The 70,414-nt window shown below is 47.7% G+C and overlaps 4 protein-coding genes and 2 pseudogenes across 4 annotated transcripts in view; 4 read left to right on the forward strand and 2 right to left on the reverse strand.

Annotated features, from left to right (window-relative positions):
- Positions 1-7,116: 7,116 nt before the first annotated feature.
- DUSP3 (dual specificity phosphatase 3) lies at positions 7,117-24,726 on the reverse strand. The gene is made up of 3 exons (XM_066628110.1): positions 24,556-24,726; positions 12,879-13,105; positions 7,117-8,375 (listed from the first exon to the last, which is right to left on the reverse strand). The coding sequence occupies exons 1-3, from the start codon at positions 24,675-24,677 to the stop codon at positions 8,167-8,169; spliced, it is 558 nt and encodes a 185-aa protein (XP_066484207.1). The 5' UTR covers positions 24,678-24,726; the 3' UTR covers positions 7,117-8,166.
- Positions 24,727-26,178: 1,452 nt separating this feature from the next.
- On the forward strand, positions 26,179-41,740 carry LOC136652336 (ras-related protein Rab-18-B-like). The gene is made up of 8 exons (XM_066629271.1): positions 26,179-26,231; positions 28,880-29,038; positions 29,159-29,214; positions 33,822-33,883; positions 36,520-36,592; positions 38,917-39,032; positions 40,855-40,921; positions 41,571-41,740. The coding sequence occupies exons 1-8, from the start codon at positions 26,179-26,181 to the stop codon at positions 41,738-41,740; spliced, it is 756 nt and encodes a 251-aa protein (XP_066485368.1).
- On the forward strand, positions 38,530-38,649 carry LOC136655160 (5S ribosomal RNA; annotated as a pseudogene).
- A 4,964-nt stretch (positions 41,741-46,704) lies between the features above and the next one.
- Positions 46,705-55,218, forward strand: CFAP97D1 (CFAP97 domain containing 1). Its single transcript, XM_066629273.1, has 5 exons — positions 46,705-46,822; positions 50,575-50,670; positions 51,029-51,060; positions 53,819-53,937; positions 55,053-55,218. Exons 1-5 carry the CDS (start codon positions 46,705-46,707, stop codon positions 55,216-55,218), a joined length of 531 nt encoding a protein of 176 aa, XP_066485370.1.
- LOC136654694 (5S ribosomal RNA) lies at positions 50,105-50,226 on the forward strand (annotated as a pseudogene).
- A 12,628-nt stretch (positions 55,219-67,846) lies between the features above and the next one.
- MPP3 (MAGUK p55 scaffold protein 3) overlaps positions 67,847-70,414 on the reverse strand; it is a 55,418-nt gene continuing 52,850 nt past the window's right edge. Inside the window, exon 18 of the mRNA XM_066627578.1 lies at positions 67,847-68,026. Coding sequence (XP_066483675.1) covers positions 67,847-68,026 — 180 coding nt within the window. The remainder of the gene's footprint in view (positions 68,027-70,414) is intronic.

Raw genomic sequence — 70,414 nt, forward strand, 5'->3', positions numbered from 1 at the left:
TTCCTGTGGTGGGAAGGCAGTCACAGAGGCCTCCTCAAGGTATGGGAACATTTGTTCCTTTACCTCGGGGCTGCATTTGCAACTGCACTGGTACTGGAAAGTTGGCTAGGATTGGGCCCTAAGGCTACAAACTTATTCATAAGTCCCATTGAATTCAGTGGGGCTTACTTTTGAGTAGACATGCATAGGATTGACCTTCAGGTGCAGATAGACCCACCAGGTGCCCTAAGATCAGGTTTTCCAGTCCAAGCCAAGAAGACAGCAAAACCAGTAAGTTTATGAGGCCCTGCTGGCCATAAATAGGGGCTGGTGAACAGATGTGTGATGAGGAAGCTGCCAGGTCAGGCACAGGCCTGAGAGCTCATGCCACTAAGACAGCTGTCCAGTCAACCAGTACTTCAGAGAAGTATCTCTGCTGCTGTTGCAACTACCCTCCGCCACCCAGTAAGCCTCCTCACCCTACTGGGAAAGGGCAGGGCCCCATTAGGAGACCCAACATAAGAATTTTTTCAGTCTCCTACTAGGGTTCTCAGCCCTTCAAGATTGGCTAGGAGTCTCCAGGAATAAGCATCCTTCTCAAGGTGAGTCTTGAAAACAAGCCTAGAGATTGTAACAGGGCCTACAGGAATTTCCAACATCACATCACGTTGGGGGGGGGGGGATCTCCAGAAATAACTACAGTTAGAGTTGGCAACTTAACCGTCACCCCTGGCTTTGACTTTATTCACTTTTGCTTGGTGGTTTAAGCCTGCTACATAACTGACCTAAGTGACAACATCAAAAGATAATTGCTGCAAATATTTCATTTCCAAATGAGAAGCCATAGGCAAAATAAAACACCTGTTTTGTTTTCATCGCTTGGCACACCACAGAAATAGCAGCCCAATCCTATGCTTTTCGGCACCTGCTGGAGTAGCAGCGCCAAAGTGGCTACTGCTGTATCCACTGGGCAGGGCCTGGGGGGTGGTGGTAAAGGGCGTAATTTGTACCCAGGCCCATGGTCAAAAAAGGGGCAGAGGAGCCAAAGGAGGGGGCCCAGGAATTTCTTGGGATCTTACATTTTCCTATCTACTCAGACTTGTGGTGGTGACTGGCCTGGACGCCTTTAAAAGGAGATTGGACAAGTTTCTGGAGGAAAAATCCATTATGGGTTACAAGCCATGATGTGTATGTACAACCTCCTGATTTTAGAAATGGGCTATGTCAGAAGGCCAGATGCAAGGGAGGGCACCAGGATGAGGTCTCTTGTTATCTGGTGTGCTCCTTGGGGCATTTGGTGGGCCGCTGTGAGAAACAGGAAGCTGGACTAGATGGGCCTATGGCCTGATCCAGTGGGGCTGTTCTTATGTTCTTATGTTGTCCACATGGAATGCTGGGGATAGTACCACAAGCTTGGGACTGCAGCTACTGGCAAGCCATATATACAGGGCCGAGGAATGCATACAAGGTGCTCCTTAACACAGTATCCAATCTGGGAGGAAACCGGCCTGCTACGGTAGCTCTTTGGCATGTGGATCTGCTTACCATGGAAGAGTGTGTGGGAGCTGAGGAACACAGCTCCAAGACTACAGCTGCTGGAGGAGCAAATTTTGGTATGCACAGGACACTTTCCATTCCGGTGTGAGCCTAAATATGATGATGGTTTTCTGCATTTTCTATATTTAAAAGATTTTAGAGACTTAGGAGTGTGTTTGGTTTTCTGTATTACTGTATCTAGCTGTGGATGCCACATGGGTGGGTAGACCTGGGCTCCAAAGACATTTCCAGCTGTCTCCACCATTTTGCCCCTCCCTGCCCCCATTCTGCTTGCCTGTGACCACCCTCCCCATTTGCAAAGGGGCCCAAAAGAAACTTCATACCCCTGATAAAATTCCTCTCAGAGGCCTTGCCAGTGGGTGCCAGGAAGCTGCCAGAAGACTTCTTGGGAGGAAAAAGACTTTAATCCCCTTCCCCCAAGGAAAGCCCCAGCCAAGGGTCTGCTCACATCTCTGCCAGCTATTTTGCCAGCACACATGCAAGAGCCTCTGTGTTGGGAATTCCAGCCTGACCTGTAGTTCAGTATCTGGCAGAACAGGGCTCCGCCGGTCCCACCCCAGTTCCACTCCCATCCCACCCTCATTTGGCCTTCTCCCTGCACTCCCCCCATTCATCAAAGGTCGCACCACTGTCCAGCGGTCTCACTTACCCCTGACAGCGGCATGTCCTCCTTCTGTTGGCACTGGGCCTGGCACCTGACTGGTGCGGGCCCAGTGTCAACACACCCTACTCTCCTAGTGCCATAAATGTGCTTTACGGCACATTTACGGCACCCAGTGCCAGCACTAGGGCTCAGCCCGGGCGCTGGGAGACTACAGGATTGGGCCCTTAATCACCAACCAGGGTGGATGTGAGATTTCTCATGCTACAAGTTTTGAGGCACATGGGCTCTCTTACAGAGTTCAATGTGGTATGTGAAACCTCTCATTAGAGCTGTGATAAGGAGCGGGTGGGGGGCAGATTCCCAGACAAATGGTCATAACTCAGAGTTGCTTGTGAAAATTCAGATGTACATTATCCAACTTTTATCACTGTAGCCAAAAAGGCAGATTGGCAGATTTCTGAAGATTAGAAGAAAAGCAAACAGGAAAACTGTATGTTTGGTTAACTTGGCATCCAGTACAAATTTGGCATCCTTATAAATCTTTCAGAGGACTTTTTTTGAATGCAGTGGTGTTTGTTTTTAAGTATTGCTCACATTTCAACACCAAAATGTGACCATTTTCAGAAGTGCTGAAATCCTGAACTGCTGAATTTCTGCAAAATTGCAGCTCTTCCCTTGGGATGGCATAATATGGAAGCAGGCTGTGAACCAGGAAAAAAAATATGATGCATTTCTGTTTCAAGGCCACACTGAAAGCACTTTGAATCATGGCGTGTGAGACAGTTCACTCCACTGTTCGTTAAGGTTACCTGCTTATTCAACCCTGGCTACACTGGCAGGTTTGTGCAAGCCACCTGCTTTTGCTCATAGCCCGCATACTTTCTCTGCGAAAAGTGGGACAAAGTGTTCTAAGTAATTGTCACAGGGAATGTCCGGTCAGTGCGTCTGGCATGTGTTCCAATGTGCTGTAGATCCCTGTACAGTTGAGAAATTCTGCCACCTAGTGGACAGTTGAGACTAGCCTCCAGCATCAGCAACTGAGAGCAAATACCTTTCTTTGGAACAGGTACTGTTACCCTGCACATGACCAATCTCGTCTGATCTTGGAAGCCAAGCAGGGTCAGGCCTGGTTAGTACTTGGATGGGAGACCGCCTGGGAATACCAGGTGCTGTAGGCTTATACCATAGTCTTTCGAGACTGAAGGTTGCCAACCAACCAACAGGTAGAAAGAAACAGTTTGAGATTCATGCTGTTGAGTGACAGCAGCTCCATGAGCTTCCCCTCCATTTAATCGTGGTCTCCAGCAGAATGGGATGCTCCAAAATGCACTCAGGCTACAGGGCTGGCCCAAGACCTCCCAGGGCCTGAGGCAGTGCACCAAATGATGCCCATTATCCACCCACGCACCAACCACCTCTGCCACCACCATCACTTCTCTCTCCTTGGCCTGCTCCCTGGCTGTGAAAAGGAAAAATGGAACTGAGCAGGAGAGAAAGTGTGAAGAGCAGATGACTGGGGGGAGGGGGGGCTAAAGTGTCTTACTCTACTTTCCTCCACACTTCCTTTTCCAGGGAGAAAAAGCTTCTGCCAGGAAGCGAAGGGACGCACAGGCCACTCTGCGGCCTGAGGCAATCACCTCAGTCGGCCTCATAGACAGACCTGTCAAATCGCCTCCAGAGGCAGAAAAGGAAATCCCGCAGCTCCATGTCAGTTTTAGCTGGGTGGCCTCAGCTGATCAAATGCATCAGTGTGATGAGACACAGGGCAGTCTTTTGGGAGTGTACCCCACTCCCAACCCAAGTTACAAGCACTGAGTGGAATGCAAGTTCCTAGTAAGGTTGCTTCGGGGTATAAGGCATGCAAGGCCCTTAGGGATTTCTTGGCCCGAACCCCAGCATGGCTGGACTTGTGCCAGGGAGACAATCAAGAGCCAGTGAAGACAGGCAGTGGAACATCTGTGTAATCATGCATTCCAACATCCCACATCCTCTGCCCAGGGAAGGAGGCTGTTGTGTTCTGGCTCGGCTGAAGTGCCCAGATGCTCAAGAGGAGTAGCCCCACATAAAAGTACGTCACCCAGTGCCTGCTGTGAGTTCTCCCAGGGATACAAAAGAACATGAGAAGGGCCCTGCTGGATCAGGCCAAAGGCCCATCTAGTTCAGCTTCCTGTATCTCATAGCGGCCCACCAGATGCCTCAGGGAGCACGAAAGACAGCAAGAGTCCTGTGCCCTGTTGCCAGTCCCTAGCATCTGGCATCTTGAAGTAGCCCATTTCTAAAACCAGGAGGCTGCACACAGCCGTCACGGCTTCTAACCTGCGATGGGCTTTTCTTCTAGAAATCTGCCCAATACAATCGTCCCTCCGCCCAAACTCCAAAAAAAAAAGGTTCCTCCCAAAAGTCCACAAAGAGGATGCATCACAGGCCAGGCAACACGCCACACAAAGAGAGACTTTATGGAACAGTCCGTGGGCCATCCTTGCCTCCCCCCCAAATGACAGGCACCAACTCAAACTTAAAAGAGAATTAAACTAAGCTCATTCTGGTTGGTTGCTGGGCTTTTTGCTTTCATGGTTAAACATGGGTAGTGTCCCTTGGCCTTTAACCTGCAAGTTACACATCTCTCAAGCGCAGCACCTCTAGACTGAAGTGTGCATTTATTTACCCATTTAAGTATAGGCAATGATCTCCATTATCCAACAAGACCCATCGTACAGACATTTGGGGCTCCAAGGCAAGCAAAGAGCATACAACCAGTGGTAATGGCTGTTGCCAGAATCTCACGCACAGCACTCTCGAACTTGGCTTAGAAGTGCATGTTGACTTTCCAGGCAAACCCTGGCAATTTCAGTGGAACTTACTTGTGCATGTACATGGATTGCAACCGCGCAGCCTGATCCTATGCAGGTTTACGCAGAAAAAAAGTCACACTCTGGTCAGCGGGGCTTCCTCCTAGGTAAATGTATACAGGAGTGTAATCTTTGTTTCTCAACTGAAAAAGGTTTACCGGCAGGTTTTACAACTTATGAATACACAAAGTTGCCTGGCACAGAGCTGAATTGCTGGTTCATCAAGCCCAACCTCATCGACAGAAGCTTTTCTGTATTCTCGGGTAAACAAGATCCTGTTTAACTGGAGGTGCCAAGATTTGAACCCAAGACCTTCTGCAGGAAAGGCATGTGCTCTACTAAGAAGTTAAGGCTTAGTCCCTTGAGTGGGAAGGGGCAGCCTTGACCCTTCAGGGGGGGAAAAGGTGGCAAGAAAGAAGGCAGTGAAAGGAGGGAAGTGGTTGGCAGTGCTTAAGTTCGAAAAAGAGGGTGTTTCAGGCCTTGAGGATACCTGGAAGCTGTGCTCTCGGACTATATTATCCACAGAGGCCACAGAAGGTGTGAAAAGGGAAATGTACTCTGTCTGAACTCAGAGGGACTACCCACTTAAAGCTCCACTTAAATCAGATCGATCAGATGAAATATAAATTTAGTTACTGTCAGCTTCCTATTTGTGTAACATTTTTTCTTCTAGATTGTGGTTAAATTGTGTTTGTAGAATAAATCAGATCAATTTACCAGATCTGTATCTTTGAGCTGATTTTGCCGAATTTGTTTTCATTCAGGGCTTTTTTTTTAAAAAAAAAAAAAAAAAGAGGGGGGGGGGGAGAAGAGAGATTGGCAGAGTCTGGGGAAAGGGAAGTAAATGGTTCATTCCCTTTACCAGGTCTCCACCATAAGCGAAAAGCTGTTATCCCGAGTACAGCTAAGCACCATTGACAATTATACCAAACCATGTGTGGCCAGATCCAACATCCTGGGGCCCATTTATCCCATGGTCTCCAAGACAGCAGCAGCCACACGTGCGCAATGCACCTGACAATACCTGCAATGATTATGGCCAGAGGATGTCAGACCTCAGCGTACTGGTTGAAAATTAACCATTTTTAAAAAACGCACACACACACACACACATGTACTTCTGACACGAAAAACATGAGCACAGCTATATAAACAGTGTATACAAAAGGTTCCTTGCATTAAGAGCATATTCTCCCATGGCTTCTTCATTGCTTGTGTACATATATATATATATATACTATATATTTTTTAAGTGTACCATATACTCTCTATCCACAGATTCATATGAAACATGGGAGCTATACAAAAAGATTACATGGTTACAAGTTAGAGTGCTTCTGTGTATTTACAGAATATAAGTTTCCATTGTGTGATATTTCCAGGCACCAGATTTCAAGCATGTGTATGAGAAGGATATATTTTTAAGAATGCATGTGGGGAGGGCCTAGCATTGCCCACACTGTAGCCCTCCACCCCACTCTCCCAGTCTCATAGCCCTGTTCGTCCCACACCAGCCACCTTGCTACTTATGACATACTCTCCTGTGGCAGCCTTATTTCCTTGAGCGAAAGAGACAGCCATAGAAACAGTGTCACCAGAATGAATGTGCATGACACACACTAAGCAGCTGAGAGCCAAGGGCAGGGATGTGGTTAGTGTGTTAGACTAAGGCCAGAATAAATGGTTGGCAACCTTCAGTCTCGAAAGACTATGGTATAAGCCTACAGCACCCGGTATTCCCAGGCGGTCTCCCATCCAAGTACTAACCAGGCCTGACCCTGCTTAGCTTCCAAGATCAGACAAGATCAAGCCAGGTCCAAACTCCCCAGGCAGCCCTGCAATTCTCACTGTCATCTTGAACCAATCACACTCTCTCAGCCTAGTCTACCTCACAGGGTTGCTGGGACATGAAGTGGGTGGGGGGCAACTTTGTAGGCTGTCCTAGTCTTCTTGGAGGAATAGCTAGATAGAAAGTTAATGAACGACAATGACGGAGAGGGAATGGACGGAGAAGGAGTGTGCCAGACAGGCCAAACCAGGGATGTCAAACATAAGACTTGCAGGCTAGATCTGGCTCTTTATTCAACCCCCATGATAATTAGACTGTTTTAGCACCACCATCAGCTCCTCCCAGCTCCTGAGTTATGAAGTGATGCATCGCTGAAGTTGTGCTGCTGAAAGGGCAGCCCGCATTGGACCATATCCTGAAAATATGATCAAGACTTGCATATTTTCTCTTCCGTCATTTGCGGATAATGAGTTCCTAAGTTTGAACAAAGTGCTTATTTCTGGTCATCAACTGCGTGATGACATCACTTCCTGCTTAATGATATCACTTCTGGCCCTCAGCAGGTGACATTAATGCTATTCAGCCCCCTACTTGACACCCCTGGGCCAAATTCAGCAGGGTAGGACTACCTACTCAGAAAACGTCCCAGAGCCAGGCAACTGGAAGTCAAATCCACACCTGATCTGCCATGGAGGAGGAGCCAGAAACCAACAGCCAATCAGCTGCATGTCTGGAGGTCTGCAACCCCGGTGTGTTTTCACCAGCACCTCTAGCAACGACAAAGAGCCCAGTTAAGAGCCCAAGCAGATGATGTGCACGGATCAGACAGACTAGAACATGACTCTCTCAAGCTACAACTGTTAGCACATACAGGTAGCCAGACAGGAGAGCCCTCAGCTCTTAACATGTAAACTATAAAGCCTCTGGTTCAACCACAGAGGAAGAAAAACGGCTGGTGCACAGGGCAACCCAGGGTATGGCAAATGAGAAGGGGAGAGGGCTGATTGACTATGCTGGCAGGGATCTGGCAATGTGAAATGCAAAGAGGTGTCACAGCTGGTGCAAAAGTGCACAAAGTGCCTCCAAACTAAACACACACACACACACACACACACACACACACACACTATATTGGGCAGGCTCCAAAAAAGGCAACACAGGAGACAAGCTGAAGCCTGAATGGAGAGGGCTGCAGTTCTCCACTGAGGGCATGTCAATATTGCAATGACTTTCCTGTGCCTACTTTTCTTTTGTTGTATGAATGGCCCACCCGCAGGGTGGTGGAAACAAGAAAGGAGCTCCTGCCTCTCTTATATGACTTGGCAGTTGGCAACCGAAAGCAAACGACGGTGTTCCAGTGGGCCACGCTGAGAGACCGGATGAGGCCGCTATGGTTTCTTCAGCTTGCCTTCCTTGACCAATCTCTCGTTGAGCTGGCACAACTGCCTCAGGAAGCCATCGTTCGGGCCAATCTCCCGCTTCTGCCGGACAGCGCTCACTGCGGTCTTGACATCCATGTTCTGCCGGAGCATGAGGTAAGCGATGACCAGGGTCGGCGATCGGCTGTAGCCTTCGCGGCAGTGGACAAACACCCGGCCTGATTGGACAAAAACAGAACAGGTGGCTAAGGGGCTTTGCATCTGCACAACGGCACCAGGTAACTTCTGAGTAGCACATTTGCTGTTTAACTATGTGTGCGCGTGTCCCAGTGTCAGTGCACTTTTAGGAAACAAAAGCAATTTGGGGAAGGAAAGGGATTTTGAGCAGAGAAGCAGCAAAAGAGAATGAGCAAATAACTTCCCCTGCCCACTGTTTCTCCTCTCCAAACTGACCTGCACAAGGCTTTTCAAAAACTCATAGGGAAAATACCACACAGTTACATGGCAAAACAATGTCTAGCCTAGCTCCAACTCTAACCAATTACTGTGTCATATGGTTCCATGCAATGCGCTCTACGTGGGGCTGCCTTTGAAGATGGTCTGGAAATTACAACTAGTACAGAACACGGCTGCTCGTGTGGTTGCTGGGGCACGTCGGTTTGACTCTGTCGAGCCGTTGCTCCGGCGGCTACACTGGTTGCCGGTTCTGTTCCGGGCCCAATTCAAGGTGCTAGTTCTGACTTTTAAAGCCCTTTACGGGTCCAGGGTATTTGAGGGACCGCCTCCTTCCCTACAATCCTGCCCGTGCTCTTAGATCATCTGGGGGGGCCCTTTTGACTGTGCCGCCACTAAGAGATGTGAGAGGGGCGGCAGCCAGTAAGAGGGCCTTCTTGGTGGTGGCCCCCAAACTGTGGAATACCCTCCCCTTAGAACTGAGAACTGCTCCCTCGTTGTTAACGTTTCGGTGTGGACTGAAGACCTTTTTATTTCAAAAAGCTTTTAATTGTTGACAGGCTGGCTGGCATCCTTGCTTGTTATATGAAAATCCACAGGGTTTGTTTGTTTTTAGATTTTTTTAATTATTGTAAATTGTTTTTTAATGTATTTTTAAGGTGTTTGTAAGCCGCCTTGTGTGCCCGTTGGGCAAAAAGGTGGGGTATAAATTAATAAAATAATAATAATTCCATGGGCAAGAGCTCACTTTGAGAGATGCAACTCACACATCGTCACAGAAAAGGCAAGGTGGGAAACAATGCATGCAGTAACAAGTGGGGAAGAATGCCTCTGAGCATGCGCAGGGTGCAGTTTTGTCACCACGATCACCCAGCCATTCTCACTCACCAATTCTCATTCTCATTCACCAATTATCATTCTCCACGTGCACACACACACACACACACACACACACACACACACACACACACACACACACACACACACACACGAATAAGTTAAAAGCACACATGCAAGGGAGAGGGAGAGGTTTCCCTTTCACCTTTCTTCCAGTGAAGTGCCTTATGGCCTTTTTTGAGCATTCAACCATTTGCCTGCCATTCTGAGAAACTGGAGGGACTACAAGGAATCTCCTCAGTCCTTTGAAATGAGATAAGCGCCTCTGAAGTCTACTGCTCTGTTTCTGTTCCACTGACACATCTCAGGCTGCCTTCAGGCTACGTATTGGCTACAGTCTCTAAAATATGCTCCTAAGGAAGAACTCTCTCACTTCCACTTCATCTACACGTGCACACACAGTCCTCCAGTAAACAAATTCTGCCTCTGTAGAAAACCTTGGCAACGTTAATACTCAGAAGTAACAGAACCAGAGCTTTTGCTTCCTGGAAGAGATCCTCTGATAACGCAAAAAGAGAGAGCGTGAGAGAGAGAGAGAGCGCAGAAGAAAGGAAAGGCACTCAACTCCTCTCTTGGTGACTACAGGAAAAAGCCCACCTTTTTTAACAGGCTGCAAAATTATTCTGCCACAAAATTTGGACACCTGCCTTGGTTTGCATCAGCCAGATTGGATATTGCTTCTCCCCCGTGGGGTTCCAGATCCTTCCATCTTGCTCGTCCAGAGTTAAAGGTTCAATGAGGACCAAGTTACTTTTTATACATGTGTTTTGCCCTTGTTTCTTTTGGGGAAGGGGGGAATAGCACAAGGAGGTGGTGTGAAATGCCACAAAGTCATGGTGAGAGATGGGGGGGTAGCTACATACAAGAGGAGAACAGCTGAAAGCCAAGCAAAACTTTTACCCTCTTGTAAGCACCACACCGGGGGGGGGGTGACACACGAATTGGATTATAACCATGGTGGGACAGTGCTTACGCACCCTACACTCCCCCAATGTGGTCTTATCGCATTTTGCATGGCAGCCAGATGGAATCCTCACAGAACTGGACTGTGGAGAGGGGGATGGAGGTTTAATATTAAATGCACTCCCACCCACCCACATTTCAGACTGCCATCCCCCCTGGAGTTTCTAAGTGCCAACCGCAGGGGGAAATGTGTACTGGCACCAATGGAAGCTTTTTTCCTTGGCAAACAGCAGCTGCAAAGTGGGGGGACACACACCATAGTGGATGAGGGTTGTGGCAAGGATAGGGTTAAAGCCCCCACCCATGTGAATATGTTCCATGGAATAGTGGTGGTGCTGTACCAACTGCTATATAACATTTTTCTTTAAAACAGGGGTAACCAAACCCTGGCCCAGGGGCCACTTGCTGCCCTCGAGGACTCCCAATCCGGCCCATGGGGAGCCCCCAGTCTCCATAAGCTTCTAGCCCTACCGGAGACTTGCTGGAGCCTGTGCTGGCCCAACACAACTGCTCTCAGTGTGAGGGTAACTGTTTGACCTCTTGCATGAACTGCAGGACAAGGGCTCCCTCCACTGCTTGCTGTTTCATGTCTGTGATGCAGCAGTGGCAGTGAAGGAAAGGCTGGTCTTGCTTTGTGCAAGGCCTTTTATAGGCCCTGAAGTACTGCAAGACCTTCATGAATTCATATAAGTTCCACCTCTAATATATTCATTTATGTAAATTTATTCAAATTTAAAATGTAAATTAATTCTTTTTTTCTCTGGCTCCCAACACAGTGTCAGAGAGATGATGTGGCCCTCCTGCTAAAAAATTTGGACACCCCTGCTTTAAAACAGAAGTGCACATTAGTAAAACACATGCTCTACCCCAGCCGAACCCCCCTCCCCCCACCTTCACAATATCAGGATAAAAATGCCAGCCCACCTTGCAGGGTTATTGTAAGGCTGTCTAAGATAACATATCTCTAGCACTCTGAACATTCCACCCCAAATCTAACTTAAGAATCAGCAGCAGTCATTTCACAGGCGGAAGCCCAAAGCCGACTTTTCACAGTATTTTCCCTCTCTTTCTTATCCTGGCAGAAAATGAACTGGCAAAGGAAAAGTCACTGGCAAGATGAAAGTGATCTTCTGCAAGCTTAAAGGGGTATCATTTACATTTTCCCCAGTTAATCCTCCCACACCACCTTTGATTCCCTCCCCCACTTCTTGGATCCTCTAATGCTCCATCCTTTACACAGTAAGATGTAAATCACAGAGAGGCTTCATGAAGGATCACAGAAATGGGATTCAAAGAGGTCACCCAGCCCAGACCCTCAGGAGGTCTCAGTGTGATACCAGAGAAATGAATCTGCTGTTTGTCAGTGTCAGTTCCTGCATACTCCTTGTAGTGTGATTTTAACTTTCAAAGAGATACAGGTTGAGCGTCCCTTATCTGGACTGCTTGGAACAGGAAGTCTGGATTTTGGATTTTCTGGATTTCAGAATAATTGCATAAAAACAATGAGAAAGGCTTGCTCTTTTCACTGTTACCCATATGGGTGCCTGCTGGCCTTTTTGATATTTTCAACAATGTCTGTACAGGTACACACCACAGAGCAAAGAGCACTTACAACCTGTACCTGCACTGTACATGGGAATGAGTACAAGACCTTCCAGTGTTCATACTATAGAAAACCAGTCTTGGACAAAAATATCTGGATTTCAGAATAGTCCAGATTTTGGGTGCCCAGATAAGGGGTACTCTATCTGTAGTATACTTGGGGGGGAGGGATTTTCAAGTGTGATTTTGAGTGTACTCAATTTTTGCCACTAGTGTACGGGGGAGGGGTCCAAGGGCAAATGCTCTGGGACACCACCCAGCAGGAGGTGCCGCCACAACCCCCTTTCCCCTGCCGCCCATTAAAGAAAAACAAAAAAGACCCCGTTAAAGGGCCTTAGAAGGCCTTGGGAGTGTGGTGGAGGCTACGTGCAGCCTCCCCATTCCCCAGTAGGCCTTCAGAGGCTTCAGAAAGACCTAAAAAGGCCACTTCCAGTTTTCAGCTGAAAACCAGAAGTGACCTTTTTAGGCCTTCTGAGGGGAAGGGAGGCCACATGTGCCCTCTCTGGTCCTCAGAAGGCTGAAAAATGTCACTTCTGGTTTTCTCCCAAAACTGGAAATGACATTTTTTGGCTGGGGGGGGGCAACATATTGCAGTCCTGGTCCCTGAGGCCAGGATCATAACTGGCCTTAAGTGCAGCAGTTGTGTCAGAAGTGCACAAGGAGCAAACACTGAGGCCAGGAGCTGAAGAAGTTTGTCCCATCCCAGCTGCCAGGACCAAAGAAAGAGAGCAGCTCTTACACAAGAGAAGCTATGATGAATTCATACAGCAGAGAAGAGCAGGGGCCCCCCGGCCCAGATGTCTTACCATCTTTCTGGGCTAGTGCCTTGTCAATGAAATCCGCAGCCTCCTCAAAGTAGCGGCTGAGGTTGAACTCCTGGGTGTCGTTGGCCTTGATTCCATGGTAGGTGATGCCAGTGCCTTCATAAAACTCTGCGTTTGTGTTCACATGCATGAAAGACCTGCCCTCGGCTGCATTCAGGACGTGGGTGATACCCAGGCGTTGCAGACGCATAACATTTTTGGCGATGAACCTACAGAAAGAAACACAGGTCAATAAGGGACACGTTCCATGGAAACTAAATCCAGATAAGGCATGGGGCCTCTTGCTTTGGAATGCTTGTGCTGGTTCATCAGCCTGTTCTGAATAGGGTAGCACTCCCTCTGTAGGAGCAGGATCACCATTTGGGTATCCCCTTAGATGAGCAGCTGCTCTCGAACTAGCAAGTGGTGGCTGCTGCCAGGGAGGCTGTCATCCAGTTTTGCTTGATGTGCCAGCTGTGACCATAACTGTGCCATTCTGGCCTGGCCACAGTGGTCCATTCCCTGGTGACATCACAGTTAAGGCGCAATCCAGTGCTTTCCAGCGCTGACATAAGGGCAGTGCAGCTCTGAGGTATAAAACAAACATTCCCTTACTTTGAGGAGGCCTCCATGAGTGACACTAAACTGCAGGATGCAGCACATGTCCCACTGGTACAGCTATGCCAGTGCTGGAAAGCACTGACATAACGGGTTAGGATTGCGCCCTTAGACTCCATGCTCTACATCAGACTGCCCTTGAAGACACTCTGCAGAATGCAGCTGCCTGAGTGGTCATGGGAGTTTGATGGTTTGATTCTGTTGGGACTGTTGCTCCAGCAGCTACATTGGCTGCCAGTTTGTTTCCAGGCCCAACTCAACATGCTTCAAAGCTCTTAATAGTTTGGGGCCAAGATATCTGAAGGACCGTCTTTCCCCACATAGACCGGCTCTTCCTCTTAGATCCTCAGATGGGGCACTTCTTTGTGCACCCTCCTTGACTGGGGGCAAGGGAGCAGCAGTGAGAGGAAGCGCCTTCTTAGTGGTGGCTCCACAAATGTGGAATTCCCTCCCAGATGAAATTACGAACAGCACCTCCCTGGACACTTCCCAATAATGGAGCTTGAAAACATTTTTATTTCAAATAGCTTTTGGCGATGGGTAAGGTGGGGAAGAGTTTCTGACAGTTGAGGATTTGGGGAGGGAGGGGAACCTGTTGAACTTTTTATCTGACCTGTTACCTGCCGTTTATTTGATATTTGACAGCCCAATCCTGAGTTGCCCGGAGCTGCGGGACCCTGCGGCTCCACAGACGGCTCCCGCCGGATCCAGCGCCTCCCATGCTACTGCAGGAGGCTCGTCAGGAGAAGGGGACTTTCGTCCCCTTCCCCCGAGTAAGGGAAGCAGCCCTGCAATAGGGCTACTCATTTTAGCGGTGACTGTTTGGTCGCTGCTAAAGTGAAGGCGCGCATGTAGAGTGAGCAGCCCTGCCCAAGCACCTTGGATCCTGTGGATTCGCCTCTCCCCCACCCCCGACATGCCTCCCCCCTCCCCGGAACACCTCCCCACGCCCCCGACCACACCCCCATCTCCTGTTCCGCAGCCCAGCGGTCACAGAAACTGCTGAGCCATGGAACCCGGGCACCCGCCGTGCGCTGGCTCAGCGCCCGCCGGAGCTGAGTTAGCTCCGGCGGTAAGCCCCGCGCCACAGAGGTGCAGTGCGGCGCGGACCACAGGATCAGGCTCTCAATCTGCTGTTTTTGGCCACACTGATTTTTTAAGTATTGTTTTTAGGTATTGTTTTATATTGTTAAGCACTGTTTCATGTATGCAAGTATGATTTTTATTATGTTTTTATTAAGTTTTTAACCTTCTTGTAAACTACCTTGAATCCCAGGCTCTTACCCTGGGGGAAGGTGGTATATAAATCTTCCAAATAAATAAATGTTAGGGGGTTGAAGGCGATCCTAGGAAACCTTGATGAAACCTTTACACCTACAACCTTTTGACACCTGAAAGAGAATCATCACTTAGCTGGGTCAGACAATCAGGTTTTTCTTCTGTACAATCAAGGGCTTGCACTCAACCCGTGTTAGTATGGTGTAGGGATTGAGGTCAGGCTAGATCCAGGGTTCAGATCTCCATGATGACCTTTGCTACATAACCTTGGGCCAGTACTTATCTCTCAGCCCAATCTACTTGCATGGGGGCTGGTTTAGATGAGACTTCTTTGCCTAGACCAGGCCAACACAATAAACCATGTGTGTACTTACAGCTCACCCCTTCCCCTCGCATCAGGGTGAATTCAGGCCAGTTTCCTTCAACGCATGAGGGAGGGCAATTTATCCAACCCACCACATGCAGGTAGAGAGGCATTTTGAATGAACTGTCCCCTCCAGGTGATAATGAAAAGTGCCCAGACCACTCCAGGAACAAAAGAGAGGGGTAGCAGAACTGCCAAGTCCCAAGGTTAGACCAGACAGCCTACTGATCCTTTCACACTCCAAAATTCTATATTCTGGATGTGCTCCTCAACTTATCAAGTGCCTTTCCCATAACGTTCTGCAGCAATGCTGGGGAACACAGTGCTGGTGCCAAGGAGAAAAGGCATCTTGGAACGTGGTCCCCGTTGGCGTAGAAGAAGAAAAAACCCCAGAGCTGTAACGATCCTGTACAATATCAGGTGTCATGTCTTCTTGCACCTGAAATTGCTGTATTGACAGGAGCTCCTGGGCTCTCAAAGTGATGAGGCAGCTTTTCAGTCAGGAGCCACTTGTGAGTCAAGGAGAAAAATAAAAACAGAAGAAGGTGACGTTCAGGACAGTTTAGCAGGCAAGTACTTTCCAGTACACAGGCAACCCAGGAACTGCACATTCCATTCCTGTGCAATGTCATCCCTATAGGGACCTACACTGCTTACCTGTTTGTTTCCAAACTTGCTCCAAGCCATTATTTTTAACCGCAAAAGCCCTAAGGCAGGGGTTCCCAAATCTCATGAGATGCGGGTCCTGTCATCTTGGATCTCACTAAATCTCAGGAGATTTGGGCACCACCATCTTGGATCTCGTAAGATTCCATTAGAACAAATGATGGCACTGCCCAGCTGAGGAGGCTAAGGGGGCATCATGACCCATGTAAGTTTGGGGACCACTGCCCTAACCAGTTTGGACATGAGCGTCTTAAGAATCACCTCCTCCTATCTGTGTTATCCTGCAGCTTCCATTATCATGGCAGTCCTGCTGTGGGTGCCCTTGCTGTCTGAGATACAGCAGGAAATCTATCACAAGTAGGGCCTCCTTGGTGGTGGCGCTGACACAGTGGAATGCCTTCCACTATAAGGTCTATAAGGGTCTTACTTGTATTCGATCAGAAGCCAGGGAGAGGCACAGCTTTGTTTCATTGGTATGGGGATGGGGGGAGGTTAGATAATGCTGCAAGGGAAGTTAACTGCTGCGGGTCATTATTATTATTATTATTATTTATTATTATTATTATTATATCGCCCTTCCTCCAAAGAGCTCAGGGCGGTGCACATGGCTGCTCCCCTCCTTTTTTCCTCACAACAACCCTGTGAGGTAGGTGAGGCTAAGAGAAAGTGACTGGCCCAAGGTCACCCAGGAAGCTTCATGGCTGAGGGGAGATTTGAACCTGGGTTTTCCAGGTCTGAGTCCACCTCCCAAACCATTACACCACCCTGGCTCTCATTTTCAGCTGGTAGGCAGGCTTTGTTCTTTTTTGTACTGCCTAATTATCTCCAAGCTACATTGCTACATTGCCTTTTGTTCTGATGCTTAATTATTTCAATTGGGTTTACTGAAAACCCAACAAATAACCCAATAGGGTTTATTCCATATTTTGTAACTGCATGTTCCTATTGTTGGACACATTCTTGCATCAGTGATGAGAGAGGCAGGTTACAACATTTTCAAAATTAGGGAATGTTAAGGCCAGTCCAAGACTTCCTGTCCACACTTTCTCTCAATCATCCACTTCCATTTCCAATCCAGGGAATGGAAGGAGAAGGAGGTGCAGTGGAGGCAAGCAGGCAGGCAGAGACAGAGCACCAATAAGCTGCCTCAGGCGACTGTTTCAGTTGGCCTCATAGATGGGCCAACCCTGTTGTAGATCAGTGAAGGGGCACCTGCTTTGCACTCAGGAAGCCCCAAGTACAAGCCCTGCCATCTCCAGATAGGGTTGGGAAAGACACCTACTGAAAATCTACTGAGCCACTGCCAGACAACAGTCCAATTCAATACAAGCCATCTTTATATGTTCAGCTACAAAATAATAAACCGCCTGATTTCAACCCAATCCTATGGTATTTTCACTCAAAAGACTGAATACATTCAGTGGGACATACTCTATTGGGCGAGTTGGTGGTTGCAGCCTCTCAGATGTGGAGCTGCTTTCCATTTTCCATCTGCTCAACACGTGGATCTCCTTGGTGTAGGGACCTTCCAGGCAGGGCAAGAATCGGCACTACAGTCAATCAATCCGACAGCACTCCAACAGTGCAATCCTGAGCATGTTCACTCAGAAGTAACTCTCCCATTTTCTGTTCAATGGGGATGTCCTGGGCTGTTGCGAGGCACTTGCTGAGGTGGCAGGGAGACCACACCATGCCACACCAAGCAGTGGCTGGAGGTGTGGCAGGAAGATCTCCAGCATGTGAAAACCACACACTGAGAAGGGTCGTTCCACCCACCCTCACACCCTTCCTGCTGTATGAAGCGGCACATGATGTCTCAGAACCTGGAAGTAACTGGCGATGATGTCATTCCCAGTCACTTCTGGGAGCCGCACACAGCTTCTGCAGTGCTGAGGGCATTGTGGAGCCAGTGAACTTGGAAAGCACTGCTGTACTCCCTTGCATCTGGCATTCAAAGATAGCTAAACACCTCCAGCAGAGGCACACATGAAAGTAAAACACGAATTCACAGTGAAACCCAAGGACAGCAATGCCACTCTGAACGAGAGACAGGCCTCCTCTGCCATTCTCCCCAAGGAGAGCTGTGGAATCTTGCCTGCTCTAAATATGGAGCTCACCCCTTCAAGCCCTGTAACCTTACTCCGTCCCCTGGATCAGTTCTGCCTTCTGCAGAATATTACACTAGAAGGAGGGCAACTGTCACCACTATGAGAAATCTCAGCGAGTGCTTGGTATGGTTTGGTTAGAGAGACAGAAGGCCCACCACAGGGCAAAAATTAACAAGTTTGTTGTTTCAGAGGAACAGGCATTCATTCTTCTGCTAAATAACACTAGCTTAGGAAGAAGAGAAAAAGCAGACAACACGGGCAGCAAAGACAACTAAAACAGAACACTCAGAAATAAGCCAAGGTGTAAACAGCTCAGTCTTTTCCCCAGAGCACAAGATGACAAGTGTGAAAATTCCCTAAAGGACCTTGCATTTTGGCACTCCAACCCTTTTTTAAAAATCCTGCTCTTCCTCCGAGCAGATCAGAGTGGCACTCAAGGTTCTTCTCTCCTCTGCAATATCTCTTTTATCCTCACAACAACCCTGCAAGGTAGCTTAATCTGAAGGATGTTAGTCAGTGGAACTCTGTGTCACATGAAGTACAGTCAGCTCCCACCCTGTGCATGTTCCAGAGCAAGCTGAAGAAGTATATTCTCTCTCTAACGTTGTTGGCAACCTTCAGTCTCGAGAGACTATGGTATCGCGCTCTGAAAGGTGGTTTTGGAACATCGTCTAGTGTGGCTGAAAAGGCCAATCCGGGAGTGACAATCCCTTCCACAATGGGAGCAAGTGCAGTCTGTCCCTGGTCTGTCTCCCTGGCTATGGGCCTTCCTTCTTTGCCTCTTAGCCTCAGACTGTTGGCCAAGTGTCTCTTCAAACTGAGAAAGGCCATGCTGCACAGCCTGCCTCCAAGCGGGCCGCTCAGAGGCCAGGGTTTCCCACTTGTTGAGGTCCACTCCTAAGGCCTTCAGATCCCTCTTGCAGATGTCCTTGTATCGCAGCTGTGGTCTACCTGTAGGGCGCTTTCCTTGCACGAGTTCTCCATAGAGGAGATCCTTTGGGATCCGCCCATCATCCACTCTCACGACATGACCGAGCCAACGCAGGCGTCTCTGTTTCAGCAGTGCATACATGCTAGGGATTCCAGCACGTTCCAGGACTGTGTTGTTAGGAAATTTGTCCTGCCAGGTGATGCCGAGAATGCGTCGGAGGCAGCGCATGTGGAAAGCGTTCAGTTTCCTCTCCTGTTGTGAGCGAAGAGTCCATGACTCGCTGCAGTACAGAAGTGTACTCAGGATGCAAGCTCTGTAGACCTGGATCTTGGTAAGTTCTGTCAGCTTCTTGTTGGACCAGACTCTCTTTGTGAGTCTGGAAAGCGTGGTAACTGCTTTACCGATGCGTTTGTTTAGCTCGGTATCGAGAGAAAGAGTTAATTGGTTTTTATTGTCCTCTGTTTTATTTTTATCATTTTATTTGGTTTTTTAAATTTTATTCACAGATGATCACTTTTTATTATTGTTTCAAATAATTGTTGGAAACCACCTTGGGTTCCTTTGTGGGGATAGAAGTATAATTTTTAAAAAATAAAGTGGAATGAGAGAAGAGTAGGGGTTTTGGTTTGCTTTCTGAGTAGCTGATGCTAAAACTCTCTCTGAGGACTTCATTCCCTTTGATGCCTGAACCAGAGGCATGGATCGTCTCGGAGATCATGATAAGGATAAGGGGAGCTAAATTATAAGGCTGGGTCATTTGCTTTTGCTTGCTGAAGTCTCATGTCATCCTTGCCCCCTGCAATTTTCTACACCCCATTAAAAACTTCCACAGTCTTCAGTAAATGGGTCAGCCCCTTGTCATCATCATCAACATGACAACAGGTTGTCACGGCAACCGTTCTAGAGACTCCTTTCCCCTTCTTCCATGGCTCCATTTCTCCCACAAGGGAAATGTCCTTTGGACCTAAAAACATGTGACATGCAAAAGATGCAGCACCTTTTCCACCTGCACATCTACTATCAGAGGAGAAGAGTGACCCAACATCATCTGAACTGCCTGAAAAGGATTTGGTGAATTGAACCTCCAGGCTTAGAGGCACTATACCTCTGAATACTAGTTGCTGACAAACACTGAAGGAGGCCATGCGCTGCTTGCAGCTGCCCCAGAAGCATCTGTTTAGCCATTGTGGGGAACAGGATGCTGGGGCTCAACCAACTTTTGGCTTGGATCCGGTGCAATTCTTGCCCTTATGGCAATAGCTAGAGCAGCCATTTTCAACCAACGAATGGTCTGCAGGTGTGCCATGGGATTTTGGGAGAGGATCATTTAGCAGTAGGGCCATTGGAAGGTGTGAGCCCCCCCCCCCCACCAGAGGCATGGTGTTCCTTGTCAATTTCAGTACCTTGTCAGTGAGCCATGGGATGAAAAAGGTTGAAAATATGGGGGATGGAGATTCAAATTCCTGCTGTGGTGTGAAGCTCTGTCCTTGAAAACCACTAGAAGACTGTTTGATGCCGAGACATGAATATGTGAAGAGTACACTGCCCCTTAACTGCTGCAACACATTAAATGCAGCTTCAGCATCAGTGCCATGATGACCACATGACGGAAGTGAGGCTGCAAAGGTACTACGGCTCAATAGTTACAAAACCACCCACTCGCCCCCATTTTTAAAAAAGAGGGGTGTTCTGCTTCAACAGCTGATAGGTGGAGCGCACAGCTTTTAAGGAATGGAATTGTTCCCAAGTTAAAGGCAAAGATTGACAAAGTAGCAGGCCATGTGCAGTAGCAGGAGATGGCCCACAAACAGCCCCACAAACTGGCCCACAAACAGCTGCTTAAGTGGCTCCAGGTAGGAGTTCTCAAACTTTTAAATAGTTCATGAAATGGGTTGCAGGGGGAGGAACAGTCACCATCACAAGCCTTCAACGCACTCATAGTCTCAGCCCACACAGCACTCACAACAGCAATGGATGCACTGGGCAGGGTTGGGGCAGGGAGGAAAGAAGCATAGCGTGTGGGGAAATTGTACAGTTCCTGCAAGAGACAAGAATCAGAGCCCTGATTCACCGGTCAACAGCCGCGCATGCATTGCGGAACAAAGAGTCTAAAGAGGGATGCTGTGATGTACGGTAGACTGGCAAGGAGGTTTTATCTTGGAAACATGTACATAAGCAAAACCATCATATGTCTCCCAGATCATATTAAATCCCTTTTAAAATACAATGAACCCTCAGTTTCACAGACTTTGAAAATAATGGATTCTGTCCGCTTCATTAAAAACTAGTCATATGTATGTTGCGCTTGGGCACATGTGCATCGTCATCAATGCATTTGGACTGAATGGGCTTTCAGAATTAATGGGCAGTCCTTCTCCCCATTACATCAAGGGTTCACAATATTTAACCAATATATGTTCAAACAAGTTGAATGGAAATGCTTGTAAGGTATACTCTCCCCCTTTACCTTGGCCTGCAGTCCCCTTCCTTTCCTCCATTGTCTCCCTTGTGTCAATATTTAATCTGCAAGTCCCTCAGGGCAGAGACCTGTCCTCTAATTCCTTGTTACATGCCATGCACACTGATGGGGCTGTATACATAACCAATGATTTGAATACTGAATGCCCCCTGACCCCATCCTCCCTTGATTTCCTACCCTCCTTTGCTGCTTTTTTTGCAGATGCTGCAGTTCTCCGTCCTGTTCAAGGATGCCTGAACTTTTATTTTGTGCGCATTAAAATGCATAGAGTTCATTGATGCCCTGCTTAGCTGGCAATCCTGTATCAATGACCTTGTCAGCATTTGTACCAATCAATGTCTTCTTCAAATACAATTTTCAGTGATGTTTAAAAATATGTATATACACACCTTCTTCCTTTTTTTTCAAAGAGGTGAATAGGAAAGAAGAGGACATTGTGCAATGCTCTAGTGAGATTCGCCAATATTTTATTCAATTCCAACTTGTTTATCTGTGTGCCACTGAGGTCCATTCCTTTACTAAAAGACCTGGGTTCAAGTCCCTCGTCTGCCAAGAACTTGTCAGATTAACAGAGATAAGTCACTTTGGTACATTGCAGTTTCCATATGAAAAATGGGAATAATTGTTTGACCGCACTGATGAGGGATAGATATTGTGATGGTTTAGAATGGTGCAAGGAACTGTGTCGTTAAACCTGTTGAGCGCAAGATTACTTTTTATATTAGTTCACACCATACATGAATTTATTCATCTTTCTAGCAAGACTTTCAGTTGGGTGGAGGCAAGGAACTGGCCCGGGTTCACTAAGGGCCCAATCCTATCCAACTTTCCAGCTCTGGTGCAATCACAATGCAGCCCAGAGAAAAGGGAACAAATGTTCCCATACCTTGAGAAGGCCTATGTGACTGTCCCCCCACCGCAGGATGCAGTGCATGCCCCACTGGTATAGCTGCACCTGCCCTGGAAAAATGGCTAGGACTGCAATCCTACACAATTTACCCCACACAGCTTAATGGGACTTACTTCTGAGTAGAAATGCATAGAATTGTGCTGTAAGTTGTGTAGGATGCCAAAAAACAAAATGACATCTACATAACGTACAGCACAATCCTATGCATGTCTATTCAGAAGCAAGTCCCATTGAGTCTAATGGGACTTACTCCCAAAAAACGTGGGCATATGATTGCTGCTTTATGCCCGGTTGCCAGGTGTATACCCAAAGTTTTACCCTTCCTTCAGGCATGCCCTAACAGGATCAGAAGAGAAAGCTCATCCACTTCAAAACTCCTACAGGACTTATAGTCAGGGTTAGACTACTGACTATTATAGTCAGGATTAGACTACTAGGTGGGCTACTGAACCTGGGTCTCCTTATTCCTAGCCTGCCACTCTCACCACTACACCACACTGCCTATTCTGGAAGATTATCCCAGTGGGAGAGGTGAATTAAAAGACCCACCCTAGTTAGAAGGGATCTTCACATAGTACATGTACACAACTGAGGAAGAAAATACTTGTTATTTGTAACAAGTAGAACCACTTTGTAACAAAAGAACCACTTGTAAGGTTTCTTTAAGCCTGGAGAAGTGCAATTGAATGGAAGTCAATCCTAGGGCAATTAACAGGATTCACTTCCTTAAAAGTCTGCTTAGGATCAAGATGTCAAAATCCATGGATCAACTAACCAGTCTAAGGCCTGTTAAAAAAATTTTTTTGCATTTTTTGTTTAACATACATACACATTCTGTCTGAAGAGGGTGCTCTTTCCTATAGGGAAACACAAGCACTGAACTGTATATCTAATTTTGCCTGACAAAGATTAGAGGGCTTGACCCTACTCTCAATCCATGGAACCCCCCCCCCCCAACTACCCCACTTATACAGTGTGGCATGCTGGGCAGGACAGGCTGAAGTTCAAAGGCAGAAGACCCAGTTTGCATACAGAAGGTGGCAGGTTCAAATCCTGCCTAGCACCTCCAGGTAGGGCTGGGAAAGACACCTGCATGAAACCCCAGTGTAGACAGTACTGAGCAAGGCAACCCAGCAAGGTCCAACTTGTAGAAGGCAGCTTAAGGCAGTTAAGACTCAGACCCCTAACTCAGTGCCGGAACATGTGAAATAGAAAGGCACCTTGCAAAATTCATTCCTCGCCCCATGACATGATTTGCAGTCTCCATGAAATGATCTGGAGGTTCTAAAGAGAGTTTCTAGGGGAAGAAAGCATGGCAACCCAGCCAGCTTTGTGCCCCCAGACCTCATTTTGCAGGTGCCCCCTAAACCAGTCTAAACACCCTCTCTATAGGTCTGGATGCCAGTCCCCAACTCAGTAATGAGCATGGCCTGTGGGCAAAGCCACTGTCTCTTGGCCTCAGTTAGTCTAACTGTAAAATGGGAACAGCCCAGGTTGAAAAGATGAGAGAGAAATGTTCCTTGCTCTGGGGGGTTAGTTATAAATTGGAATTATCATCATCATCATCATCATCGACATATCTCAAGCAAATGCCAGGGGAAAAGGGTTGGCAAGATCTCTGCCCTCCAGGGGGTCTTGTAGATCAGGGGTGTCCAAAGTTTTTGGCAGGTGGGCCACATCATCTCTCTGATACTGTGTCGGGGGCCAGGGAAAAAATTATTAACTTACATTTCAAATTTGAATAAATTTATATAAATGAATATATTAAAGATGAACTTCTATGAATGAATGAAGGTCTTGCAATATCTCAAGGCCTATAAAAGCAAGGCTGGCCATTCCTTCACTGCCGCTACTGTGTTACAGACATGAAACAGCAAGCAGTGGAGGGAGCCCTCATTCCACAGCTCAGGCAAGATGTCAAACAGTTGCCCTCACACTGAGAGCAGTTGCGTCTGGGCAGTGCAGGCTCCAACAAATCTCCAGAGGGCCAGAGGCTCATTGGGGACTGGGGGCTCTCTGAGGGCTGCATTGAGAGGCCTCGAGGGCCGCAAGTGGCCCCAGGGCCGGGGTTTGGGCACAGCTGTTTTAGATCCTCTGCTGATCCGGATCGAAGAGGGGGCAGGGAAAGGGGGTCAACCCTCGCCCACCCCCACTCCAGCAGCGTTCCCCCCCCATTTCCAGTCCACCCCCACCCTAGCAAAGAGGATCATCCCTCTGCCCCCCACCCAGCCCATCTCCTGCTTCCTCCCAGGCCTTAAGCCAGCCTAAAGAGGGGAAGGGGGGGTGACTCTCCACTCCCACCCGTGGGGACACACGCAGGACTCACGCGTTGCCCACGTGGATGCGGGGAGCCACCTCGTTGCTGTGCGCGCTGGGGAGGCTATAGCAGCCGCTGCCGTTGGCCAGCAAGTCGTTGAGCTCCTCCACCGAGATCTGGAACTCGGACATGGCTCGCCAGCCCCGCCGATCTGGGCAGGGCTGCCTCCCCGCTCCTTTCCCCGGGCCCTGCCTGATAGGAGGGGCTGCGATCAGCTGGTGCGAGGCCGGCAACTCCCAGGCAGCCAGGCCAGGAGGAGATGGGAGGCAACCGTGCGCCCTGGGCGCGCAGCCAGGAGTGGAGAGCTCGGGAGTCTGCAAAGACCCCCAGCCAGCCAGCCAGCCTCCCTCCGGCGCTGGACGCTCAGGCCGCGTTCACACCACATCACAGTCTCTGATCTGGGCCCACTTAATCCGGACTGAGTCCTCATCCATCGAGGAGGACCCCGTTTCCCACGGGCCGCATCGCCTTTTGTGAATGCCAGGGTTAACTGTTTCCAACTACAGGTGCCGGGACTGGAGCCAACCCGGCAGTCCCAAGTCCGGCGGGGCACTGCGTGGCTCAGAGAAGCTTCACCCTGTGGCTCCGAGGGGCTCAGAGATCAGGCGTGGGGCCCCGGAAAGAAATGGGACACAGGCTCAGGGTGACCAGTTGTCATAACTGCAAAAGAGGACCAGGCACCCCAAAATGGAGGGCAGCCAAGAAAAATGAAAGCAAAAAAGATTATCTATCTATCTATCTGTCTATCTATCTATCGATACATACATACATACATACATACATACATAATATTTATATAAATGAATTCATATGAGTCTATCTTAGATATTCATATATGAATCTATCTATCTAGATATTCATATCTATCTATCTAGATATTCATATATGAATCAATCTATCTATTAGATATCTATCTATTAGATAGATAGATAGATAGATAGATAGATAATATTTATATTTATGAATTCATATATGAGCCTATCTATCTCTCACACACACTATCTATATCTATCACACACACACATATATATATCTCTATGTAACTGGCCCTCCTCACCCCAGTAGTGTCTTTTTAGTGGCTGTCTCCTAGTGTTCTTTTGCATTTTTTTTTAGATTTTGAGCCCTTTTGGGGCAGGGAGCCATTCCTTATTGGATTTTCTCTGTAAACTGCTTTGTGAATTTTGTGTTGAAAAGCAGTATATAAAAACTGATAATAATACTAACAATACTAGTACTAATAATACTAATAATAATAATAGTAAATGGATTTCATGTGGTTGATTTAAACACTATATTACTTATTATTAAACAAAACTATATTATATATAATTTATTAAAAGCCATTTCTGCCCAGTGTTACATATATGCAACAGGGACCAAATGTATACATTTGGCTGGGCAAAAATGGGTTACAAGAAGGCTCTGCACTGCCTGCTCACATGGTAAAGGAGGACATTTAAGTTCTTTTCCATGACATGAGGTTAAAAAACAGGACATGTCCTGGAAAAAGAGGACGCCTGGTCACTCTGGTCGCTGGGCCCTGGGCCTCCATCTGCTCCCGAATTCAGAGTCAAGCTGTGCTGCTAAGAATCTTCCCCACAGCTCTCGAAGCACAAGCATTGTATTCGAGCCATGCCCCTCCTGAACCACCTATTTGTTACGGTGCATGTGAATGCAGGACAGAGGTTGGAAGGAAGGAGCCATGTTTATGCTGATTATGTATATGCCAGGATGGTGTCATAGTCAGAAAGGTGAAGTATCCTTCTGATCTCTGTCCAGCATGCATACCTGTCACACTAGTACATGTTTCTGGAGTTGGACTTAGACCTGGAAGAGGCAGGTTCAAATTCCTGCTCCAGCCATGAAGTTTCCTGGGTGACCTTGGGCCTGTCACTATCTCTTCTCAGCCTCACCTACCTCACAGGGTTGTGGTGCTGTGTGGAGGATGGGAGGAACTATGTATACCACCCTGAGCTCCTTGGAGAAACAGCAGTATAAAATTACAAAGGAGAATGAATGAATGAATAAATGAATAACTGGCATTATTTTAGGTGGAAGCCGTCGGATTTCCTTGGTACAGTTGGCAACCTTCAGTCTCGAAAGACTATGGTATCGCGCTCTGAAAGGTGGTTCTGGCACAGCGTCTAGTGTGGCTGAAAAGGCCAATTCGGGAGTGACAATCCCTTCCACAACGGGAGCAAGTGCAGTCTGTCCCTGATCTGTCTCCCTGGCTATGGGCCTTCCTTCTTTGCCTCTTTGCCTCAGACTGTTGGCCAAGTGTCTCTTCAAACTGGGAAAGGCCATGCTGCACAGCCTGCCTCCAAGCGGGCCGCTCAGAGGCCAGGGTTTCCCACTTGTTGAGGTCCACTCCTAAGGCCTTCAGATCCCTCTTGCAGATGTCCTTGTATCGCAGCTGTGGTCTACCTGTAGGGCGCTTTCCTTGCACGAGTTCTCCATAGAGGAGATCCTTTGGGATCCGCCCATCATCCATTCTCACAACATGACCGAGCCAACGCAGGCGTCTCTGTTTCAGCAGTGCATACATGCTAGGGATTCCAGCACGTTCCAGGACTGTGTTGTTTGGAACTTTGTCCTGCCAGGTGATGCCGAGAATGCATCGGAGGCAGCGCATGTGGAAAGCATTCAGTTTCCTCTCCTGTTGTGAGTGAAGAGTCCATGACTCGCTGCAGTATACTTTCTAGAAATTCATCTTGGATACTGACCTAAACTTGGCACTCTTGGGAGTAAATCCCTGTCAGGCCTGGGACACAGGGAACCCCTTTGGTCACAGGAGACAGCTACAAGGCACCTCAGAATCTGGCTTCAGCAATATCAGCCTGGCACAAGTGGCCTCAGTAGGGTTGTGAGGGAAGGAGATTGTCAGCCCAATCCTATGCATGTCTACTCAGAAGTAAGTCCCATTAGAGTCAAGGGGGCTTACTCCCAGGAAAGTGTGGATAGGATTGGGCTGTGTATCACCAAGATCCTTCTCCCCTCCACCTGGAACTCACCCAGGCTGCTTTGGCTCATAGGCTAGCCTGCATCTGCTCCAGCCAGTAACCTAAACCGTTCTACCTTCATCTCTGGCTGGGTTGGGCTTTATGCTGGAGACCAGCCCCCCTTAGGCTCCACCCCTTCCTCCCTGTGTAATGCTGACCACCTGAGCCTTTCTCCCTCTTCTCACCTGTGCCTCTCCTTCCTACTCTGCCTGCCAGCCAGGCTGCAGGGACTGCTGCTCACCCCTGAAGTGAACTGGGCTTGTGGGTGGTGTTGTCTTCACAGACTGGTAGGCAAGGGGGCAATAGTAAGCCCTGAAGCTTCATACCATCTGCCAGAGGCCTGCTCAGCCAGTCGGGGACTGGCTTGGTCCCCCATGGCCCCAGTGCTGGGCTCAGGAACAGGCCAGGTTTGCCACTGAGTGCCTGGTCAAGGCTTGCTGTAGCTTACTCTGAGGAGACTGCAGGCCAGTCCCCTCTGGCCTTGTTGCTGCCCTCCTGGCAAGTGTGAGGATTTACCTGTGACCACCCCATGGCTCCATTTATTATTATTATTAGTAGTAGTAGTAGTAGTAACAGTATTTATATACCGCTTTTCAACTAAAAGTTCACCCTGCAAGCCACAGGTACTAAGGCAGGCTCCCTTCTCCAGCTGCTACTGCCCACCCTGGGCACTGGCTTCTGGGTGGCTCTGCTCCCTGGTAAGTCGGGGAACCCTGGCAATCCCATTGAACTCATTGAATCTCTCCAAGTAAATATCTGCAAGATAAGATCCACTTGCACATGTCATGCGTGAAGGTCTCTGCATCCTTGACTCTCTTTGCTATTTACTGGTATGTGCTGAGAGACCGCCCTCCCTTACCACTGGCTTCATCCAGGCACCTTTCAGGTGATATTTCAAATAGGTTTGGGGACTGATATAATATGTGTCTTAACTCACAAGAAGCATTGCCAACTGTTGTGTGGGGTTCCCCCGGTTTGCGAGCCAAACTTGGAGTGAGACAAATTTGAAGCCTATTCTGATTTTAGAGGACTGGATGCTTCTGGGCATGTATAGAGTGTCTTTCCCTAATACTGATTAGCCAAAACCTGCTTTCAGATTGGGAGGCATGATTCCCAAATCAGAGAGCACATGCTAGAGAAATGATTAACTGTTTACTAAGTATATACTAACTAGAGGAAAAGTCCTGTCTCTTTCTCCCTGCACCCTCCAGCTTGCTTTGTACATTTTCCCACGCTGCAGCTCTGTGCCTCACCAGACCATAATTTGATCCTTGCTGGAGGAGGAGGAGGAGGAGATGGTGACCCATATTTTGACTCCTCCCCTCTCCTTCCAGGATTTTTGGCTGTCATGTTGGGGGCGGAGCCCTTGCTTTCCTTCGGACAAGGTCTACTGTGCATTTAGTAACAGAGTTCACCATGGCACTGGAAAACAGGGTGTCATTGCCCACACTGAAGCTCCTCTTGGTTGGAGACAGCGCAGTGGGGAAATCCAGGTGTGTGTTGGGCAGAAGGCCATGGAGCAGGAAGAGGGCTGGAGGTGTTGTTCCAGGCAGAGAGACTTCCCAGGTGTTCCCATACAGCTCACCTCTTTTCTCCTTCGTCTCTTCCCACAGCCTTTTGCTGAGATTTACCGAAGATCAGTTTGAACCCTACGTCAACCCAACAATTGGTGAGCACTATCTCTTGCCCTTTGAACTCCCCTGGTCACCCGTGCAGGCCTCTCAATGGTGCCTAACTCACACTGCTGCCCCCAGGGTATCATGTGCGCTGAGGATTATGAAAGTTGTTTATCACCAGATACTGTTTCTAAATCCTGCTTGTTGGGATTGTGAGATGGCATATCTCTGAGTATGCCTACAACTACTTTCCTTCAATACTAAGTGGAGAAAGAACTTTTCTCTGCCAAGAACGTGACTGCTTGTTTGGGAGATTTATTCTTTTGTGGCTCCTGATTTGTACTAATTTGTTTTGTTTTTAAACTTTGCTTGATGTACCTTTGGCATGTCTATTCTGAATTTATTTGGAAGCTCAGGACAGTTTACCTGGGACCTTATGCGTGGTCTCCCACCTAAGCTCCAGTCTGATCCACTCCCATTTAGCATCAACGATGATCTCACAACCTTCGGTGTGTCATGGCTATTTAGACTGTGTGCAGACATAGCTTCAGACAGGAGCTGGGGCCGGTTTTTCTGCTGCAGGCTGAGCTTGTTGCCTGCACACCTGCAGCTTCCCGGCACCAGTTCTTCAGGTGGAACAACTACTTCAGGGTGATTTCTTTTCCCCCAATCATGCTTTTTTTAATGTATGTCTGTGTCAGTGTTTCTTTGGTGCTTTATGACTGTGTTTGTTTTTATACTTTAAAAAAAACACTTTTAAAAAATGGCTCCGAGAAACAAGGGAGAGTGGCTTTATGACTGATGCAAAAGCCAACCAATCAGCCCCACGCACAGCTCTGCTCTAAGGAGGAAGGGGAAATAGGGTCATCAGCCAATCAACACTGTGGAAATCTGGCTTTGGCTGAAAACCAAAATAATGGTTTTCTTCCTAACTCAAGGATGAGGAGAGGATGGTGAGTGTGCCTCTAACAGGCACACTGCTCAAATTATGTACATCTGTATACATACCCTTGTTTGCCTGGCAGTTTCATCCCTATTAGTATATTTGCTGATGACCTTCATTCTCCCACCAAGACCCACAATTCTCCTTAAGTGGGGCTCTTTTCATTGTTTGTGTTGGAAATGTTAATATCGCTAATGTGAAGTGGTTTCAATTTCTGTCCCTAATCAGCCTGCATTTAACTAGCTTCTATTTTTGTTTTCCTCTGTTCAAGATGAGGTTTTCGTAAAGATGCAAGATGGTCCCCTGTGTCCAACCTCAATCTTTCTTTTCTTCCTTTTTTCCCTAGAAGCATTACACAAAAGCACTGCTTAATTTTTTAGATTTTTTTTCTTTTTTTCTGGGAGCTGGAAGATTGGCACAGAGTGTGAACTGGGAAGTCAGGCTTCACATTAGAAACAATCTCAGTAGCAGGCCTTAAGCATACCTCCCCTTGCTCAGTCTCTGCCCTCTATCTGCGCTATGGGAATAGGGTCCCCTTACCGAGCAATTTTAAAGATTTATTTATTTGCATTGTATTAAGGAGATCAGTGCGATGCACATTATTCTTTCCTCTCTCCTCCCCACAGACCAGCCATTTTCTACCACTGCGCTGTGACAACCTGGTGTGCTGCAGATGGTCTGCAGGTGTGCCGCAGAAGTTTGGGGGAAGATCATTTGTTAGTGGGGCCACAGGGGGATGCGAGCCACTGCTGTTAGTGCGGTGTGCCTTGTCAAAAAACTGGTGGTGTGCCTTGACAGTTTTAGTGCCTTGTCAGTGTGCCACAAGATGAAAAAGTTTGAAAACCACTGACACAGACCCATGAGATCTTTTTGGCTGGGAGACACTGACTGGCCCAACATCACATGGGCAAGTGAGGATTGGAACCCAGGTCTCATTTGTAGTTTAACACTCAATCCACTGCACCTTGCTGGCTCTCATGTGAAGGATTTTTGTACGTAAAGGCTAAACGTTAGTTGAAACAGTGTTCTTGGCCCTCAGGCCTTCATGGTAGCCACACTAACAGGACTGTCCTGCTCACTCATTCAACTAAACTGACTTACTGTAGATTTCTCAGTAGTGAGGACATATTCAGAAGTGCTTGGTGGTTTGCTACTGCTTCCTCACTTTGAAGGTTTAGCCCTAGCACTACGAAGTCTTGAGACATTTTGCTGCCCAGGCATCCTTTGCAATATTGCTTCCTCAGAGTACCTCTCCATTCACATGTTTCTTCGCCGGTGTCCCTAAATCAGGAGTCAACCACCTTCCGTCCACTGGCCAGATCCAACCTGCCGTCAAAGATCATCTGACCCGCACAGAGCTCAGCTTGGGTGTTGAAGCTTCTCATCCAATTTGCCGCATGACAGACAGGGAATGGCAGAGCCTGTGTTTGCTCTGTGAACCTGGGCAGGCAGCTCTGTCCTATCCAGCACATGTCAAATTGGGTGGAAGGCTTCACCTCCCAAGCCAAGCTCCGCACAGCCACTTCCAGGAGCCTGGCAACCTGGAAGCTCTGCAAGGGCATGATAATATCATCACCAAACATACAATTGAGGCTTGAGTTGCATGTCCAGGCAGACTCACTCCAAGGAAACTCCACCTACAGCCTTTCGACTATATCCATCGCAAGCTTATAAATGGCGGATTGTAATATTAAAAAAACAAAACTAGGGCTAAATGGCAGCTCTGGGGCAATTTTCAGCCCATAAGCAGCATGGGGGAAAGGATGAAATTTCCCATAATTCTCACTGATGGCCCCTTGACTTGTTTTTTGTTTTTTCATTTCCCTTTGTAAAGACAGAGAGACAGCCAGTCCCAAACATGGACTTTAAATGGTTGGCAACCTTCAGTCTCGAAAGACTATGGTATAAGCCTACAGCACCCGGTATTCCCAGGCGGTCTCCCATCCAAGTACTAACCAGGCCTGACCCTGCTTAGCTTCCAAGATCAGACATCTGCAGGGTAATAGTTGATGCTATGGACTTTAAATATGTGATTGAAGTCATGTCAGCTTTAACACTTACTCTGTTCATTTAGGATGGGCATCAGCTGTAAACATCCACACGTGTGGGCTTGTTCAATGGAGTCATCATCTGAGGCCTTGCAATGGGCATTCTTCTCAGGTCAACCCTGTGGCTACCAGGGACAGAGCCTTCTCAGTGTTGGATCCCAAACAGTGGAATAGCTTCTCCGGACACATTTAGCTTGGTGTCCATAATTTCTTAGTTTGGGTGACCAGTGAAAACATTACACTCGGAATGACCAGTAGCTGGACTGCTCCTCTGCTGCTGTGCAATTGAATTTGGTGACTTTAATATGTTTTATTGTGTTTGTTTTAGTTCAAATTGTATTTGATGTATTTGTTGGCTGTCTCCTGCCCTGGACTCTGGAAAAGGAGGATTTAATATTTTACATAAATAGATACGATCTATGGCCTGTTACGGCTGCTCATCCTTTTCTTTTACTTTCTGCTTGATCTCTCTTGCCTTGAAGTAACTCCTAAATATAACAAGCAAGAATTCTTGTTCACAAATTCAGAGATCTGCAGTAGAGAGAGAGGCATGGCATCAAGGATCCCTCCATTGGTTCTGGCAAGGATGGTGTGACACTATAGTAATAATAATAATAATAATACAGGTATTTATATACCACCTTTCTTGGTCTTTATTCAAGACTTTATTCAAGGCGGTTTACATAGGCAGGCTTATTTAAATCCCTGTAGGGATTTTTACAATTGAAAGAAGGTTCTATCTTTCAAGAGCCACAACAATTCAGGTGTTTCTCTCTGATCTGGTCGCACATTCTGGCCTCCATCCTCCCACGCTCAGAGCAGATGGAATAGCTCCGCTTCAGCTTGTCAGCTGCTTCAAGGTCGCACGGTGCCGGTGGCCTCAAACTGGCGACCTTGTGGATGTTATCTTCAGGCAGACGGAGGCTCTACCCTCTAGACCAGACCTCCTGCCTCCTCCAGTTTATAGCTAAACTGGGCAATCCAATCCTATTGAAATCCCCCCACACCAAAGCAAAAGGGCCAGCATGGCTTGCAGGGGACATTTGTTCCCTTGTTCTGGGGAAAGCCGCAGCTGCGGCAATGGGTCTAACTCTAACCTACACATGCTAAATCGCTGGCGCAAATCCAAATGGATCTGTCAATGGATCTGGCTCAGGAAGGTGGAATAGATACAGCACGCACCAGCACTGCCAGTCCCGACCCCTCCTGGGACCCGATCTGCCCACCCCCACCCTTCCACCACTCAACTTGGAGCTTATCTGCTCTGGTGCATGCCGAGTCCTGAACTGCTGCCGGCAGGGCAGTACAGGCCTTCTTGCTGGCGCCACCAACTCCTATACTGTCGCAACACACTTTACGGCATAAATGCATTTGCATCAAATCGCTCGCGCTTCCTTTGTTTTCCCCTGTCTGCAGTTTCCTTCATTTCCTCCATTGTCTCCCTTGTGTCTCTTTTTCGACTGTGAACCCCTTTGGGACAGGAACCATTTTCCCAATTAGTTTGAAGTACCCTGTACCCAGAGAAGTGATTACAACAGCAGGAGCCAGCTTGGTGATGCTTTGATGGGGAACGCTTCACCTGTTGGATTTTTATGCCTCTGTAGGTTCAGGTGCACTAGGAAGCTATTAGGCTTAAGCACAGCTCATTCCATTGTGTTTCTCTTGCCAGGTGTAGATTTTAAAGTGAAGAGGATGGTGGTCGGGGACCTCCCCCTGCAGCTAGCAATATGGGTAAGCCACATCTTTTATTTCCTGCCACAAACTTCACTGGTGATCCCAGTCAGCGCCAAACTTTTTAGCACCAAAGCCCTGCCAAAAAAAACATATGGGATCTAAAGTATTAAGCAGAATCCTTTCCCACTACTTAGTTAAATCTTTGTTTGTATTGTGCTGAGCTGGCTGGTTACAAGCGGTATCTTAAAGGCAACTTTCAAAGACTTTATTATGCAGAGATCTTTCTGTAAACGGAGAAGAAAAGTGTTCATGTAGAGATGCTTTGTTGACAGATGCCGCCAGGTTTGGCCATCTACAGAGGTGTGAGGTTAAAGGCTTCTTGAAAAATTGAAAGGTGCTGTCCGGATAAACAGGATCCCAGAAAATGTTTTTCAACATGAGTTTTGCAAGTAACTATGATGGAAAAACCAGTTTTGCTGGGCTGCAAAGACAAAAAGGGTTTATAAAGGGTTTTGCAGCCCTGAGGGTAACTACTGCCATCTAGAACCATCATCTGGGGCAGGGGTGCCCAAAGTTTTTGGTAGGAGGGCCACATCATCACATCACACACACGACAGTGTGTCGGGGGCCGGGGGAAAAAAGAATGAATTCACATTTAAAATTTGAATAAATTTACATAAGTTAACATAAATGAATATATTAAAGATGAATTTATATGAATGAATGAATGAGTCTTGCAATAGCTCAAGGCCTATAAAAGGCCTTGTACAAAGCAAGGCTGGCCTTTCCTTTGCTGCTGCTACTGCATCACAGATGTGAAACAGCAAGCAGTGGAAAGAGCCCTCATCCCACAGCTCATGTGAGAGATCAGTCACACTCATGCTGAGAGCAGTTGTGTCAGGCCAGTGTGGGCTCCAATAAATCTCCGGAGGGCCAGAGGCTCTTTGGAGACTGTGGGCTCCCTGAGAACCGCATTGAGAGAGCTCAAGGGCTGCAAGTGGCCCCAGGGCCGGGGTTTGGGCACCCCTGATCTGGGGTGATGTAAAGAAAAATGAGAATATTATTTTGAAAATATTGTATCTCCCTCTGTGTTATTTTCTCACTAGAAATGAAGCTTACAGGTTCCACTCTAAGCATCTGTAGACGTTGAGTGACTAAGGCTGCAATCCTAATCTCACTTTCCTGAGAGTAAGCCCCATTGAACAAAATACGATTTACTTCTGAGTACACCTGGTTAGGTTTGTGCCCTATACTACATTTTGTGGAGTCACTTTGTCCCCTAGCATTGTATGTACATGGCTTTTCAGTTCTCTAAAGGCCACTGCATATGCCAGGGTATCTTCTTGTACAATCTGGCGCAGTGCCAGAAAAATCAGCATACTATCATAGCTTACATACCGGCACACCAGCACTCTTCACTCCCTTGGAGGAGAATCCAAAGCATCTACCCCCGTCCCCTGCTCCATACACCCCGGTGGCACAGTCTCGCTGGCAGTGAGGCTGGGTAAATGTCGTGATTGGCTCCTTGAACATAACAGCAGTGGCTTACGGACACAGCAGCAATGCTGCACAGATGCCGCACCAACATTGTGCCAGTCAGGTGAAGTTGCTCTCCAGCGCTTCAGGCAGAAGTCTTTTTCTAGCCCTACCTCAATGTGCTGCCAGTGATGGAACCTGGGGGCCTCCTGCATGCAGCGGTGTCACTGGGGTGGTGCAGGGGGTGAGGCCCACACTGGGTGATGTGCACGGGGGGGGGGGGCAAAATGACCAAAATTTTTAAAAACTTGGTACTTTTGAATAATATCATCATTGAATACATGATTTCATCCACAGTGCAATGAAACAGTGTTGAACTATCTCTATGCTATCAAAAGTTATAGCCAAAAGACCAGTGGGTTGGGCAATGGTGCATCCCCATGCCCACTGCCCAGGGCACTGCCCCTGCCCACTGCATGGGAGGAGGTCCATCTCAGGGGTGATGCACTGGCCTCCCACACCGGGTAACACAAATTCTAGTGAAACCACTGACTGCAAGTGGGGTGTCCTACTGCTCTACAGGCCCTCTCCTCATCTGGATTAGCCCTGAGCCATCCTCATGACTCTCCTTGCCTCACTTTGAGTTACTATCCCATGCCTTTCTCCCATGATGAAGCTCAAGGCAGCATGTGTATTGTTTGCTCCTCTTCCCATCGACCCATTTACCAGACGTAGGCCTGCTGAGCGTAAGCAAAGCTGCTGCATCGTGTGCTTTCCAGTCATAGAACTGGAAGGGACTTACAAGGTCATCTAGTCCAACCCCCTACCCATAGCAGGAATTCTTCCGAGAGAGCCTCTCCAGCAGGTCCCCCGTGGAGCCTCTGCTTGAAAATTTTCAGTGAGAGAGAATCTGCCACCTCCCGTGGCAATCTGTTCCACTGCTAAACGGCCCTGACAGTCAGGAATTTCTTCCTGATGTCCAGCTGGAATCTCCTCTTTCACCGTTCGTACCCACTGGATCTAGTTCTGCTTGCCCCTTTTAATGCAAGAGCCCCAAACTTTGAGCTCAGGAACCTCTCGTGGGCCAGGACACCCATCCAGAGGGGAAACGAGTCTTGGCAGACATTAACTCCATTTCATGTTTATGTCAACAGAGTTTTAAAGGACCTTTTTGTTCTACATACCCTTTCTCTCTTCCCCTCCCCCCTTTTTTATAGGACACAGCAGGGCAGGAACGATTTCGAACTCTAACTCCTAGTTATTATCGGGGTGCCCAAGGTGTGATTTTAGGTAAGTGGCTGACATCGCAGGACCGTAATTAACACAGCCCTGAAGTCAATCACATGGAGGCTGAGATCAATGGAAGTACGTCCTTTCCTCTCAGGGTGGCAGGCACTGGCTGTGTGAGAGAGAACAGCCATTAACTCTGCTTTGTTCCCACGCCGCTCAATTGATGGTTGGTCGCACTTGTTCTCCTGGCGGAGGCTGTAGACTTCTTGAACACGTTTTCCCCGTGAATGCTGAAGGCCCTTCAGCTCGGCTCCTCCAACCTTTCCATTTGCCACTGGCTGAAGCATAAAACTAATAAACTCTCAGGCAGCCGGGTCTTCTCCTTACTCAATCAAACGGAGCCTCCAGCCGTATTCTGACCGCGCTGCAGCATTCCCTTTTTAAAAAATACAATAAGTTTTTAAAGAGATTCAGTCCCACAAGGTTTATAGAGTTGTATTGCTTGACACTAATGACAGCCAATAGGTGCCAGTGACATTTGCAACAGCCCCCCCTCCGTGCAGCCATTACAATTACTTTAAGTTGGAGGTATGGGGCGCCTTTAAAAGGGGATTGGACAAGTTTCTGGAGGAAAAATCCATTACGGGTTACAAGCCATGATGTGTATGTGCAAGCTCCTGGTTTTAGAAATGGGCTATGTCAGAAGGCCAGATGCAAGGGAGGGCACCAGGATGAGGTCTCTTGTTATCTGGTGTGCTCCCTGGGGCATTTGGTGGGCCGCTGTGAGATACAGGAAGCTGGACTAGATGGGTCTATGGCCTGATCCAGTGGGGCTGTTCTTATGTTCTTACTCTGCAGATGCAGAGGAACTACATTTTCTCAGGTGCAAAATATTGTGCTTTCGATGTCTGGGAAAGAAAAATCTATCATGCCCCCTCCAAAGAAAGAGGAGTCAGCTCTGCCCAATGAATCACATCCTGGAGGAAAGTCCTGGAAGGCTTTGGGTGATGCCCTGCTTCTGAAAGAATTTCAAAATTAGTCTGTTTCACAGTGCAAAAGGCTTTCAAAGATACCCCCCCTCCCATTTTTCCTGTTGCACTTTGGGAAGTAAAAACTGGTTCTGATGGTACATAACCCAGCATAGCAGACTACATGAGCAGACCAGGGACTACATCAGTGGTTCCCGAACTTACCTGGGTCACGGCGCCCCCACAGCCTCTTCTCCCCAGCTCAACCCAGTGCCGTCATATTGGATCTTGCAAAATCTCATGAGACCCAAGATGGGAGTGCCCAAATCTCATGAGATTTCATGAGATCCAAGAGGGCAGCACCAGGGGGAATATGTGGGAGGGGCCACCAGGGATATCCCATGGCACCCCTGTGAATCTAACATGGTTCCCACCTATTTTCACTTTACCTCTTGACAGCCCATTCCCATAAATTGTACCCTTCATATTAGCAAAATGTTTGCAATGAATAAGGTTGCTGTAATTGCAAATGTATATGTTTTCAATTACTGATCCATAATACACAAACTGATGACCAAAAACTAGCAATTGGCGGGGCTTTTGCAACCCGCTATCTACCTTCCTTCCTGCCTTGCCAGCCCCGCAAGGCATTCTAATACAGACCTGCCGTTTTCCACTATTATTCCATTCTTTTTCAAGTACCCCTAAAGGTCCTGGCAAGTACCCCTGGGGCTACATGTACCCCAGGTTGGGAACCACTGCCCTAAGCTGTCACAACGCACACTTTGAGAAGCACTGCTGTTCCTCAGGTCTGAGTTCAGCTAAATACAGAACACATTTCTAGTCCTGATGATTGGGAAGGTTTGAGAAGATTCCAGATTGTAACAGAGAGGGATGGAGAGAGAGGTTGGGGGCTCTCAGTGGAGTAATGGGGGACAAGTTGGACAGCCATGGAGGTGCAGGAGAGGCAAAAGCAAGGCATTTCAATGAAGGCTTTGTGAATGAAGGCTAGTCATGTTAATGTTTAATGTTTATAGCAACTGTTACCCTGCACATGCCCAGTCTCATCTGATCTCCGAAGCTAAGCAGGGTCATGCCTGGTTAGTACTTGGATGGGAGACCGCCTGAGAATACCAGGTGCTGTGGGCTTATACCATAGTCTTTCAAGACTGAAGGTTGCCAACCATAAGCACTGAACAATGTTGAGCAGGTGACCTGAGAGCAGCGTACACATGTGCAAGGTAACACATCAATCACTTCAGCAAATGCACCCCAATACTTCACCCCTGACACAGGGTTCCTTAAGCTGGATCTCCAGACTCAGAATGCCAGTAAACTAAATAAACAATACCTGCTCTCTCCCAATCCTGCTGAAATACTCTTATGTACCAATCATGCTTTGTGTCTCCTGTACAGTTTACGATGTCACCAGAAGAGAGACTTTTCTGGGCCTGGAGAACTGGCTGAGGGAACTGGAGATCTATACGAGGAAAAAAACTGTGAAAATGTTGGTGGGCAACAAAATCGATAAGGTTGGTTGGAAGCCAAGTGCCCATTTGGGGTGGTCTAAGACTATTGAGTGGGCTGGGAGAGTAGAATTCCTCTGTTCCTAATGTGAAAGAAAATTGTGTTGGTTGTCCCCTGCCCTGCTAGTGACAATCCTGGCCCGAGGCTTCCCCAGCCTTCAGAATGCCTTCCAAGGGCATAAAAAAACACTTCTAGCTTCCTCCACGAAACTGAAAGTGATGTTCTTCCGCCCTGCAAGGTCTTTACGCCTTTGCAGGTATGGGGAAGCAGCACACTGGTTCCCCGGCCCTCAGATCACCTCTGGGTAAAAGGCTGTCAGAGGGAGGCCCTCAGATTGGCACACCAGCCAACTGATTGCCGCGGGGGGGCCCCGCGGGGGGGTGGAAGCCTGAGCCTGGAGCACTTGCCCCCCTTGCCCCCCCTCAGGTACACCACAGTGCCCTGTATCTAATTGCAATGCAGCCTCCTAGAGGTGCCCCCGTTAATCTTTATTTTTTCCAGTCTCTTTATCGGCTGCTGTTGAGCACCCTAATTCAGGGGTTCTCCAACTCCTTAGCTTGCTGACCCACTGCATTGTCTGTGGTGGATCTGAGGTCCTTAGAGGTCAGGAAGCTGCAGGGTAAAAATGGCACACAACCCCACAGCAACAGCTGCGTTCCCACTATGTACCTATGTGAGAGCGGAGAGAGAAATTGAGTCCCGGAAGGCCTGTTTCGCCTGAAGACAAGTCCTGGGTCTGAGGTGGTTGGAAAACGGCAAGCGACAACGGTCACCAAACTGCTTTCCCACAAATTAATACGGGAACTTCTTGGGTCACTCAGAATCAAAGCACAGCCCTTGGAATGAATTGAGTTGCAACACCTGATGTAGCTACTGCCCTTATTTTAGGGCCACCCACATCGGTGGTGGCTCTGGTAAAATTGGCCTGCAGGCTGCATCAGTGGGGTATGTGTGCATGTGGTGCTGAAATGAAAGGAGGCTGGCTGTTGTGGCTTCCATTCCCTCTCCATCAATCAAGAGTCTTGTTCTTGCCTGCTAGGGCCTGCTTGTTTGACAGCTCCTGTACGTGCCTTCCTCCTACGCTTAGCCTGGAGGCATCAGCTGCTTCCATACCTCAACTTCCTGGGCAAGAGCTTTCCATCTTCCTCCTTCTCTGCCTTTAGGGGCAGTCTGTTCAGTCTGTTTTGGAAGCCAGATAGTCCTCCTTTTTTAGGGCTGAGCCTTGCTCAGTTGCTGGAGTTTTCTGTGGCTCTAGGGCTTTCCCTTCCCAATGATAGAAAAGCACACATGCTCACAGCCCTGGAGCACAGGGGACATGTCATTGCTCGTCCAGCTCTCACCTGCGTTTCTAGCTCCTTTTGCTTTGCGCTGCATCTGTTTGGCAATTTTTTTTTTTTTTTGTATCAACACATTGGTGAAAAAAATCAGAACTTCTTTTAACATGGAAGACAGATCTGGGGTTGCAAAATGGCAGAGAGGCTGAGCCCCTCAGCATGAATATCAGGAATCTCATCAGGTAGCCCCCAGTGTGAATCTTGCTGCTGGCAAGCCACTCCCTCTCTACCCCTTCTTCAGTTCAGGGAAACAATAGCCCTTACCTTACCACAGCATTTCTCAAACTGTGGATCAGGGCCCATTAGGTGGGTCATGAGTCATTTTCAGCTGGGTTGCAGAGCACCTACCTCAGCCACCGTTGGAAAGACCCAAGTTTCCGTACCCACTAGGCTACAGCAGCTCATCGTCGAGTAAACAATCCTAGGCCATCTCCTGCTCTTGGGAATTTCAAGGACTGCAAACGTTTCTAATTCTGTCCTCTCCTATCCATAGAGCGATCGTGAAGTAGACAAGAGGGAAGGTTTGCAGTTTGCTCGGAAACACTCCATGCTCTTCATTGGTGAGAAGTTCTTGGAAATGGGTCTGCTGGTTTGACAGGGATAAAAGAGTGAGAATAAATGGTTGGATGGGAGGGGAAAGCAGAGTAATCAGCGAAAGCTTCCCTTTTCTATGATAATATCACACCACCCACGAGGCTCCGGCACCCAAAAACTGAAGGGGATGGAGTTCTCTTTGGTTGGTGCCACTACTAAGAAGGTCCCGTTTCTTGCCACTGCTTCTCCCACCTCCATAGGTGACGGCACTTGGGGAAAAAAGGCCTTCTCTAATGACCTGGGGACTTGTGGGATTGAGATGGGTAATATAGAAGCATGCAGTCTCTCATATACCCTGGCCCTAAACTGTAAAGGCTCTTTACAGTTGGACCTGTAAAGGCCCAAACTTTGGCCTTTAAAGGTCAAAACCAGCACCTAGAATTGGGCCCGAAATCAAATTGGCACATTAGTTATCCATAGATAACAAGCATTCACATAGAGTTCTAGTTTAAACACAAAAGTGGAGCAGGTCATTGGGTGACCCTTCCCTTGAATCGGGACTTCAGCAGCTTTCAAACTGCATTAACTTCTCCTCAGGTCACACATAATCTGAACTCTTTTGTGGCATGATGTTTTGAGCAAATGGAAGAGAATTCTTGTTTTTTTTCTGCCTAGAGGCCAGTGCTAAAATGAAGCATGGTGTGGAAAGTGCCTTTGAGGAAGCGGTCATAAAGATCCTGCAGACCTCAGAACTCTGGGATATCAGAAAGGAAGGAGTGGAGCTGGCTGAGAATCACGTACTTCAAGACACAAGTTCCTGCAATGCGTACTGTTCCCTTGCTTAAATCTGCCATCTTCAAATATCTCAGGGTCAGCACACCGAAGGGGCAGACCTCTTCCAGCATGTCGCATAGTGATTCCCATGTTCAATCAAAAGGACTGCTCTGGTACGTGCTTCCCACATAGCCAAGTTGTGAGAAGTTCAAGGGGCAGCACTACCAGATTGAGGCTGCGGTACTGTGAACACTTTCCTGGGAGTAAGCTGCATTGAACAGAGTGGAATTTACTTCTTGCACTGTTAATTTCTTTTGGACAAGAGTGCATTGGAGACTTCTGGTGTCCTCCTCTATTTATTATTTAGAACTACAATTTTCAACCTTTTTAATCTCATGGCATTCTGAGAAGCTGCTACAATTTTCAGGACATACCATCAGTTTTTTGACAATTGACAAGCACGTCATGCTGCTGGTGGGAGGCTTATATCCCCCAAAGACCCTACTAATAAATGACCCTGCCCAAATTCCTGTGGCACACCAGTGTGCCGCTGGTTGAAAACCACTGATTTAGAATATACCTCTTTTCAACAACAGGAAAGTGGTTTGCATATGAAAGAAATAAGAAGATGGTCCTTTGTCCCCAAGGAGACTAGCATCTTAAAAAAGACACAAGTGATTTGCTGGCCAACCACCTGGGGAAGGATGCTGTGCTGGGCTGAAGCCTCTTCTAAGGATAAGAGAACCATCGTGGACATTTGCTTTGTTTACAGACAGACAAGCAGAGCATAGGTAGAGGCAAACAAGAGGCACTCTAGAAGCCAACACCTGGCTTCATCGTCAGCCAATTAACAGATCTTTCTTTTGATCTGCAGTGATGTACCAAGTGCATTTGACATCCTGGGCATCACCCATTCCCCCAGATGGGGGAGACAGGATTGGGCTGCTATTGTATATGTATATTTTGCTCAGAGAGGAGCTACCCGCAACGCTTGCCTGTTGGACCTTCCTTTATTACAGTAAACTATACAAGGCTGTCTGTGTCGCTTGCCTGTTGGTCCTTCCTTCATTACAGTAAACTATACAAGGCTGTCCGCGTTGCTTGCCTGTTGGTCTTTCCTTCATTGAAGGAATTCCATGAAAGAAGCATAAAAGGGCAAGCAACACAGGCAGCCCTGTATGTTTTACTGTGAGAGGGGAGTAAAATACTGTGTAAAATAAATATTTTACAGTGGAGTAAAAAAAGGGACAGAGGCTGCTTGTGTTAGCACCCCTTTATGGCTGACAACCAGGCCGGACCACCAGCCCTTACTATGCTACTATACCTCTGTGTCTTCAGATGTGCCAACTGCTGTTTCTCTGCTGGACAGACACACACCCTCTGTCCCCTCCCCTTCGCTGGAGGGGTGTCTCCAAGATTTCCCATCAGACAACCATCTTCTATCTAAGCATCATTCCCACTGATCAAACCTCAGTCGGCCATTTGAGACCAGTGTTTCTCAACCAGTGGTACTTATTCGATTGGTGGTACTTGAGGCGGTTTCTGGTGGTACACCAGGAATCCTGGATCCCCACTGCCTGGCAGCAAGACCAGCAGTGCAGCACAACACGCAGCGATAGGAGACTTGGCTCAGTGGGCAGAGCTCCAGCTTGTGCTTTTCTTGCACTCAAAAAAGCCCTCCCATCTACCCTGAGCCTCTTACCAGTGTCTGTGCACTGCATCTGGCCTCCTAACATCATCACCAGTTAATTCCAGTGATACTTCCAATAGGTGGACCATGCAAAGTGGTACAGTGGGGGACAAAAGTTGAAAACACTGCTCTAGATCTGAGGTGCCCAAATCCTCTCAATGTGGCCCTCAGGGAGCCCCCAGTTTCCAATGAGTCTCTGGCCCTCCAGAGATTTGTTGGGAGCCCACACTGGCCCGACGCAACTGCTCTCAGCGTGAGGGTGACTGTTTGACCACCTGCGTGAGCTGTGGGATGAGGGCTCCCTCCACTGCTTGCTTTTTCACATCTGTGATGCAGTAGCAGCAGCAAAGGAAAGGCCAGCCTTGCTTTGTGCAAGGCCTTTTATAGTCCTTGAGCTATTGCAAGACCTTCATTCATTCATATAAGTTCATCTTTAATATATTCATTGATGTAAACTTATGCAAATTTATTCAAATTTTAAATGTAAATTAATTCTTTTTTCCCCCGGCCCCCGAAACAGTGTCAGAGAGAAGATGTGGCCCTCCTACCAAAAACTTTGGACACCCCTGCTCTAGATTATTAACCAGCTATCTGGTTTGCAAAGGGTCAGAATATTATCTGTTTACCAGCATTACAAAAGGGGAGAGCATACGAGTGGGTGGAACATGCTGGGATCTAATTGGAAGTATTCCCTATGGACTAACAGGACAGGCTCAAATCTTGTCCCTGTAATGTTTGCCTGCCCAGCCCCCTCACTCCCTGATCTTCCAGGACTCTGAAAAAACCCTCCTTGTTCCAAATGGTGTTTGAAGTAGGATAGAGAGCTAGTTCTTCTGTCGCTTTTATTCTCCGGCTTTATTTTTCATTTTTCTCTGTAGTTGGTTTATTTTATGATTTTTTGTGTGTGTGCATTTGATTGTTTTGTGTATATCTGCATTTGTCCCCATTGTTACGTTCTACTTTAAATGGGAAAGTGGGGTATAAATGTTTTAAAATAAATAAATGAGATAAAAGGGTAGGAATCCCATTTTCCAAGACCTGTGAATGCAGATCCTAAACAAGTTGCAATCTTAAACATGCTTACTGAGGATTAAGGGCCCAATCTTAAAGGCCCTTAGCACTGGCGCTGAGCTCCAGCGCCACCGCTGGGTGTTGTAAACATGCCGTAAAGCAGCTAAAACGCCTGACATGGAGGTTCTCAAGTCTGTGCCAGCAAAATAGCCCGTTACAGAGTCTGCGCCTTACTCCCTTACGCGCTTAAAGCTGCCCCTTCCCCTGATGAGACCTCCAGCGGCTTCCCTGCACCACAGGGCACAACGGTCTCCATTTTGGCGCTGCTGTTCTTCTGGGTGCCAGGAAGCTTAGAACTGGGCTGCCCAACTCATTGAACTCCATGTGTCTTAATTCCAATAAACGTGCTGTATTTTCTTATGGACTCGGAACTTTTTTAAAATCGTGGGATCATTCCAATTCACCTCCGAAAGCATTCCTTCTGCTAATCAAGTGAATTCCTTCACTGATCAAGGCATTTGTCCACTCTTTGCTAAGAAACAAACCCAACAAGAGAAGAGGCTTTTCTGCTTGTTGCGAAACACTGCAAACTCCAGACCATCTCCACCAAGGTCAGACAAGAGTTACCACTACCTTGGCATAAGGTAGGGAGCCAGATTTTGTTTTACACCAGTAATGTTACTTCAGTAGAGAAATGTAAGACAATTGGGAAAGGTGTACTACAGCTTGATGAGTACCCATCCCATCTTCCACACTCATCTGGCTTGACCTTCCTTTCTTTTCCTTGATCCCTGCTTCCTCCTACTCTTGCCCCATGAGAGTCTCACCTCTGTTTACTGCTCCATCCGCCCTGTTTCTGCTGCATCCATTTCTGCTGATGCCCATTCCTGTGGCTGGGTGATTTAGGGAAAGCAGTGCCTTTGTGACATCAATAGCCAGCAGACCAATCCTCACCTCAGGCTCTCTTTGGACCGGATCCTATCCCCTGAGCTCCAGTGGTGCACTCGCACCGCCAGCGCTGGGTGTCATAAAAATGCTGTAAGGCACTTTCCTGCAGGAGGTGGAGATGCGGTGCCAGCGGAGAGGCCAGCACCAGTTGGCACTGGACCTTGGCACTGGGAAGATGCCACAGATGACCACCGGCTAGTGACTATCCCTGCTGCGTGGCACAAAAAATTGTTGGAGTGGGGGAGGGGGGAAGTGGGGGAGGGGGCAGAATTGGGGGGAGGGAGGGCCAGCAAGCGGATTGGGCCCAGGGGGGCAGGACAGAGGTGGAGGCTGCTGCTGAATTCTATGCCTTCTCCCAAGCCTGTCACGGGCCTCCAGTTCTGGCCCCACTGGGGCCAGCAGAGCTCAATATGGGTTAAGGGAACAAATGTTCACAAGTGTTTCCTAACCCTGAAGTGACTCCAGCAGCTTCTCTGGCCATACGGGGTACAGTGGTGGCCATTTCAGCACTGCTGTACCCCCCACTGCCACCAGGGGATCGGATTGGGCTGTTCGTCTCTTCCGTAGGTGTCTTGCGTTCTAGGCATCAAAATAGGCTTGAGCTGATGTGATAAAGGCAAGACTTTTCTCCACCAAGGCAAGGGAAAGCAGTGTTGTTTCCCTAATGGGTTTCCTAGGGGGAAAGGTTATGTGAGGTTCCTCTCTCCCAAGGGGAAGTTTTCCATTCTGCAAACAGAGGGCCTAACGACATGATACATGTCAGTGTGCGCACATATATGTGACATGTAGCTAGGCCCCGTGTTGTTTGCAGAAAAAGTGAGCCCCAGAGAAATTTGAACTTCCGCTTCGGGGAGGTAGAAATTAGACTGGAGAAATAAGGGGGTGAGGGGATGCTTAACCTTTACCCTCTCCACCCTAGCAAATATGCATTTGGAAACTGACAGGAGGAAGAGACTGGGAGGGGGGTGATTGAGGTGGAGAAATGGCTCCTGGAGCAAGTCCCACTGAATTCAGTCAAACTTTGAATTGGACTTGCACATGATTGTGCTGTAGGTCTGTTTTTCTGTGGATTTCTGACGCACTCTTGTCTCTGGGAACTCTCAGTGCACAGAATGCTGAGCTGGATGGACCAACCTCCCTTTGATCCAACATGGCAGTTCTTCGAGCCCAGTCCACCCTGTGTCCCTTGTTCAAGAAGAAAAGCTTCATGCCCATTGGCCAGTGGCATCCAAAGGCCAGGAGCAGGTCTGAGAATACATCATTTCACAGCCGATGAGGTCATAGCTGGGGCATCTATAGCAACCCCAGTAAGGAGCAAGAGCAGGAGCTGGCCCCCACGTACTGCCTTGTTTTCTTGGGACCTTGATGCTGGATGGCTGTGCAACCATGAGTGGCTGCGAAATCTTCAGCTTCCCTGTGGTTGTGGCCAATTCCAGGCACAGGCTCACCTCCAAAAAGGTGTCCAGTTCCAGTGAAAGCTCTGGAAGTGACAAATCTGAAGCAGGTAGGGTTGTTGCGATCCTAAACTTGCTCATGACTAGAGTTCTGCAGTGGAGTGGGATGCAGGTTTGCACCAAAATACGTCCCCCTCTATTCAGTAGAGCGTCTCCTATCTGTGAATAGGATTGCAGCCTGATGTGAATCCTACATGTGCATAGGACTGTAGCCAGAGAGGTGGAATAGACCCATAGGCCAACTAATCCAAGCCACTGTTAAGCATTAGGTCCACCATCATGGAAGCCTGCTTCATTTCACAGCCTAATACTATGCATGTCTACTCACGGGTAAGTCCCATTATAGTCAATGAGGCTTACTCCCAGGTAGGTGCAGAAAAGATTGCAACCTCAGTGTATGTAATCTAGCAATCAAAAGATGTCACAAGCAGAGAGCAGATGCTTGTCAGAATGGAACTAGCAGAGGGAAATACGCAAATGTTTCAAGTCTGTGGAACTCCTTGCCACAGGAAGTGGTGATAGCATCTCGCCTAGATTCCTTTAAGAGGGAATTGGAGAAATTTCTGGAGGAAAAGTCCACCATGGGTTACAAGTCATTATAGGTAGGTGCAAGCTCCTGATTTTAGATGTAGACTACCTCAGAATGTCAGATGCAGGGGAGGGCACCAGGACGCAGTTTGAGTCTTGCTGTCTTTTGTGCTCCCTGAAGCATTGGGTGGGCCACTGTGAGATACAGGAAGCTGGACTAGATAGGCCTTTGGCATGATCCAGCGGGGCTCTTCTTATGTTTTTAAGTAAGTTAGCCAAGCTACATGTGGCAGTGAATGAGGAATAGGCCTCCTAGATCTACCCTTTTCTCTTTAAATCCTTGTCCCATCCTTGGTCATTTCTCATCTCAATAATCCTTCCTTCCTTTCCAGAGGCTTTCAAACCTTTTACTAAACCTCTCCCCCTCTTTCTTCACATTGCAATCCCATCACCACTCTTCCAGATCATGCCGCTTGCATGCGTGACAGTCCTATTTCATTCGTCGGTTTAAATTTCACCTATATTTGTAGATCACTATTCCCTCCAGAGGTGCTTCAAACAGTTGTAACAAAAGAAAATATACACGTGAGGAATACATAGAAACAAGAGAGGGGGAAGATAGGGTTACATGCTGCCAATTGTGATGTGCTCCAACTTCCTTCAGGAGTAAGATCTATGAAGGGTAGAGCTACACAAGTCTGGTTTTCTTTGGATGAGAGTGCATTGGAGACGGGCAGCCCAATCCTAACCTGCACTGTATCCAGAGCAGGTTAGGAGGCCCCTGGAGAACACCTAGCAGTAAGTGAATTTATTCCATGTTGAGCAACAGCCTATGTGGCTACTCAGATCAGCGCCAACTATTTAGCTGGTGCAAATCTGAGCAGGCCATGTAAAGCTGTACGGTCTGGGAATGGGAGTTAGGATACGGTGCGCACGACTGCCACCAATCCTGCCCCCTTCTGGGCCCAATCCTCCCTTCATTCTGCCCTCCCCTGCCCAAAAACGCCCTCTCCTCACCCCCGAAACCCCCTCCTGCCACTCTTTCCTACCCCTTGTACCACCTGGCGCAAACTTTCCCAATCTGGCCAGAGCAGGGGCTGGATCCAGCTCTGCCAAGCTAGTGTGAGCCTCCCCTCCAGCCCAGCCACCTCCTGAGTCAGTGCAAATGTGCCTTACAGCATGTTTGCGACACCCTGGAGCTGGCACAGGGGGTCTGCTCCAGCTCAAATTGCTCTCAGGATTGTACAGTTAAAGGCTCTGTGATGTTTGCTTTTTTTTTTACAAGTAGAGCACAGGTGGCTGCAAACAGCAGGCCCTCTTACAAGGCAGCAAAGTGATTGACCCACATCAGAGCCCAGGAAAAGAAACCCGACACCTTCAAGTGTGCCTTCATCCAATCAATAATCGCTCTCTGCCTCTCTGCGTTTTTTTCCAAAATTGGCTGTTTTTATAAACAACTAAATAAATATTACAAAACATTAATAATCCATCTTTAAAAATATTAATAAGCAATCTATGTGTAGATCTCTTATAAAGGCTTCCAAATGTTCAAAATATGTATAGGTACAAAATATATGTAGTTGCCATATATAAACCATCTGCATAAATGTTGATAAAGTTAAAAGATCCTCAAATCACTGGATAATGGTGGGGGGGGGCAGTGTTATCTTTCTAATGTTTTAGTATTTTAGCTACAATTAGAGCACAAAACTACTGCTTTTCTCGTAGTCCCCAGTCACTTTCTCCAAACTCTGTTTAGTATCTCCTTCACAAACACAAATTCATCCTGTTTCCTGACCATGAATTCCCATTGTGGGAAACCCCAATCTATTGCTCTGGGTTATAAACCAGCAATCTGCCTAATTAGGCATGATAGGTGCTGTTATGGATTGGAATTTGCTCTTGTGAACCAGCCTCCAAGGGAAGACAGATAGTGTTGCACCCCAGAACTTCTCACAGCTCAGAGAAGTGGGGCATGAGCATATGCATTAAGACTGCGACTTCGGATTTAGACAACATTTTGAAGGGACAGCCTGAGGTTTACAAGACGATCGTTTGGTGGATCAGAGTAACTACAAGCTGAAAGGAAAATACAAGGCAAAGGAATCACAGAACCCAAGTCCTCTTGGTTTAGTGCAGCCATTTTCAACTACTGTGCCGTGGCACACTAGTGTTCCATGGGTGGTCTGCATGGACTTTGGGGAGGGTCATTTATTAGTAGGGCAATTGGGGAATTTTGAGTCCCTACCAGCAGAATGGTGTACTTTGTCAGTAGTCAAAATACTGACGGTGCGCCTTGGCCATTTTAGCACCTTGTCAGTGTGCAGTGAGATCAAAAAGATTGAAAATCACTGGTTTAGTGGTCAGGCAAATTGACATACATGTGCACAGGTGAAACCTCCATATCTACTGATTTGACATCCACTGATTTGACTCACAACTGATACTGGGGTCCCTCTCTGAATGCCTTGTAACTAGGAAAAAACCACCAAAATCCAATTTCCTACCTTTGTGCGGTTAAATACTTATAATTTCATTCCATTAGATTCTATTATTCACCCCATCTAGTGGCTGAATGCGGTATAGCATCAATATACCAATGCATTCTGGGGCAACAGTGGAGTAGCAAGAAATCTAGAAATGGGTCTTTAAAGCTATTTTTCCATTTATTTGGTATCCACTGATTTGTTTTTACCCACTAGGAGTTCCGCAATGGAACCCCCAGTGGATAACGAGGCACAGCCCTGTAGTACTTGCTAACTTTCCAAACCTTTCAAAGTGGTGTCCTCTCAGGAGGACAGCAATTCTTCACCCCAACTGTTACCCTGCAAATGCCCGATCTCATCTGATCTCGGAAGCTAAGCAGGGTCAGGCCTGGTTAGTACTTGGATGGGAGACCGCCTGGGAATACCGGGTGCTGTAAGCTTATACCATAGTCTTTCGAGACTGAAGGTTGCCAACCGTGTTTTTTTTCTTCACCCTAGCATGGCATCTTTTCCAGTAGGAGTTGGTATCTCTTCTGTATTTATTTTTTTTTAGATTGTGACCCCTTTGGGGATAAGGAACCATTTATTGATTATTGAAAGCAGTACTATATGTAAATATTCTTAATGATAATGATCATGATACTTATGCCAAGCAGGGAGGGGGATCTCTTATTTCTCACTCATGATGATAACAACAATTAGATATGCATTATCTGTGGGTCGGGTACGGCAGGGTGGTGTTCGACTCATCCTGTCTTTCACACAATCGTTTTGTCTTCTTCCTCCAGTGAGGTCTCAGGTGGACTCAAAACCTCCAGCTGCCCAGACTCACCACTACTTCCAGGCCACCAAAATTCAGGTATACCAGCTTCCCTGTGCATCTGGTGAGACTGAAGGCCTAACCCAATGTTACATATAAACAGGAACTACTAAACCCTGAGGGCCCATTGTTTTCAGGAAAAGCCACTCTAAGATTCACAATCTGGGGCACAATTCTGCCCACAATCTGGGGCAGAAGCAGAGCCAACCCGGGCCATGGTTGATGGGCTGGTAACCAGAGGCAGATTGGCAGGGGACACTCACCACAGACCCACTTCCACTGCTCCTTCCACTCCCTGGATTAGAACAGGAAGAGAGTAGTGGAGTCAAATAAGAAAAGTGGAGAGCTGGGAGTTAAAGTGTCTTCTTAAAGTGTCTTCTCCACACTTCCTCCTCCACTCCATTCCCCTATTCCTGTTCTAGGAGTCGGAGCAGCAGTCACTGGTCATCTCCAGGTAAGAAAGCAGTGGCATTTCCAGAGCATTTCCCCCTAGGGTGGGTGTTCCCCCAGCTGTGTGACAGCCCCCCTCACTACACAGCACCCCCCCCCCCCGTCATGATGCTGAGCAGCGGTTGCTATGGACAGTGTCAGGTTTGGGTCCACCAGTGTCTGGCGCACTGGTGCGAAGTGCAGCACCCAGAAATACTTTGGTGGTGAAGCTACGACATCAGATCACCACCACCAACTTGCTTCCGGGTGGGGGGCATGATTTGCTGCCAATCTGACACATCAAGGAGGAGGGCCTTCCACTTTCAAACGCAACACAAAGCTCCACCTGATGGAGACTTGACCAACATGCCCATCACCGCCCACTCTGCCCTGGGGTGTGGTATGTGCCCCCCCACCCCAGCGACACCACTGGCGCAACTTCTCATTGACAGGAGATCTTGGGTTGGCCCTAGAGAAGGAAGTAGCAAGGTGCTTACTACCTTCAACTGCTTTCAGTGGTCTAGCTATTTTCTACTGAATCAACCCAAGTCATTCACTCATTCATTACAGTGAATGGAAATAATGTCTCTACCAAACCATTCCAGCCCATCCCTCCATTTCTGTGCTGTCCTGCCTTTTTTTCCTGATCTGATTTGCAGCAATGTTTTGGATTTTAAACACAATTGCTGGGCCCCACATAGCCTGGCCCAGTGTTGCTGAAACCTCTTCTTCTACACACTTTTTGATCAAAAGGCTCCTTATATTGTTGCTTCACCCACCCACCCACCCCCCCAACCTGAGGGAGCGTGGAATCATGCCCGGTGTGCTTCGATCCAATAACACACCAAGTGGAAGGTGCAGAAACAGCCATTTATTGCAGGTTAACCAAGCAAGGCGCAAGGAGAATGTTCTCAGATCATGTGCAGAGTTCAGCTGTATTCAGCCAGCCTTTTATACTCAGTTCAAAGCAATAAACAGGCAAAAGCTCAGTACGTTTCCACCCCGCCTCACCTAAGCACCCTTCTGCCCTTCCTTTTGGTAGGGATGTCCTTCCTCCAGACACATTATACTGCTCTTACAAGATAACAGGGTACTTACACAGACTGGCCCGGTGGTTATCTTCAAGGACCAAGGCACTGGGTGACTGGAACTAAAAGCACTGGATGAGGACGTGAGGCTATCTCACGAACTTACCAAGCAAAAAGTTTGTACGCATTTAGTTTTGCTCTTGTCTCTAAACATGGAGTCACTGTTGTCAAAGTATATAGCACCCCACCCCCCCACCAGGCTGGAACACTCCTCCGCACTCATGGCGTTCCATTTCCCAACCTAGACCAACAGGAGAGCCCTTAGCCTATGTCATCAATATAAAGAAACATCAAACAATTACAGAAATGAAATACGTGTAAAAAAAACTTAGTTATTACCAGGTGTTGGTGAACATTGGCGTGTCACCCAAAATGTTGTAGCATGTCATCTTTGACATACATTTCATAGGTTTGCCATCACTAGTTCAATCTTCAGTGTGATCTTTTATTTCTCTGAGGCAGTGGTATTCAAACTGGGGCGTCGCGATGCCCCAGCCTGTGGGTCCTGGCCTCTGCCCCCTTAAGGGGCGGAGGCAACCAGGAGACAGGGGGAAGGCAGCGGCGCCATTCAGGGAGGCTGCAGGTGCTTGGGTGCACTTGCCCAAGCCTCCTGCAGCCTCCCGGGGGTGCGGGGAGCCCTGTGCAACCTTCGGCAGGGCTCCCCAGGTCAGGAAAAGGGAAAGCGGAGCGATCGCGCCCCGCTCCGCAAAACCGGAAGCTGAGCACAATCGCTCCGTTTTTCCTTCTGACGGTGCTGCAGGGACTGGGGTGCACCCTCCAGTCCCTGCAGCAGCCGTCCCTGTGTGCAGGGAGCCCTGCGCGAGCGCCTGCAGGGCGCCCCAGGTCAGGGAAAGGGAGAGTGGGGCGATTGTGACCCCAGTCCCTGCAACCCCCTGAGCGACACGATCCTGGGGATCGCGTCGCTGCCTTCCCCCTGCCCCTGCTGCCTCCCCCCCACCCCCGCCAAGACTTACTGCGGGTTTCAAACTCCCAGAGAGTTTGAAAACCACAACAATAAGGTGTTAGATTTTTGGGCCAAATCAATGAACATTTCCTCTGTTTGATCAAAACAGCGTGAGCAATGGCCTCACTAGGGTTTGCATCACCCTGTGTGGGAGGCCAGCAAGTCACCCCTATGATGGACCTCCTCCCATGCAGTGGGCGGGGCAATGTACCATCGCCCCACCACTGCTGGTTTTTTGGCTATAACTTTTGATAGAATACAGGTATTTCAATGCAGTTTGTTTCATTGCATTCTGCATGAAACTACGCAATGATTGATATGTAACATGATGGCATTATTTGAAAATTATCAAGATTTAAAAAATTTTGGCCACCCCCCCCCATGCACATCTCCCAGTGCGGCCTGCACCCCCACACCCTTGTAGTGACGCTTCTGTGCATGAGAATGGAAAGAGGAAAAGTGGGGGTGGGTGGGCATACTGGTGAATTTAAGTACAAAATGAGCATTTGTAGTCTTGCTCTTGAGGCGAAAGGCAAGTGTAATAACACAGGATGTGTTGTAACTCAGTGGTAGATTGTTTGCTTTGCATACAGGAAATTCCAGATTCAGTACCTGGCAGCAGATCTAGGTAGGGCTAGGAAGCTGAAACCCTGAAGAGATGCTGTCTGACTCAGTAGAAAACAATCTCTGATGTCAAGTGTCAAACATCTACACTCCTCTGCTTTCTGCAGGATGCCCAGAAGAGAATCGGGCTGATTGAACGAGAAAACAAGTCCATTTCGGCACGTCTGGCTGACATCTATCGTGGGGGATGCATGGTGGATTGCTGGAACCCATACAGCAAGAAGAGGTGGGTGCTTGCAAGAGAGTCATGCCCCCAGCTCACAGCCTCTTTTGTGCTCTGTCTCCCTTGAAACAGGTAACAGGTCCTCAGCGCTACCTAATTAAAATATTACTTGGCAAGGAGTGTCTGCACCAGCTTTTTTTTTCCTGAGAAAAGTCTGAATGCATAAAACATACACACAGAGGTATAGAGAAATAAAAGTGGTAAATACTACAGGCAAGAGTATAGGAACCGCAAAAGATCTATTGCAATTCTATATAAAGCTTAGAAGTAGATAAGAGAGGAAGGATTCCACACCAAAGCGTATCAGCATGTACATCTTTCTGGGAGTAAATCCCACTGAATGCATGGGTTTACATCAGAGTAAGTACTTCCTGGCCCACTCTGCTAGGCAACAAGAACTGGGTGGGATAGTTAACTGTCTTCTTTCTCTGTGTTCCCAGTCTTCCCAGCTCTTTGTCAGTCTTGCCAAATATTGCCAGTTTGGTTCTCTTCCTTTTTGCTGTCTACTGTTTTGCCAAAGCTGTTCTTTTCTACTTTCCAAGGGGGATCAAGGGAAGGATGTGAGTGTGGCAATGGACAAAGATGCCCCTCTAGGCATCAAGACTATCCTGTTAACCCTTAGATTTCCCAAGAAGCAAACTGAATGCACACAGTAACTGAGTAGTATGAATCATGTATGCCTAATCAGCTTGAATTATTTTGGGAACCTATTTTCTCCCTTTGGATTGGGGGGGGGGCGTTCCAAACTAACTACGAACTGTAGTTAGTCTGTGGAACTCCTTGTCACAGGATGTGGTGATGGCATCTGGCCTTGATGCCTTTAAAAGGGGATTGGACAAATTTCTGGAGGAAAAATCCATCACGGGTTACAAGCCGATGACGTGTATGTGCAACCTCTTGTCAGAATGCCAGATGCAAGGGAGGGCACCAGGATGCAGGTCTCTTGTCTTGTGTGCTCCCTGGGGCATTTGGTGGGCCACTGTGAGATACAGAAAGCTGAACTAGATGGGCCCATGGCCTGATCCAACGGGGCTGTTCTTATGTTCTTAAACTTCTGCAAACCTATGGAGACCCGAGTACTCAGAAACTCTTAACTGTGATCTGTTTGGGTTTTGCAGCGTAAACCGAGAGAAGCAGAACATAGAACTTGTGAGGATCACCGTGGAGAACCAGGGTATCCTTAAGAGGATCAGAGACCGCAAGCCAACCATTGACCGGAAGCAATGTGAGAAGGATTGGCTGGCAAGTGCACCCTTCACCATTCTTCTCAAAAAGCAACTTTGACTTCCCTTATTGTAACAGTTCAGTAGACAGTTTAGTCCTCTATTTCACAACTAGTTCAGTCGTTGTAGTAGACTAATTTTTTTATATCAGCTGGAGATGCCCTCTTCTGCTTTCCACAGGTACCTGCCTTTTCTCTGGCTGGGATGCAAGTTAGGCATTCCCTGTGGCTGCACGCAGGTTCTGGAACTTCTTTCCCAAAGAGGACCCACTTAGCCCTTTCCCTGATGGCTTTTTGTCACTATAGAAAGGCCATATAGGCCACTATAGACTGTCACTATAGACTGAAAGGCCACTATAGACTGTCTCTTTCAGCAGGCTTTTCATTTCTAAGAATTTTACCCGCTGTTGATTCTGCTAGTTATTTAGTTTTGGGAATCCTTCATGATTTTATTTTTTTTATTTTTCACACGTTAATACTAGCCATCCTGCAATGAGCTCAAGGTGGAATACATGGTTCCTTCCCTCCTTCTTGTCCTCACAACAACAAATCTGCGAAGTAGGTCAATCTGAGAGATCATGACAGGCCAAGGTCACCCAGGCGGCTTCGTGTCTGAGCAGGGATTTGAATCTGGATCTTCTAGGTCCAAACTGAACACCAGAACCACTGCACCGCCCATGGTGTTTTTCCTTTGTTCTCAGACTCAGTTGTTAATGTGACGTCCTAACCTGTAATATCATCTCATTCATGTTAGCTTCCTTGGGTACTGAGTGCTCCAGAAAGGTGGGATATAAATGTATTTATTGAATTGTATGCTCCCCATCCATGAATCCTGACTAAGCACCATTGAAATCAGTGGAGGTAAATTAGTCATGATGACTTATTTAAGTGCCGCTATTTTTGATAGTGCTTGGTCAGGTTTTATTTCCTTTGAATATAACCCATTTATTTTATTCAGGGGTGGTGCCACCAGGAGCACCATCCCCTGCCACTGCTGTGGGGAAAGGGAGGAAGCTCCTTACCCTGCTTGTCACACAGTTTCATGAAACTCAAAAGTGCAAGACTTCCAGTTTATGGAAAGAGTTTGATGGAACAGCACTCTGTTCGCATAAGGCCAGAAGCCTTGTACGTACAGCTTTAAAGAAACGGGACAGGGAGCAAGGCTGGGGCTGAGATCCGCTGCTTGCTCAGGTGAGCAGATCACTGTGGCTATCATCAGCAGTGGACTAAAGGGAGGTGGCAGCAGACTCAGGGTGACGTACCCTGAATCCACTGCCCCCTCAGACCCCTTCGCAATCCACCGCTGAAGCAATTCACTGCACCTCACTTTGTGGTTGGGCTGATAGTGATTTTATTTAGAGGAATTTAAGGGCCCAGGTCAGCAATTCCCAGACTCACCATGGCCCTGGCCCCTTTCTTTCATGGCAGCCTTCTCAGCTCTCCCAGGTGCCACCACCTTGGATCAGGCAAGATCCAAAATGGTGACACCTGGGAGAGCCAGGAAGAAGAAGATGCTGGGGACATCCTGCGAGTTTGTCACAACACCCTCCGGCTCCGTGGTGCATAGTTTAGAAACCACTGGTCTAGGTGGCATAAGGGCAGCTGTGCCATAATGCTCCAGACATAGGGTTGCCGACCCTCCAGGATTGGTGTAGGGTCTCCAGGCATCTGTGACAACCAGCAGATGACTACTGAATCGAATCCTGGTGATTCCAACAGGGCCGCCTTGGTGTAATGACACTGTGTATGGAAAATAACATCTCCAGAAATAGCTTCAATCAGAGCTGGCAACTTTATCCATACACATAACTGGGAGGGATGACATGAAACATACATAGCAAAAGGAGCAAGGAAGGTAGAAAAAGCCAAAAGTATCCTTGTAGGAAGCACCAGGGCATTTAACCTGTAACCAGGTCTGTGTGTCAATTCCATGGTCATGATGTATCCCATGCTGAAGCTCAATCCCATGGGCCAGGCCCATTGGTCAAAAGTAGGAGTTCTCTGTTAGGAATCACACAGGATAAGACTGCAACTGGTCTTACATACAGCTGCCATACAGCTGTATTCAAACCCTACACACTGTCTGCAACACTGTGGACACACTTTCCCTTTTAGTGCTCCAGAGCTCAGCGATGATGTCATCGCCAAGTGCTCCAGAGAGCGGACAGTGGCCCAGTCACCTTAGGAACTCCATGGTCCATAACACCTTGCTTAAAAAAAAGCAACAACCCCAAGTTTTCAGAGGCTGAAGGACATGCTGCTAAAACCGGCAGGCTTCTTTGTGTTCTTTTTTGACAATTTCACTTGCAGTGATTGAGGGCAGGTGAAAGGGATCTTCTATCATCATTTCCTGTGTGTTTTGCTGGAAAGGAGCACAAGAGGTATACCATTTATGTGGTATACCAGGGATGTCCAAACTTTTTGGCAGGAGGGCCACATCATCTCTCTGACACTGTGTCGGGGGCCGGGAAAGAAAAGAATTAATTTACATTTCAAATTTGAATATATTTACATAAATGAATATATTAGAGGTAGAACATATATGAATGAATGAAGGTCTTGTAATAGCTCAAGGCCTATAAAAGGCCTTGCACAAAGCAAGACCAGCCTTTCCTTCATTGCTGCTGCTGCATCACAGACATGAAACAACAAGCAGAGGAGGGAGCCCTCATCCCACTGCTCATGCAAGAGGTCAAACAGTTGGCCGTCACGCTGAGAGCAATTGCGTCAGGCCAGCACGGGCTCCAGCAAGTCTCTGGAGGGCCAGAGGCTCATTGGAGACTGGGGTCTCCCTGAGGGCCAGATTGGGAGTCCTTGAGGGCCGCAAGTGGCCCCAGGGCCGGGGTTTGGGCACCCCTGTGGTATACAAATAGTCAGACCTGAGAGCATTTTTCCAAGTGAAACAAGGACTTTAAAACACACACACACAAAAAAATACCAGGAGTACATCACTTCCCAGTGTTGCTGCAAGACAGAACATAATTTCCCCGTTCCATTGCCCTGATTTAAATCAGCCCCCGCCTAGCCTGAAAGTTACTGTGGAAGGGGGAAAGAAGACAGGCTTTGGGAGATAATTTTGAATCAGACAAACCGGGAGGAGATTAACCCATTTCTCCCTTTCCAGAACTCTAGGTCTACTTTTCAGCTAAGAAAATGACTTGTTCAGTCTGAAGTTTAGGAATGAGGAAGACTTTTTATAGCTTTCCTGTGATAACAGTGAATATTTAATTTTTGCATTTCCAAGGTTAAAAAAAAACAAAAACCCTACAAGACTTCTGTAACTCAATTAGTAATTTTCCCCCTGCGTTTGCAAATCAGGGAGCGGGGAGGCTGTTTAGTGGAGGTAATCTGTGCAGCTCCTGCGTGGGAGAGAGTGTTCCTTCCCTGTTATTAGTTGGGTTAGGGGGAGGTTAGAGCAGGGTTTGTATCCCACATGTCACGTTGCAAAGAGGCTCCCCCTTCCCCCCTCCCCTCTGGGCTCATTATCATGAAAAGATGCCAGCCCTAATTTCTTTGTCGGTGAAATTGAAAATCCCCCCCCCCTAAAGTCAAGCAACATCTCCTGCGTGTCAACAAGCCTCCCACAGACAGAAAGCAAGGAAGGCAGAAGGGCACAGCTGCAACCTTTTGTCTTAGCGCAAAAGTTGCCACCTCTTTGTTCCCGGTGCAAAAATGGAGACTGCAGGAATGCCTCATTGCAGATTGGGAAGGGACATCAAAAGTCATCTGGTTCACCTTTCTGTCCCAGGACAGGCCCAACATGGGCTTAAATCTTCCTGCTTCCTTCCTTTCCTTTCTTTTCTTTGCACCATTCACAGGTAATATTAATTAAAAGCATCGAGAGTTGATACCAATGAAATATAGTACAGGTGTGCCCATTTTATCTACAGTGGATCCGTTCTGGGACCGTCCACGGATAAGCAAATCCGTGGCCACTTCTGGTTTGACCAGCCAACTAGAAGTGGCTTTCAGAGGCCTCCAGGAGGCCTTCTGAGGCCTGTAGAAGCCTCCACAGGCCTCCATGGGTGTCAGAAGACCTGCCACTTCTGGTTTGATGAGCAAACTGGAAGTGATTTTCTCCTGGTATCCACGGCATCCACCTTGAGTCAAATCTGCAGATTCCGGATCCGCGGATACTGGGGGTTCGCTGTAGTTACAACCTGAACCAGTGGTAACCCATAAACAAACATCACATAAGGAAACCAGACCAACAAACAGCTCAGTTATTTTAAAAGTTTATAATACTACCTTTGAAGAAGAAAGGAACTCCTCTGTTGTGGGGAAAACACCCAGAATCTCTGTCTTTCTATGGTTAAAATTGCACATTACAAAAACAAAAGCAGTTCCATGCTTGCAGGATTGGGGTTTTCTCAGGGACATGTGGTTGGTAGGGAGGCAGGTGAAGCTGAGCTGCCCCACCAGTGTGTGAATAGACAGGTGAGGCAGAGCCTCCCCACCGGAGTCCTTCTAAAAGCCTTGCTGCCGTGTGAGGTACACACGCACTCACAACAGTGCGCGAGGGTTGTGTGTGCTGGCACACCTCACATGGAGGCAGCGCTTTTCAAAGGACTTCATTGGGGAGGCTCTGCCTCACCTGCCTCCCCACCCACCGCATGTCCCGGGATTTTCTAACCAAGCTGTGGGGAGTCTAATCTGGATCAAGACTGTAGTGTGGGTGGAGAAAGAGGAATCCCAAGGGTGGAAAGGGGAGCAAACTGAGTGGGGTCTGCAGCAGAAGGAAATAACTGGCTGATAATGATGTGCCACAGGGAAGGACACCATCTACTGGGCATGTCTGTGTAATGTGCTTCTGGTTACCCAACACCAGTAGTAAGAAATGCACTACACTCTGCAGCAACAGAGTGCGTTCGGATAGTAATCAAGGACAGCTCCCCATTACATACACTAGCAGGAGTTCTCAAACTTCCCTCTGCTTCAACCCACCTGTTGCCACAGCCCACCTCCTTCTCCAGTGCTGGGCCCCCCACAGGCTTCAGAAGGCTTCCTCACTTCCATGAACCTAGAAGTAAACCGGAAGTGACTTTGCGGCTGGTTCTGGAGGCCTGCAGAAGCCCAGTGCTTCCTCTAGTTGCTTCTGGAGGGCTCCAATTTGGAGCCAACCAGAAGCAAGAGCAGGTGGGAGGGTCTAGCCCAGGACCCACCGGACATTGGGTCACGACCCACAGTTTGAAAAACCCCGCACTATGGTGTCTAGCAGTGCCAGTGTTGAGATACTGGAGGACTTGAGGGAAAATGCTGCACTGTGCCCCCACAGCACCCTCACTTTCAGGGCCAGCCCATCCGTGAGGCTGACCGAGGCGGTCACCTCAGGCAGATTGATGGGTGGGCACTTACTCCATCTGCCTAGTCCCTTCCATTGCTCATCCCCCCACTTGCAGGACTGGGAAAGGAAGAGGGGGGCAGAGAGGAAGAAGAAGCATGGAAGAGAGTGAAGTGGTGGGTTACATGCTCTGTCCAATCACTCTCCTATCCTTCACCCTCCCTCTTCCATTCCATCACTCTTCCCCAGTTCAGGGCACAGGAAAAGCATCAGGTAAGGGGGGCAGCATTTGGTGCACCATGACTTACCTGCCTCTGATGGTGCGTTGGTTGCTACCACTGCCACTGGTACTGGTGCACATCAAAGGGTTTACCTGGCTAGACCAACCACTGTACTGTCTAGCCAGGTAAACCCTTTGATGTGCACCAGTTCTTGGTCAGCATCCAATCCAGCCCCCGTGATGTCCAGCCTCAAGGGCCGAAAGAGGCAGCTGCGTTTCTTTTAATGGCTGAATGGCGACATGCGACTAATCTGTGACCTTGGTTGCCTCACTCCTACAGAATTCGAGGAAATACATCAACAAGAAACGGTCTCCCCTCTCAGCTCGTGACTAGGTACGCAGCACCCACCAAACCAAGCAACAGTCGTTTGTTCCTGAAGCAAATGGCAGAGATGTGCAGAAAATCATTGGGAGCGCTCTCATGCGCACGCACTTTGGGGGGGGAGGGTGACACTCCAAACTTGGAGAGAGAAAATATAAAAAATCAGCATTCTGAAATGCTAAGTGGCGACCTGGAGGTTTCTAGAAAGGCTGGTTCTGATTTCTGATGTGACTTAGAAGTGGCCGAATGCTGATGAAACTATGTTCGTGGCATAGGTTTCACTGATTAAATACATTTAATCGGCACATTTAATCAGATGCATTTCTCTCCTTGCCCGTCCTGTCATCTCATCTTTCTATATAATCTTTATTACCCTCAGCTGGCAAGCTGACAGAGTTGTATCCCCTGTCGTCACTCGGCCATGACATCACCTCCGAGTATAAGTCCAGTAACACTGTGGCCCTGGTTGATCTCCCAAATCAAATCAGCAAATCAGAGGAGCGCATCCTTTTGCTGATTGAGGTTCGAGGCCCATCCTATATGCTGCAAAAAGCTCTTCTGTCCCTTCTCCATCCCAGACGGGCAGCCCAATTCTAACCAATTTTCTGTGCGGTTATGTGGTGGTGCTAAAATGGCCTCCGCTGTATCCAGCAGCAGAAGAGAGGCTGCAGGAGGTTTTCCCTAGGTAAGGGGACATTGGTCCGTGGTAAACCCCAGCTGTGACATTAGGGCTATTCAGGCTCACAACAGCAAAATCGCAAGGGAGGGCACCAGGATGAGGTCTCTTGTTATCTGGTGTGCTCCCTGGGGCATTTGGTGGGCCGCTGTGAGATACAGGAAGCTGGACTAGATGGGCCTATGGCCTGATCCAGTGGGGCTGTCCTTATGTTCTTATGGCACAAGTCCAAGTAGCTTCATGTTGGGAAATTGGGCCCTTGGGGGGAGGGGATAGGGTAAACGACAGTAGCCCCTGCCACCATTCCTGCCTTTTTCTGGGCCTGATCCACCATCACCACCACCCCCACCCCCGCTTCCCAACCAGTGGAAGCTTACCTGCTGTGCCAGGCACTCCAGTAGGATCTGGTGCTGGCAGGCTGGTTGGCCTTAGTTGCACTGTGCTCAAAGTGTAGTTAGTGGTGTGGGAAAGCTCTCTTTTTTATTATTGATTAATTTGCCCAAGAGTCGACAAAAAGGCACCATGATTGAGCTAGTGGTTAAGAGTCTGAGCTGCCTTTCCCAGTTGGAATCTGGTTTCCGCCATGAATGGGCAGTGTGCCTTAGGCAAGGCCCTTCCTGTTGGCCTCAGTCTTCTCCATCTGCAATATGGGAATAATAATACTGTGCAAAGTTGTTGTAAGCACAATATCAAGATAATGCAGATGAAATGCTTTTCATACTCAGAAAGTGGTATAGAAACATTGAACGTTGTTAAGGCCACAAAGCCAAGGCAAGCGCATGTTTTCTCTGTTCACACACCTGGGTGTCTTCCTTTCTAAATATTTCCTCTTTCGATTTCTTGCAGGAAGCCAAGCTGAGTGAGGATAGGAAAAAGTAGGTCGTTTGTCGTTGCTCGGAACGTAACAGCCAGTTGATGGCACATTCAGCAACAGGCCGATTATCTTCGTTAGGGCTTTTAGAATAAAACGAGAGGCACTGAAAGATCAGCTCTTCCTTGCTTTATGAAAAAGTGCCTGAGCACCAAGCCATGCTCAACACATATGGACCGTATCAGGATTTTGTTCAAATTTATGGAGATGCTGGGCAGCCCAATCCTGAACTCCCGTGGCACAGAAAATGGCTGCCACTGCATCCTGTGTGCCAATGGAAGCCGTGGGCGGCACCTTGGGAGAAGGGAAGTAGCGCTGCAATGGGGCTACTTGATTCACTGCCAACCAAAAGGTCGGCAGTGAAGTAAGAGTGTTTGTGTCGGGCGCCGAGCCCCACATGAATGCTCTGGAACCGGTGGAGTAGAGCTCCACCAGACAAACCTCCCTCCTCCCCCCGGCACACCTCCTGCCTACCCTCTCCCCACATCCCGCCTCCCCATCACACCTCCTCTCCCCCTCTCCCCGGAACACCCCGCCCCAGCTTTCCTTCCCATGGCTCGGCGATCCATGTGACCATTGAGTGGCGGAGGCCGGGCGCCTGCCCAGTGCTAGCTCAGCACAGGTGTTCGCCTGGCGGTAAGCCTCATAAACGTGCGTTACGACATATTTGCGACAGTGCGCGCCAGCATTAAGCCGGCACGTCGAGCCCAGGATTGGGCTCTGAGTCACCAATAGCGCCATCAGTCCTGTCCTTTCACCCTGAGGTGGGAAATCCTTATAACTAAACACAACCCAATCCTATGCTTTCCCTGCTGGAGCAGTGGCACCAAAGCAGCTACTGCTGTATCCAGCAAGCACCAGGAATTTTCATCCCCTTCCCCAGGGGAAAGCCAAGCCCCATAATGGAGCTTCTAAAGTCTGCACCGGCTGTTTTGCTGGCACAGTGTTGAGAGGCTCCATGTCGGGCCAGAAGGCCCAACACAGTTGTCATAATATAGCAGAGCAGAGCTCCACCAAGCCTGCCTCCTCCTATTCCCAGTCCTCCCCCCACTCCTAGAGGTCACTCCACCATTCAGCCATTGAACCTACTACCTTAGAGGTAGTGGGTCCTTTTCTGGCCGGCACTGGGTCCGGCACCTGACTGGTGTGGGCCCAGCACAGGCACTCCTTCCTCACCAGGTGTCGTAAACGTGCTTTACAGCACCCAGCATGGCGCTAAGGCTCAGCGTCGGCACTGGGCCACTTCAGGATTGAATCCTTAATCAACAAAACATCTAATGATCTTTGTTGCCCAGCCTAGTTTAACTCTGCAGTCGGGAAGAGATTCAGCCTTGTTGGCATGTGCTGCATGAGCTTTCACAGGCAATTACTTGCACCCATCAGATAACTAAGAGGCAGTTGCTGGACTAATAAAACAAGACTACTTTGCGGTTTGACTCCTGATCCTTGATGGAATCTCAAGACATGCTATCGAATTTGTCAATGAATCTCAATGCTGCTATTCTTTTCTACCTCTGCTCCTCTCACTCTCCAGTGTTCTAGCTCAGTACGTTCCTTCCCTCGACATTTCCACTTCCTCTATTCCCCTCTTCCTTTTCCAATTCAGGGAGTAGAAGGAGGAGGAGCAGTGAAGTCAAGTAGTTGGACAGAGATGGGGGCCCCTCACCAATCTGCTGCCTGAAGGCAACTACTTCAGTTGGCCTCATGGATGGGCTGGCCCTGGACCAGTCTCATGTATTCAGGAAATTGGACATGCCACCTTTGTGAGCTGATATTCTCTGTTGGTGGAGACCACTGACCATAGTTGGCTCTCTCTTCCCACTTGCTCTGGAGGTGGAATCATTAGGCAAAGCTTCAATAGCCCATATGGAAGAAATCCACTTTCATTCCTGCCCACTATTGAGCCAGGAAATCGCTTGGCGCTCTCTCTAGACTGAACAAGATGATGGAGCAGGCAACGTTGGCTTCGTTCCAGGTGTTCCTAGAAGAAAACTGTTTCCTTGAGCCAGTTTGGTCAAGCTTCAGGCCAAGGTTTGTGAATTATCAGGGACTTAAGAGACAGACAGTGGAAGCACGATCCTGTTGATCTTTCTGGCTCTCTCAGTAGCTTTCAATACTGCTGCCATCTGAACCCCGATCATTCCATCCCAATTAAGATCTGTTACAATATCCCAGTTATTGAACTTGGAGTCAAACTAGATGAAGCTATGGAGATCTATCCTTAGATCTCCAATGGCCTTAAATATTCAGAAAGGGCATTTCGGGGAAGGGGCATGATCCTGACTGTGGCAGGTGGAATTTAATCTTCTCTCTGTGCTCCATTTGATGGAAATTGCACCTCCAAGCTCTTGAGGTGGTGCAGATCCAAGTTGCCCCATTGGGGCTGCTGCAGCTTTAGCTGGGGTAAGGGGAAGTGATTCCTCTTGCCCCAGGCTGAGCCACTTTTGGCCCCAACCCTGCTCTGAATGCGGGACCAAGTTAGGATTGGGTTGTTAGAGATATAAATAAAATGCATTACAGACTTTATCTCTCTAAGGCAGAGCAATCAAAATGTCTGCTTAAAAAATGCATATGAGTTCATGAACCAACTGGATCTAAGCACATTTTAATATAAAACTGCAAACAAGACTAGAATAGATTACCCTAACGCCAGGTCCCCTTAGGAGCTGGGCCCAACTGGTTTAAATATGGCCCTGGTTCTGAATTAGTTCCTCACCGTGGATTGGTCTTTGTTCTCTTTTGGTTGCCTGTTTGCCTAAAACAAGCACAATTTGGTCCCAAAAAATGCCCTTCCACATAAAAATAAAGAGTGATTATCTTCACAGAAGGTAGCTAACAAGGTATGAGGAAGCTTATCTTGAAACTGTTGATATAGCGGTACCTAGCAATGGAATATAAGCATTACAAGACACCAACACAAGGAAGAAAAACAAACAGTCCTGTGTTTCAAAACCAAAGAGAAACAGGGATTTAAATATGGAGCAATGGATGTCAGACAGAAAGCACATGTAAACAGAATTTGGCAGCTCTCATCCAAATAACCTACCACAGAAAAACAATAACATAGATGGAATGTGTAAATTCAGACACTGTCATGTTCCACTTAATTCACAAAGTGGGTTATTTACAAAAGACTAAATTAGTGGTTTTCCAACTTCCTATCTCCAACAAATCAATTCTGCATTGATTTGCCTGCTAAGGAACACCTGAGCATTTCCCATGGAATCCCAGAATGTTCTGGGCTATGTTCAAGGGTACACTTGCCCTCTGCTCATATCAACCAAGAGGGTACCCTGGGACACAACACAATACCCCTGTAAGTAGCACATTTCAGGTTGGCAGAGGACACGCTCTTTCAGGGAAGGTTGTCCACTATTACCAACCTTCTCACTGAGGAACCTGATATGATTCAAAGTGGGTCCAAAATTCTCCTGAACACAGTGTGAAAATAACTGGATCAAATAATTACACGGGGAAAACTCCAGTTTTAAAATGACACCACTTGTTAAGGTTTGGGTTAAAGGCTTTGGCTGACACATCTAGCAGCACTGGGAAAATCTGGTGTAAGGTTTTCCTCAATGGGAATTATTCTTACAGAGAAATACAGAAAAATATTACATTGGAACATAGTCATTGTGGATTTTCCAGGAGCGGAAAAAAAAAAAAATACAGACAGGGCACACACAGAGGCGTGTGGCCTCACACATATACACAAATTCTGTCCCCAACAGACAACCCATGAAACAACATTTTGGGCCAAGTAAATCCATATTCTACAATAAGAATGATACATATCAAGGAATTTTGCCAACATGATTGTGTTGATAAAATACAGTGCAATCCTAGGCATGTCAACTCAGAAGTAAGTCCCATTGTGTTTGACAGGACTTGCTCCCAGGAAAGCGTATATATAGAATTACAGCCTTAGTCTGCTTCTAAGATTCAGGCTTTTGTTTAAGCCATTTCTGCCCAATGTTGCATATACACAACAGGAACCAAATATGTACACTTGGTGGCCGGGCAAAAATAGGTTTAAAAAAGGACACAATTTTTTCTCTTAAAAAAAAAGAATTATTTGGCAAAGAGGAGTGAAAGTACGCAGATTGGGGACAGGTTGGCTAAAAAGCTCAAGGAGCGTTGATTAGGGGCTCTGATGCACCCCAATCCTCAAAACAGCCACATGCAGCTTCTCTTTGGCTACCAAGACCAAACAAAGCCCATACATGCTGTATAACCATGAGAACTTGAAACCTGCTGGCTTTAAAAATATAAAAGGCCAAGAATCTAGATGCTGACCTCTGGGTCCAATTCTGTGCTTGCACAACATTGTCATAGGTATGCAGAACATCAACAGCCTTGGCGCCTCTCTCCTACCCTTGGATCCAAAGGACATGTCTCAGAGTTTCCTTCCAGCATTTCTAATGTTAAACGGTTCCCCACTTTTAAAATGCAGACCAGTTTTTAAAAACATGGTGGGGGGGGGGGGAGAGATGTAATGTGGGGAAGGCAAGAATGCCTAAAACATGACTGTGCACTTATATAGCACTTTTGCGTGTTCAAAGCACTTCACACTTTAGCTGATACAGCAGTAAAAATTCTAACACATCTTGGATGCATTAAAATATATTCAGCTGCATTTAAAGTTGGACTAATTTTCAAGCAGAAGGAAGCTTTCCTGACTTGCCATGAAATGCTTCCCTTCTGGCAAAAGCAAGAACTTCCACCATCCAGATAAGAGTTTTCCCTTTTCCAGTCTGATCAATGGGCACAAGAGTATCTCCTTTTTGTTTGGTTTGGTTTAATTCGAAATGGTAATGCTGTAACTGAATTTACCTTTCCTTTATGGTTCATCACTGGGATCTTGGGGTGAGTGCGTTTGTCTTCATTTGGTAATAATTGTAACTTTTTTTTCGCCCTAAAGCCTAAGTTTTGTCAGGATCACCACCTTTCAAGTGGTGTACCTAAACTGCAAGGTACAAAAAAAGCTAGAGACAATTCCATTCAGACACCTGGAAACTGGAAGAAACTTATTGTACACCTCTCAACTGTGTCCTGAGGGGATTTTTCATTCCACTGCAAGGTTTTCCATTTCTGTGGAGGAAATGATTACATCAGAATATGTTCCCAGATGAAGAGCAGTTTGCCGCTTTTCCAAGCAAGCTGGCAGCTCCAGCAATATTTTTTTTCCCTTTTGATCATCCGTTCTATTTACAGCATATTTTCAAACAGGTACATCTCCTTTTTTTCTTGGCACAGCAGACTACGACCTGACCCAAGAGACTGGCACCCAAAAGGAGTCCGTGCTCAGTTTCTCCAAAATGGTTCTCAACTGGTTGCAGGCACTATGGAGATCTTCTTTCACCAGGACAGTGTCAATCAGGTGGCCATACTGTTCTTCAATGAAGGCTGCTGAGTTCACCATTTCTTGCTGCTCCTCATCCTGAAAATCAAGACAGGAAGACAACCCAAGATGATACTCGGGGCAAGTCTGTTCTGTGCTTAAACAAAGGGAATTCAACAGGGGTGCACAACCTCTTGGCACTAGCCAAGAAAGAAAATCTTCAGATCTAGGAATCCAGAGAGACAGCACATTTTATCATGTGCGGGACAAACCTACCAAAACCAAATTATGGTTATACCAGCTCCTCCAGTCAACTTCCCTGGCAATCTATTTGCTTGCCAATCAGCCGGAATTCACAATTTCTTGGCATAATGTGCATTTCATCTTCAAACTACAAAATTTCTCATCGCACACCAATTTAAATAAGAACATAAGAAACAGCAGTGTAGGATACAAGGTAATTTCAAGGCAAATGCAGCAGGAGCAATATGAATCTCTCACAGCCCCACATAGTGAGCTGGCTATTGTCTCCAAAAAGATGAGACACTGTGCCCAACCTTCAGAAAGAACCAGGTGTGGATGTAGATGAGCCAACCATGGAAGACATGGATTGGTGGTGCCTTCATCATAGTCCAGGGAGGAACAAACAAGTTTGTGTATGGCAGTGTTTCTCAAACAGTGGGTCGGGACCCACTAGGTGGGTCATGAGCCAATTTCAGGTAGGTTCCCATTCATTTCAATATTTTGTTTTTAATATATTAAACTGGATGCTACCATGGTATGTGACTGCATCTGGGGAAATGTTACAGACCTGTACTTTTAATAAGCTACTATGTATATTCTTTTAACAATGATAGTCAATGGGACTTCCTCCTGGGTAAGCGTGGGTAGGATTGCAGCCTAGGATTGTAAAACTTTTCCTGCCTAATGACGTCACTTCTGGTCATGACATCACTTCTGGTGGGTCCTGCCAGATTCTCATTCTAAAAAGTGGGTCCCGGTGCTAAATTTGTGAGAACCACTGTTGTATGGGGAACTGCACCTCCATATTTGAAGCCCAGGAGCAGCTATATCCCATGTTCCGGATTGCCCACTAGCATCGTGATGGCCCACCCGACCTAATGGCTCACAGACCACAATCAGCCTATGGATACTGCCAACCAGAGACACTGAAGGGCTTGTTAAGCAGAGCCTGACTGGGTCTTCAGGACACATGCCCAGGTATAAGGTCTGACCACCAGCGGAGCAGATTGTCTTGGTACTGCAGCCCAACCTAATCTGCTATCCACTACCTATTTCCCAGACCGACTGGCTGCTCTATTATGTCACTCCCATATGTCTGATTCTATTGCCTGAGAGCCTTATCTTGTCCCGAAGGCCTAAACTTGTGACTAGGGCTAGACATAATTAAAAGTCATCTAACATATGACATCTAACCATCTAGCAAGGTAATTGTTGGTGATGCAGTTTTGGGGCGCAATCTGAAGGGCACCTTATGACGGCCCAAGTCCCTTGGGCCGGCATAAGAGCATTGCAAACGTGCCGTAAAGCATGTTTGCGCCTCCTCGCAGGGAAGCCAGGCTGGCACTCTGAGAAGCGCTGGGCTGTGGAGGCTGGCATAAGCCTCCACCGTGGCTTCCCCACAGCTGCTTGTGTCGGCACGCTCGCGCCGGCACAAGTGGCAAAGGTAGGCATGGAGGGGCAGGGAGGAGGAGGGAAGGAGGTGTTTCTGGGCAGGGGAGGGTGGGCGACGGGCAGCCCCAGGGGTGGGTGCGCGGGGAGCTGGAGGCGGGGCTGGGACCCAGCAGTTATGCCGGATCCCAACCCCCGTCCCTGTGTAGAACGGAGGTGGCGCAGGTCCGAGGAGACCCATTGGGGCCAGCAAACCTTACCCAGGGGTAAGGGGAAGAGCTTCCCCTTGCCTCTGACTGAGCCACTGCTGCCAACAAACCCACGCTGGATGCAGCGCAAGCCTCCTGGCTTGCCTGCTCCAGCGCGGGTTTGGATTGCGCCCTTCATCTATTTTGGTTTTGTCTAATAATAGTTTTATGTTTTGGAAAGAAATATTAGAAAAAAAATTCAAAAATGACAGGTGAAACTACACCTCTGGATCCCATAACAGTTATTCTTGGCTAGTTAGAAATACAGACATAAAGGAAGATTGAGAATTAGTATCAAACCTATTGCATGTGGCAAAAATATGTATAGCCACTAAACTGGAAGAAAGGTGTAGCTCAATCAACTTTTGAGAGGTTCAGAAAAAAATATCGGGTCAATTCTGGTTCAGTTTATAAAATTGACGTACTTCAGCTCTTGATGGGAAATATTCTGATCATCGTGTTGAGAGCTGAATTTTGCTTGCAGCTTGTTGGAATGGAAACATTTCAGAACAATGGTCAGCCGTATGTTTTCATTCTCTGAAAGCCTTTATTTTTTCTTAATGAAAAATAAGTATTGTTCTACCCAATTCACAAAAGGCAAGAAGGG

This window comes from Tiliqua scincoides, chromosome 5 (assembly GCF_035046505.1).
Source record: "Tiliqua scincoides isolate rTilSci1 chromosome 5, rTilSci1.hap2, whole genome shotgun sequence".
NCBI lineage: Eukaryota > Metazoa > Chordata > Lepidosauria > Squamata > Scincidae > Tiliqua > Tiliqua scincoides.

Bases quoted from the DNA above. Each gene is read 5' to 3' on its own strand.
- LOC136652336 (XM_066629271.1), top strand. From the start codon at position 26,179: ATGCCCCTCCTGAACCACCTATTTGTTACGGTGCATGTGAATGCAGGA. The intron at 29,039-29,158 runs GTGTGTGTTGGG...CTCTTCCCACAG, and splicing joins AGCGCAGTGGGGAAATCCAG to CCTTTTGCTGAGATTTACCG. The intron at 39,033-40,854 runs GTTGGTTGGAAG...TCCTATCCATAG, and splicing joins TGGGCAACAAAATCGATAAG to AGCGATCGTGAAGTAGACAA.
- CFAP97D1 (XM_066629273.1), top strand. From the start codon at position 46,705: ATGAGTGGCTGCGAAATCTTCAGCTTCCCTGTGGTTGTGGCCAATTCC. The intron at 46,823-50,574 runs GTAGGGTTGTTG...TTCTTCCTCCAG, and splicing joins AAGTGACAAATCTGAAGCAG to TGAGGTCTCAGGTGGACTCA. The intron at 53,938-55,052 runs GTGGGTGCTTGC...TGGGTTTTGCAG, and splicing joins AACCCATACAGCAAGAAGAG to CGTAAACCGAGAGAAGCAGA.
- DUSP3 (XM_066628110.1), bottom strand. From the start codon at position 24,677: ATGTCCGAGTTCCAGATCTCGGTGGAGGAGCTCAACGACTTGCTGGCC. The intron at 13,106-24,555 runs GTGAGTCCTGCG...TTCTTTCTGTAG, and splicing joins CGCATCCACGTGGGCAACGC to GTTCATCGCCAAAAATGTTA. The intron at 8,376-12,878 runs GTAAGACATCTG...TTGTCCAATCAG, and splicing joins GGCACTAGCCCAGAAAGATG to GCCGGGTGTTTGTCCACTGC.